Source organism: Rattus norvegicus, chromosome 3, assembly GCF_036323735.1.
Source record: "Rattus norvegicus strain BN/NHsdMcwi chromosome 3, GRCr8, whole genome shotgun sequence".
Taxonomy (NCBI): domain Eukaryota; kingdom Metazoa; phylum Chordata; class Mammalia; order Rodentia; family Muridae; genus Rattus; species Rattus norvegicus.
The window spans coordinates 56,956,391-57,017,338 of record NC_086021.1 but is presented as its reverse complement, the minus strand read 5'-3'; the positions used below and the strand labels follow the sequence as shown (position 1 = coordinate 57,017,338).

General features: G+C 38.6%; 1 protein-coding gene across 7 annotated transcripts; it reads right to left on the bottom strand.

Annotated features, from left to right (window-relative positions):
• Positions 1–232: 232 nt before the first annotated feature.
• Rif1 (replication timing regulatory factor 1) lies at positions 233–53,499 on the bottom strand. 7 transcript variants are annotated; one of them, XM_039106253.2, is made up of 36 exons: positions 53,381–53,481; positions 53,083–53,196; positions 51,979–52,057; positions 49,924–50,020; positions 49,061–49,188; positions 48,882–48,976; positions 47,842–48,031; positions 44,870–44,962; positions 43,456–43,594; positions 41,147–41,298; positions 37,862–37,976; positions 36,930–37,091; positions 36,245–36,355; positions 34,603–34,665; positions 34,272–34,372; positions 33,091–33,177; positions 31,942–32,015; positions 30,299–30,479; positions 28,279–28,386; positions 27,803–27,952; positions 27,346–27,445; positions 23,810–24,074; positions 22,948–22,990; positions 21,327–21,529; positions 20,065–20,164; positions 19,287–19,406; positions 18,501–18,652; positions 17,823–17,906; positions 17,693–17,744; positions 14,095–17,205; positions 10,760–10,906; positions 10,407–10,484; positions 10,201–10,316; positions 8,322–8,475; positions 6,247–6,355; positions 233–5,646 (listed from the first exon to the last, which is right to left on the bottom strand). In XM_039106253.2, the coding sequence occupies exons 2-36, from the start codon at positions 53,184–53,186 to the stop codon at positions 5,435–5,437; spliced, it is 7,275 nt and encodes a 2,424-aa protein (XP_038962181.1). In that variant the 5' UTR covers positions 53,187–53,196; positions 53,381–53,481; the 3' UTR covers positions 233–5,434. The 7 variants fall into 7 exon arrangements, with proteins under 7 accessions (XP_038962181.1, XP_063139317.1, XP_038962182.1 ...); XM_063283247.1 differs by having other exon boundaries at positions 33,115–33,177; XM_039106254.2 differs by having other exon boundaries at positions 33,115–33,177; positions 53,083–53,499.
• Positions 53,500–60,948: the final 7,449 nt, after the last annotated feature.

Sequence of the window (60,948 nt, the reverse complement as noted above, 5' to 3'; positions counted from 1 at the left end):
ACATATTATTTAATAACTATGAATTTAGAAACCTATGAAACAGAACAGAACAAACCAGGAACTTTACAGAGCAACCCAGGAAAATGGGAGGGTGAGGGGGTGGTTTTTTTTTGTTGCCATGCCATAATATGCTTGTAAATATTGGTACTGAATCTTGTTATTCTTACTTCCTTCAGGTCTCAATAATACAAACCAGATGTCAAAATCAAGAAACAAAAACAAGCACCAGAAATTAGTTTTATACTTTTATTTTAAATAAAAGTACATTTAAAAATAATCAGTCTCAAATGGCAAATTATTACAGCCAACTCCCAACTACTCATGAGAAATTTTACTACGAAGCAAAGATTCTCAACAATCATGAGCCTGACACACTAAGAGTGGGACTGCCTGTTCCCAAGGCTGCTAATAACACAGCCCCTTACAATGGTGCCCTTATTTCTCTGCTACTAGTGTTGTTAATAGAATTAACAGATATTTCTGTTAAATTTTAATTTAAAGTTAGAAAATATCAAATATACTTTTGAGTATAAACTTTCCCCAAGGGCAGCAAAATATTAACAAATGACTAGTCCAAATTATGTTAAGGCTATTAGTAGAACAGTGTTTAAAATGGACTGAAAGCAACTGCCTCACCAAAAGTAAGTAGTTGTTTCACACTACATGTGCATTAGAACACCAGGGAAGCACTCACAGCCAGGATGAGCTTATGAAGGCAAACTTTCAGGATAATTGAAAAGGAGCTCAGACCAGTCTGGCAGGAACTAAACTGACCACATACCAAACATGAACAAAATCATCCGGTTAACGAGGACCGACAAACTCTTATAAATTAAGAGGCAAATAAATACTTGAGGACTGTAAGCTAATTTCAGATTACTTAACTGTTATCCAAAGCAGCCAAACACAGCCTGACTGCCACACTACTACTTTTGGATACTCGAATATAGAAAGAACTATTTTCTTCATCTGCTTCAAAATACCTATAAAAAAGTCTTCCCAATTGTTTAAAAGAGAAAGTGGGGCTGGAAGGAGGACTTAGTAACTAAGAGCACTGGCTGCTCTTCTCAAGGACCCAAGTTCAATTCCTGGCACCACAACCATCTGTTCCAGATGTGCCCTCTTTTCTGACCTCTGTGGACACATCATATACATGATGCATACACATAAACACAGGCAAAGCACATACACATACACAGAAATGCAGGAGGTAAGGGTTTCTTAGAAAATTCTTATATAAAAACTAAAATACTTTAGACATTTATTAAACTATGTATAAAATAGTTTTCTCACTTTGATCTCTTGCTCCTGTCTCTACCCAAGGCTAAAATTAGACAAGCTGCTTAACACACCCCAACTATATCTTTTAAAACAGTCAATCATATTAATTGGGAAAAGGTACTGTGTTATGCATGATAGAAAAACATTCCAAACAACCACTATTTTCAAACTATAGGATTGTTTGTCCTTCCACCAAATGGCTTTATCATCAAATTTTTGGCTAAGTGAGAGTCGTGGTGGGGTAGTGCACACTTTTAATGCCTACACAGGGAAGTTGGAGGCAACCTGATCTCTCCAAAAGGCCAGCCAGCCTAATCTATAGGGGAAGCCAGGCCTACAACAAAAAACCTTGTTTCAAACTTATTTTTGGTTGAAGCTGGAGGATTGCCCTAGGTTTGATGCCAGCTGAGGCTAAAGTAAGACTGCCTCAAAACCAAATTAAGCTTTCCTGCCCCTGCCCCCTCTATCACTTCCCTGTGTACTAACGAGCATGTGTTAATGTTAAAAAGTTAGTTCTATACCCAATTACAAACCGGAAAGATAACTTTCCTTCTTCAATAACAGAAGCATAGACGTTACATGATAAAGGTTGTTCTTTTTTACATCTTAGATAATGTCATGTGTTTTAATTGAAAAACGGTTTATTCTATATAAGAAGAAATGCTGTGACAAAATTGTAACATTTACCATCTATTCTAAGAACTCAGTGAAGTCACATAGCTGGTAAGAACACTTTTAAAAGGAACTACAAAACTAAAACTTGAAGGGCATGGGACTTTCATGGATACTACCAAAGAGCAATATATAAAGCCAGGCACAACACAGACATAAGTTAACTAAGTTGTCAGACACCACAAAATTAGGATGCCTATTAAATGTTAAAGAAACATTTATTTGGGAGGCTAAAGCAAGAGGCCAGCCTGAGAGTTTTGGAAATAAGCATACGTTTCTGCCCGAGCCAATAATGCCCACAATTGTTCTACAGCTTGTGGATCTGACAAACTGCCTCTAAAATCAAATACAAATAATAAAATGAAATCTGAGCCTTAATCAGTCATGTCTGGAAGCATAGCCAGTAACAGTATTAAGTATTTCCATCAACTTCAGAACCAATACTTTATAATTTTCATATCTGTATCTTAAACCAAACAAAACTCTCCAGCTACTTTTTGCAGAACGTTAACTTAATGTATTTTTAATACTCTATTTCCCCCAAATTACTGGGTTTTTAAAGAGGTTCTTTTCTGTAGACCAAGTTGACCTCAGCACAAAGAGACCTCAGCCTCCCAAGTGTTGAAATTACAGGCGTAAGCACTGTGTTCAGCATCCAATTAAAAATTTAAATTATTGGCATTCTAATGACTCTTAAATATGTGAGTTCCTGGCTACCTTTAAGTTGTACTAAGAGTCCAAGAACGATGTCATTCAACAATGTGCTTTTAATCTTTAGACTTAAATTCTACTTAGAAACTGCATCAGCCCTATTAATTAGACTCATTACCACTACTTGAAATGCAACCTAAGACCCTTCAGTACTCAGTTGTTTAACTTGCTAAAACAGAATGGCATCTTCAGTAATGAACTCAGTTTGAATAAAAATCAACTATATTCAGAGACATGAAAAATACACTTTATACCGCCTTTAAAAAAAAAAAAAGATAAAGATGGCTCAGCAATTAACAGCACTTGCTGTTCTTTCAGAAGACCTGGTTTCATTTCCATAACCCGCAAGGTACCTCACAGTTGTCTGCAACTCTGGCTCCTAGGGATTAGGTGACTTCTGCTGACTGTCACAGGCACCAAGGCATGCACATGGTACACATCTATACAAGCAAACAAAGTACTCACGCACAGAAAACAAGTCTTTTTTAAAAATTTAAATTACATCGTATTTCCATGTGTATACATGTACACGTGTGTGCACCAAGTACATACAGAGGTCATGGGACCACTATCTTTCTACCACGTGGATCAAGAATGGAACTCAAAGCCATAATCAGGATTAGGGGAAAGCACCATTTTCACTGTGCCATCTAGTCTGCTCTAGATCTGAAGAAAGGGGTTCCATGGAACAGTAAAACAACTCTTTAGGGTCCACTCAGAAATATTAATGCTATTTTAGGAATAGGGAAAAAAAGCTAAGCCAGGAATATCAAAAATAAGGTGACTCAACCTTATATATAACAATGAAGATTCAATAAACTGACTTATTACAGTAAAATACCATATCTCACTGAACTATGCTTAACTCAGACATGTGTTTATTAAATTCAGGAATTTTATGAAAACCATTTGCCACACCTCCTGCTATACTTTGAGCCCCCTAAGAACTTAGTTGTACCTCCAAGCGAGAAACTAGAGTTAAAGAATACAGTTTGTACAATGAGCTGTTCCATACGTCCCCATATTCCTGGCTAATCATTCCTACTCACTGAGTGTTCATGCAAACCACCATTATCAAGGTTTTTAAACACCAGTCTTTTTCTCTTTCATTATTGACTCCTAAGTCCTTGTGCAACAATCCCACAATTTTTATGACCCTCTTTGTAGGTAAATATACTAAGTCCCAAAAATATCTATAATGATTTACAATTAGAAAAGTGCCACCAACGTTATTTAGGTGGGGCAGCAGGGTGGTTTCTCTGCTGGAAAAAAGGAGACCTTAAACTACAAAAGGCAATGGCTTTAAATCACAGTGTCTTTCTAAGTAGAGGTTAAGTTTGAAACTAAGATCACTCACTGATTTTACTCAGAAAACAAGCAAAGTATATCCTGGGGGAAACACAAAACACAGCTGGGCATGGTGGCAAACACAGGCAATACCAGAACAGACAGCAGAGGCAGGAGGATCATAAAAGTTCAGAGCTAGCCTGGGCTACAGAAACTGTATCTCAAAAACAACAACAAAACAAAACAAAACAAATAAATAGAACCTATGAAACAAATGTGTGAAGGCAGGCACTAAGTACTTGGTAAAATTTACAAATGGTTTAATTATATATCCTAATCTTTTTAACTTGACAAAAACATACATACAAAAATGGCAGTTTCAAATGTCTTCCAAGTTTAGTCTTCAATCTATGTGAAACACCAGGTGTCTGTACAGACGGTCTATAGTACAACCTGCAATAAAAATATCCAGGATAACTCTCCATTAAGAAGAAACATATGAGGGAGGCACATTTTCCAGTGGCTGGGATCCTTTTCCAAACCATAAGAAAAAAGGTAGTGGCATGTAACATTTTCTGGTTCTAATAATTTTAATTATTCTGGACATTTTAGAAAATAAACTCCTGTTTTAACTAAATACAAAACTATCTGTTGCTTTATTTGTAGATAAAGACACCTACGAATATCCACAGTAGGTCCAATGAAGTACTTTTACTATCCATACGGTTATTTTGATATTAAATATATACAAATGTTTCTATTACACAAAACAATAGTATTCACAAAAAGCTGCAGAAAAACTCATGCAATTCATGAAGGCTGAACTTTATAAATTAAAAAACATTGTCTTCTATACATAATGTACAAAGTCATGCATTTAAGAGTGAACACTATACTTTCTAAGAGAACATTTTCACAAAGGCTGCTGTACACGTATTTGTCAATGCCAAATGAACAGAATCTTAGTGAATTCAGCCATTATTATTTTAACGTCCAACAAGTTGAAACTTGGTGTTCCAGAGTCTCTACAGCTGTAATCTTCAGGAAATGCTCTCATTCTTCTGTATCTCAGTATAGGTGTTCCACCAGGCACAACAAATATAAATATTTTGAAAGAGTATAAACATCTCTATCAATTCAATAAAGTGTAAATAAAACTTTTCTTCTATTTTAATTAAAATCTTTTGCATGAACTATACCAAAATATGCATGAGTTGAAGCATGAAAAAAAAGTATGTATATTTCTTTTGCTTTCAAGTTTCAGTAACATTTAAATTTCTTAAAAAACTATTGTGTACTGGCCAAGAAAATACAGTAGGGAAGATCTAATTAACTTATAAAACTGACCTAGTAATTCATTGCCTTTCAGGACTTGGTTATTTTACCAACTTTACAAAGTTTCTTCTTTAAATGGTATGGATATTTCTAAAAAAACAAAAAATAAAATCTGATGGTGAAAAAACTTTACATTTCTCTTAAAATACTAAGAATTTTCATGGGCTGTCGATCTCCAACGTGACTGTAGATTTCTTATTATAGAGTTTGCCATGGTACCAAGTTTTTCATGCATTTCAAACAGCTGGCTTCCAGAGTAGCTGTAGAGGTCTTCTGAGTCCAGCTGAAGAGCAAGAGCACTAATCTGTGCCACAAGATTTTTAGACAGTGGGGTATCTAAGGTCACAGGATCAATCAAATCTAGAAGAGGAAAAAACACACACAACATGTATTAGATCCATACCAGTTTAAAAACTGACCTTGATCCCCAATCAGGCTGATTATGAGAGGAAATAAGATATGGGACACTTGCTCAAGAAAACACAATGCCAGAAAAATGTATCACAGCTTGTTACTCTGCATAAAATAACCGAACAAACTGTCAATATCCTTATCTATGCCTTGAAGGACTAGATACTGACATGATTAGAGAAAACCAGTTAGACACACTTAAAATTAAAAAGGTTTTCCCCTCATGTACTTGGCAGGTGGGAAGGGGGCAGGGATATGGTGAATTAATAGTTGTGGTCAAATTAAAACTAAAGCACTGGCCTGGAGAAATGGCTCCGTACTTAAAAGCCTGTCCTTCCAAAGGACCAGGATTCATTTCCAAGCAGTCACATGGCAAATCACAACTGTTCTAATATTAGTCCCAGGAGAACAAAAGCACACAAATACATACAAATATATACAAATATATACTAAAAATAACCTTTGTTTAAAACATGTAAAAGCATTAACAAAGTTATGTTTTCCAAGACAGTTTGTTCCATATGAAACTAACGTGCTTGGCTAGCATACCTGAGGCAAACCTTTCTTCATCCGTGGACAGGGTCTTGCTCTCTACCCCATTTACTGCCTTTTCAGAAATATCAAAAATTGGAATTTCTTCAAGTCCACGAGATTTCATCTTGATTATACATTTAAACAGTAACAGAAATAATAAAACATATTTTTAACAGGAATGACATGAAATGCCCCAAAGTCAACTCAGTTAACGCTGTTAAAAAGATTTCCTAAAACTGCACATATCTAGTGCGGCAGCAGTGTGGTGGAGAATTCTGATCCCAGCACTCTGGAAACAGTTGGATCTACCTTTCTTTTTTCTTTTTCTTTTTTTTTTTTTTTGAGTTTAAGGACAGCCCCAGTCTCTATAATGAGCTCCAGGCCACTCAGGGTTACACAGTATGACTTTGCCCAAAATGGTTCCTCAAGGAGAGATAGAAATTTATTACTTTATATAGTATAATTTCTTAGAAAACACAGTATCAATGGCTAGTAAAATTTCCCAAGTCCACAAACGTGGAAAAGATAACTCTTCAGTAGAAATCAGTGACTTTCATTATCAAAGCTATGGATACCTCACTGTTAGAGCACTGCTCACTCACTGCATAATGTCCTAAGCACAGGCCAAAAGCATAACGAAAGGGCTGGAGAGATGGCTCAGCGGTTAAGAACACTGACTACTCTTCCTGAGGTCCTGAGTTCAATTCCCAGCAACCACATGGTGGCTCACAACCATCTGTAATGGGATCCAACGCCCTCTTCTGGTGTGTCTGAAGACAGCTACAGTGTACTTATATGAATAAAATAAATCTTTAAAAAAAAAAAAAAAGCATAACGAAAGTATGAGTATCCCAGGTTTCATGGACTACTGCTCAAAGAAATAGTTCAAAGTTTTCATGACTCAACAGTCCCATACAATGGCACAAATGAAATACAAATATGGCCACATAAAAACTTAAGAGGGTTTCTTATGAAAACCAAAGGAGAAAAGCAACCCATAAGCCCATCAGTTGAGGGGTGGATAAAGAAAATGTGGTAGATCTACGGAATACTTTTCAGCTATAAAGAAAGTCAGATTAATAATAAATGTATAACCACCAACCAGACTTAGTATTAATTCCAATATTAAACAATGTCCAGAATAAGTAAGTCTATAGAAAAAATGCTAAGGGATGGGGAATGGAAATGAAGAGTAACGGATAATGAGCACAGATTTTCTTCATTTTGGAGAATTTACTTAATTCCAATATTAAATTAATCATAGGAATGATATATATTTAATATACTTAGTTATTAACAATAGACTGCATGGATCAATTTCATTTGATTCATATATAAAATTTTATATTAAATCTTATTAGAGCTTTTCAGAAATCTACATACACATAAACATGATACATTCAACATATACATTTAAACACATATAAAGCCTTCGTAGCTACTGCTAGAGCCCATTAGTAGTAAACAAAATGGGAAGCCAGCCATGGCAGCACACACTTTTATATGAACCCTAAGATGGCGAAGGCAGAAGGATCTCTGTGTTGGAGTTCATGGACTGCCAAGAATACAAGACCCTGTCTCACAAAGTAAAAACAAAAACCCGAAAACAATGGGTCTGTATAACAAACCTCCTTTGATAAAGGTATTACTGTTAGTGATAACAGCATTTTTACTGACTTAGTCACATGGGGACGAATGCGTGCCTGTGTACAGAACCTGCTTTAACATCCAGTTCCAAAGGATCTTTCACTCTGGGTTTCCAAGTCACATGGGGACGAATGCGTGCCTGTGTACAGAACCTGCTTTAACATCCAGTTCCAAAGGATCTTTCACTCTGGGTTTCCACAGGGTTCTGCATGCATGCAGTACATACAGGCAACCCAACACACAAAAAAATACTGTTAATTTCAGAAATTCTACCTGTGACATTGCACATTAGTAGTTTCTGGGTTTTGCTTGCTTTTATAATTAACCTGCCAGCAAAATGCTTTATTTTTAAGTATCAAAAATAATAAAAAATCAAGTAGTTTCGAGAACAGAGTACACACATGGTAAACAGACATACATGCAGGCAAAAGACAAGTGTTTACCTGTTGTTCATGGTATACTCTGAGGGCCTTTTTTACATTAAACACCTTTGGAGAGCGAATAGGAAGAGTTTTTATTTCAGATGCTGTAAGTGTACTCAAATCACCAATCGTTTTTATATTCTTGGCTCTGATAAGTTGTCCAAGACCTCTTGCCCTTTTGAAAAGGAAAAGCATAATTAAGCTTTTACTGATACAATATCTGTGAGCACTTCTCCACTCAAACTCAGTTTACACATACTCCACCTAACCCATACAGTGCAATAAGCAAACACCTAGTGAACTTAATTCTCCTCTAGCTTCTTTAACAGCAGCACCAATGATGTGTTCTGCGGTGTTTACAAGGTAAGCACAGTGTAACACAGGAGGAACGCAACATGCCTTCACTCCAGCTTTCTGTCTATGATCAGGTCCTTCATCAGATGTATGCAGTTTTGTTATTTTAACTTATCCTATTCTAGACCCTTTTTAATGTGACTTCCTTCTATATTCTGTATGTATGTCTCACACAGTTCTCTGGAGGAGAATATAAGGAGTTTCTTACTGAGGAATTATGTTCTGATTATCAGTCTAGTAATTAAAGAAATTATCTAAATTCCCCAAACAACACTTAACAATTTTCTTAAGATTTGATTGTCTGGAGATGGAGATAGCTCAGTGGTTAAGAGCACTTACTGCACTTCCAGGGACACATTTCAACTCCAGTTCTAAGGAATGTTGACACCTTCTTCTGGCCTCCACAGGTACCAGTCTCACATGGTGTAGGTGTGTGTCTGTGTGTGTGTGTATACATATATGCAGGCAAAACATGTATATATAAATTTAAAATATGCTAATTACATTTCTAACAAGATTGAAACAAGATTAAATGAAGCATGAAAGACCCTCAATGAGGCCTACCTATATGAAACTACCTACTTAGCTCTACAAATTTTGTGGACTAAGCTTCATAAGTATACAATGATACTTCTATTGCTAAAAGGGTCTAAAATAGGATGAAACAAGATACATATACAAAAATATGCAAACACGAAGCCTTTATTCATACCAGGATACACGTTTTACTTCTTTACATTCATACAAAAATGTGTGAGAGGAATAAATACCAATTAATACCAAACTGAAAAGTTTGACCATTAAGATATTCCTCCAGAGCCATGCCCAGCCAATTCAATCCTATAATCCTAGTTTGTATGAAGGGAGGAGAGAAAGGATCCAAAAATCAAGAACTCTTTGGGACACATGCTCTGTATGTTATATATGAACATGGGTTCATACAGGTGAACCTCAGTAAGGTCTTTTATTTTTATGTCCCTTCACATTGTAAGTCTTAGAAAAATTTTAAATGTTTTTGTACTTATTTATTTTATGTATATAAGTATACTGTAGCTGTCTTCAGACACACCAGAAGAGGGCACTAGATCTCATTACAGATGGCTGTGAGCCACCATGTGGTTGCAGTCAGTGCTCTTAATCGCTGAGCCATCTCTCCAGCCCAAGTCTTAGAAATTAAATCAACAATCCAGTGGAACAAGGGCCTTAAACTCACCATGTGTCAGAGGATGCCCTTGAGCTGGCCTCAGCACACCTGCAAAAGCACTTCTGGCTTCTGCAGTACTGAGGATTAATTTTACACACTCATCAAACAAGCAGTCTGCAACTGAGCTTCAACCCTAGTGCCAGACTACTCCACCAAACTACATCTCAGGCGTGCCATGAACTGGTAATCCTACCTCAGCTTTCTTATTAGCAGAACATACTCCCCTTCTCAAACTGGGAAATTTTAGCAAAACTATGACTCAAAATGAAGATGAAAAACAAATATAAACGTCCAAATGCCTACTCCTCAGAATATGAACCATAAGTTTAAATAACCACTTACCACATGTTTGATGTAATCTGAGGTAAAATGATGTCAACTGATGCTGCACAGTTCACCAAAGCTGGGTAAACACTTTCTGTTGGGGATAGCATGGATTCTTGGGCCATTTCTGTAATCTTAAAATAAATGTCAAAGGCCATTAAGTAGAGGTTACAGGACTGAAAGTATAAAGTATAAAATTACATAAAAACTAAAGCACTTCTTACTAAACACTTCTTTGAGCTCTTAAATTTAGAGCTCTGTGATCCTGGGGACAGAAATCCTTTGGCTGAAGTGGTATTATGCTGGATAGAAGTGGAGAAAAAAAAAAAAAAAGGCACTCAGAACCCCAGACAACTATAATGTTACAAGTTAAATTGTACAACTAAAATTACCTTTGTAAAAATTTAGGAAATAAAAATAGAATAGGATAAACTATTAATTTACCTGTGAGATATAGCTGACTGACTGGCCTCAACCTTCTCCATAAAAAGCAATCTATCCAAAGCAGACTGTTTCTTATCTTCAAATACAAGTTTATATATAAAGACATATGCATATTTTGAAGACTATAGCTTACCTTAGAGTGTGAAGTAGGTGAAGTTTTAACACTTTTTATTACAGGAGAGCTATTTGAAGAATGAGACCTAACAACAGAGCAGCGCCTATCAATGTCATCTGCCAATCCTGCTTGGTATATTGGATCTGCAAATGAGACACGTCTAACCTGAAAGTACGGGATAGTTTTCATTAAGAAGACAACACCTTGAGTTTGTGCAAAACCAAGTATTTCCAAACTTATTTTACTAGAACCCTCCTGCACACCTGTTCCATCTTTCAGATACTGCCTAATATTGCAATCCATTCAAATTACATACTACACCACTTCTATAGTCACCAGACTCTTTAAATCAACAATGTACAAATAAATATGCAGGGTGTGACTGTGCACACATTCAATCACAGTACCCAAGAGGCAAAGGCAGGTAGATGTCTATGAGTTTGAGGTCAGCCTGGTCTAAACAGTATAGATTTCCAGATCAGTCAGGGATACATAGTGAGATTCTGTCTACAAAACAAAGCACAGGAGTGGCAGTAATCCACAGTGATCCCAGCAATCAGGAGACTGAGGCAGAAGACCACACCAAGTTGAGGTCAGTCTGGAACTACATAGTGAAACCTCAGCCTCAAAGAACAAAACAAGAGCTCAAGAGACACAACTTAGGTATTAAAAGCACCAACTGCATAATCATATCAGCCAGAGTTCAAATCCTAGCACCAACATTACCAAGCCAGTTCTACAGAAGTCTGTAACTTCAGCTCCAAGGGATCTGATACACATTCTTCTGACCTCACCAGGAGCTTTTGCATACACAAACATACACACCAATAAAAACGAAATCTCTTAAAAATCCTAAATAATTTGATTTTAGTTGACCAATAAACTATATTTACAGATTAATAGATACTAGCAACTAGTTTCTGGTATATCTTCTTAATCATCGTTGTAAACTTGTGAATATATGCATGTAGAAGTCAGAGGACAACTTTGAGGTGACAGAGTGATTGCTCAGGTGTTGTACAACTTATTTTGTGTGATGATGCTTCTCACTGGCCTAGGCTTACTAAGCAGCAGACCCCAGGAATATGGTTATCTGTCTCCCCAAGACAGAGATTAGTAAGTAGCACATGCCACCCAGCCCGGGATTTTTACTTCTAGAAATTGGACCTCAAGTCCTCATGCATACCTTGCAAACACACCACACCACCCAAGCTATCTCCAGAGTCCCTGCCCTGAACTCTTTGAAGGCAAGAATAAAAATACTGTGGCTTAACCTCACTGTGGCTAATTTGGCTTCTTCTAAAGGTCTACAATATGTTCACATTGAGCTATTAGCTATAGAGATCTCATATATCTACTAGGACTGATTCTTAAGAATGGGTAACCTGTAAGTAGCTGCTTCAGAAATGTTATCCTATTTTATTTAGAATAGACATTAAATCTGCCTCCAGTAGTTTAAAAAAAACTAATTCCAGCATTAGTAAGAGGTAGAGGCAGGAGGGTCTCTGCAGGTTCCAGGATAGCCAGGACTACATAGCAAGGCCCTATCTTTTAAAAGGAGGGTGGGAACACACTAAATCTAATTTCCTACCAAACAGTAGTACAGTAGTAATAGCTAGTTAAGCTGTATAAGCCTTCTGATGAATTCAGAATTCTGTCATCTTGTAACTGCCTTACTACCCTTTGCAGTTCACAATAAACCTGCTTACTTTAAAACAAACAAAAAAAGCATATAGCTACCAAGTTGTTAACTCTAGGAGAGCCAGAGTTGCACAGTGAAGCCCTTTGTCATGAAAATAAAAGCTAACAAACAAAATCAAGAGCCGTTTATTTTCCTAAAGGATTTCATCTCTGAAGTCTCAGAATGTGAATTTCCAGATTGTAAAACTAAAAGTGGAGAGAAGAGTCCAGCAGTTAGGAGTTCACACCGCAGCTGGGCAGTTATGTGCAAGCATTTAATCCCAGCACGCCTGGAAGTGAAGGTAGGGTAGAGGCAGGCAATGAGTTGCAGGTCAGCCCCATCTACAGAACAGATCCATAGCAGCCAGGACACAAAGAAACCTTGTCTCAAAAAACCAAAAAAAAAGGAAAAGAAAAAAAAAAAGCACATACTACACTTCAAAAGTCCTAGCACCCACATTAAGCAGTTTACAACTGCCCATAACTTGATACCTGCACTCCTGTGCACATATCCTAATACACTCATGCATATACATGTAACTAAAAATAGTAAAAATAGATCTTATACTTGTTAGCCAATGGTTATGAAATAGACTATAACCCTAGCTGGGGCATAAATGACAGTTCAAGGTCAGCATGGAAAACAGAAGTTCCCACACCCAAGAAAGATTAAAAAACATACATGCTTGTTGATCACAACATACAAATATGTTCAAATATATTCTACATATATGATCTATAGTATCAGATACTAATTTCAAGATTAAGTTGAAAAGATCAATATGACATCTTTTGAGGACATGTTTTGCTAAGCTGAGGGCATGTTTTATGTCAAGCAGAGGCTACAGTCTTCTTATTCATTCAGCAACCTATGTAAGCAAAAGGCACAAAAGCTAAAGTAAATTATCTAGATGATCCATTTTTTCCTCAAACTCTTCAAATGTGTATATAGATCAGTGCTAGAGAAATAGACATTAAGACCTGGGAATCTCTCAGTGACAAAGTATGTACCATAGAGCAAACATACTCAACATTGTACACTGAATTCCCCCAACCTCAAAAAGAAACAGAAACTAGGGGTTGGGGATTTAGCTCAGTGGTAGAGCGCTTGCCTACGAAGCGCAAGGCCCTGGGTTCAGTCCCCAGCTCCGAAAAAAAGAACCAAAAAAAAAAAAGAAACAGAAACTAAATATGATAGGGGAGAAGCGATTTGGTGGCATGCACTTAAGTTAACCTATCTCAAAAAATGAAAGTCTGGGCCTCTGGATTTAATCTCCACAACAGAAAAAGGGGGATTACGATTACGAGAAAGAAAAAAATGAGGTAGTTATAAATTATTTTAATTGCCTTAGAACTTTTTTATATTACTAAGTCCAAACATGTATTAAGTGCTAACTAAGCCTTCTGACCAACAACAATCAGTGTTGCCTGCCTTCTTAAATCTGGTTCCACAAATTATAGAAAAGGAAAATCCTAAAGGAGAGCTACCCATTATGTCCCATGTGCACATTTGCATCAAGTTCTTGAGTGTGAGGTGCAAGACTACCTGAAACCCTCCGGTCCTTTCCATGGTGAGTGGCCAGGATCCTAATACCCTGTCCTTTACTATGTTTCACATAGAGACCACATGTTTCAAGCAAACATCAGATGCATTACAGTGCCATTCCTCCTACCTTGTTAATTGGTGAGATCTCATCTTCTTGGGATCTTTTTAGTGCTCTCTTTAAAATGCTTGTGGATGGAGAAGCCAAAGGCGACCAGACACAGCGTGCCTGCACACCACTAGGACTTTCACTTGCTGATCCAAAGGAAGGATCCAGCTCTAACTTGACAGGGGATACATTATTGCTTTCTGCTCCAAGTTCAGAAGTCACTTCGGGTATCAGAGGCTGTGGTAATTCCTCCACTTTCTCTGAAGTAAAGCAAACTTCCTGCAGAGTTTCATTTCCCACTGTAGTTTGATTACCACCTAATTTTATTTCATCTAATTTATTAAGTTCAATGTTTGTTTCAGTTTTGCATTTACCAGTTCCTTCTCCAGAACTCATTTCAATGTCGCTAACAAAGCCCTCAGTGTTGACATCAAGTCTCCCAATCAGTGCTTCTTCAGATTTAGAGGTGCTGGCAATCATGTCCATATCCTTTACCCTGGCATTGTCAATTTCAGTGTTCATTTGTGCTTTGTAACTTTCCATTTCTTTGTTCATTTCCTCACATGAGCCTGAATCAGATTCATTGCTACCCGCCTCTAGTTCCCCACTTGCTGGATGCTCAGCCTGAACATCCTTACTTACAGGTGTGGTAGTATCAGAAAGACCCATACTTGAATTAAAGTCCTCAGTGGCTACTCCTTCAGCATTCACTTCAGTTGTGACTGCTTCACACTCATCCTTTTTATTATCTTCCTCTGTTGCCACATCTACAGAAACATCCATTTGGGTACTCTTTTCAGAGACAGCAGCTCCAAATGTGTCCTTTCTCACACTGGATTCTATACTTTCAACTCCCTCTGGACTGGACCCATCCATTACTTTGCATGCCTTTCCTACATTGCTGATGTCCAACTCTTTTTGCAGAATAGCTTCTGGACTTTCTGCTTTGTTATCTAAAGGGTACTTCTGTGAAATGTCCTTGCAGTCACTTAAGCATGGGTCCTCAGGAGCATTGTATTCCTCACCACATGGCTCTTGGATTTCAGATACTGCTTCACTAGCATCTGTACCATAAGTTTTCTCTTTCATATTTACTGGTTCAGAAGGAGGGGAATTTTTACTATCTTCTTCCAATTTAGGTTCAGATTTAATTAGATCACCAGTAGCTGAAATCTCTTCAAGACCCAAATGAAAATTCACAACAGGCTGTTTGCCTACTGACTTTGTTTCAACATGCTCATTGGCTTCCTGAGTTTCAGGTGCAGTCTCAGGCATTTGTAGATCTGTCTTTTTTGTCTCCAAGCTCTTCATGGCAGAACTTTCTGTGTTCTTTAACCCAGTAAATGACTTTTCCTGGGACTGTGATTTTTCTCCACAGCAGTCACAACTTTTAGACCTCCTGACTCTCCTACTTCTCTTGTGCTGGCATTCAACTACTTGGGTGCATTTTTCAGGAGACATAGACATGTCTGATGCCCCCACATTACTATCAGTATCTCGTTTATATAATCTTTTACTGGCATTTCTAGTCCTGAGGTTTGATTCTGGCACAGGTAGACTTACAAGTGAACTGTCTAAACATTTGCTAGTCTTACTTTTGTCCTCGCCTGTTAGTGAAACTTGCAGTGAATCTGTAGACCCAGAAGAATCCTGAAGGATTACCCTATTATTTATATTTTTTTCACAAATCTGAGCTACTGCATTTATATCATCAGGAACTGCCTGACCATCATGTGTCTGACTTGCAGTTTTCATAACTTCATCTTCAACCATTTTTTCTTCTTGTTCTTCAATATCAACACTGTCACTACTTTTATTTTTCCATTTTCCTGATCGTTTCTTTCTAGAAACTTCTTCCTTTGCCTCAGAACTATCAGATTCTGAGTTTTCAACACCGGAAATCAAACCCTGAGAAGCTCTTCTTGTTTGATAACGTGTCCGACCTCTTAAAGGCTTCTCAGATGACTTATCTACATTGTCCAAAGTGCCACCACCTCCCTCAGAGCTAACGGTCTCAAGGTCAGGTTTTCTTCTATTTTGGTCAATTTCAGCATTAGCGCTGGGTTCCCCTAAAGTTCTCTCCTGTAAACTATTTTCTTTTTCAGTTAAATTTTCCTGTATAGGTGGCTCAGCCGTTAGTTTTTGCTTGGGCAACTTATCATCTTTGATATGACATGGACTCTTTGAAATTGTCCTTTCTTCTTCTTTTCGTCTTTCCCTTTTTTGTTGACCACTTTCCTTCTCCTGGCTGTCACCAGAAGACTCTACTGCTTCTGAACGCCGCCTTGAGGACCGTCTGAGTGCTTTTGGATTGGGAGCTGCTGCGGCAGCTTGACTCCCTTCATTTACTGTTTGTTCTGTTGCTGCTACAACTGGGGATGCACTTTCTTTAGGGTCCTTATTAATGCCTACATTTTTTCCTTCTGCTAAGTCTTCCAATGAAGCATTTTCCACTGATGCTCTAGGATCTCGATCTTCATGCTCTAGAGTAGCTTCAGAAGGATGATCATGATTTTCTGACACACATTCTGCTGAACTGAGCAAATCAGGAGGGTTGTTTTCAAATGACTGTTCTTCCTGTTCAGATGTCGGTGAAGGCTTAAACTTTTTATTAACTGACTGCTCAGCTTTACTCCACCTCCTGCTTGACTTCTTACCTCCATTCGCTAATTTTTCTGAATCAGATTTTGAGTGAGTCACTTCTCTTTTCCTTGCTTTTTGTGGCATATCAGTTTTAGTTGTGTTATCTTGGTTGTTTCTCACTGTAACAGTGGAAGACAAGTTACTCAAGGGGGATGGACTGAAAGGTCTAGTTTCTGAACCATCAAATTTCTCCAAAGTAATAAAGGTTTGTCTCCGACTTGTAGGCTGTGGAGTTCCAGAAAAAGTGGCATTAGAAACTGAACTACTGCTAACCACTGTAGTTTCTGAACTAGATGAACATTCAGCTGACATCTTTGATGAAATTAACATTTCTTTTCTAGCATCAAAACCAGTGCTCAGAGTTTCTGGATTGGTTTCAGCAACAGAGCCACCGTAATTTGGTAAAGAAGCTTTCTCAGGATGTTGATCTATTGTACAGTTTTCTGGGGCATCTTGAGGAATGAAAATGGCACTCTCCATTTGCTCTTCCTATATAAAAGCACATAGAAAAAAAACCCACTTACTTAGGAAAATTAAATATAATACTGTGGTAATTAAAACTTTCTTAGGAAACTTAAGAATAAACTCTGGTAAAGTTACAAAAAAGTACCAATAAAGAAATATTAACATACTTTAAACTGATGTCCAGTTAAAGCCTCACTGAGGCCTAGACCAATGGAAAAGGCAGGAGATCAGGTAACTGAGAGGAACTATGGTTCCATACCAGTTCAAAGACATCCTGGGCTACCTGAGACACTACCTTAATGCTTCCAATTACAAAGTTACTTACAATGTATTTAAAATGCATACATATGTACAATTCTGCAAGTGTATGGTTCAGAGTTAGGAGACTGGTATACATTTTAACAATTAATGAAATAAAGATCTGCATTTATAATTTACAACCTTATAATTAACAAGATCTCATAACTGAAGAATGATTACAGAAACCCTGAAGTTCAAACACCGCTCATACCTTAATTATCTTGGCATCTTCTTTCGGTTTTTCAGTTAAAGTGAGGCTTTCCCTAAGATAAATAATTAGACAAATTAGATTATTTTTAATTATATAACTAAAAAATTATTCATAAAAGTTTTATACTTACATTGATTCTTCTTGACTAAACTGAGCAGAAAATAAAGTGTCTTGTGACGCATCCAGATTATTATACAAAGCAGGAATATCACACCTAGGAAAAAACATAATTTATAAAAATGCAAAAAAATCTGGTATATTCTCACCATCATAAGCTGTAATTATTCTATCAAAGTATATTTAATGAATCATATAAAAGCTAACAGATTTTCCTAAGACTACTTTCCCTTCCAATATTCATATACCTCACTAAAGGCAGTTTAGAAATGACCTCAGTGGGAAAGGATGTGCCTCATCCTGCAGACTTGTTCCATCAGGGTGGGGGTATGCTTCAGGGGTTGGGGGTGGACTGCCCTCTCAGAGGTGAGGAGGTGGGAGAATGGGGAAGAACTGTGCAAGACAGGAGGGGGCAGCATTTTGGATATAAATAAATATACTATCTGAAAGATAGTAACACTATTAGGAACACTGGGCATATTACTAAATAGAGTAAAATACTATGAAATCCCATCATGTATAGTCCATCATCTTCCATTAAAATTTAGTATACTCAGGCTAGGTGTAGCAGCTCAGTAGAACAGCATTTGCCTAGCATAGCCAATGTCCTTCACCAGGCAACAAAAACTAAAATGCATGCACATTTGATACAGAACATTATCTACAAAGAGATGATAAAAAGCTCACAAACCGTTTTGTTTTGAGTACTTCTTTCTGGTGCTCAGTTAGAATCCTTGCCTTTGTCTCTTTTCCTTCTGGAGGTATGAAGACAAAGTCTGTAGACTTTTCCTCTTCCAAAAGCTTACCATTCTTTAATTTTGGAGATGAAGAGTCTAGTTTCAGCTGTGGATTGTTAAAAAATAAATGTATGAGTTGGCAAATTATTTTCTCATTCTTCTATGTTTACTAATACTCTGGATTATTTCATGAAATCAATACCTTTCTGATTTGAAGACAAGATCTCTTTATGCAGTGCAGGTTGGATTAAACTTGAGATTCTCCTGTCTCACCCTACCAACTCTGTTCGAAAGCATGTAAATAAAACTAATACAATATTCACAATAAAAAGTTAAACGTCCTTTGCTTTCTCCTATCTCCAATACTGAGAGGATAAGCAGTAAGCAAAGACTATGGAGTTAGAGATGCTTGTTTGAGCAGCACAGCACTCCAAATTACTAAGCTCTGTAATAAAGACCTAACCAAAGCATCTACATTATTGTCATGCACCATACTGTGTTCCTCAGAAATCCTTTCATCTCCTCAGGAAGAATGACCACCAGGCTGCCATTATTCACAAGAAATCACTCTGGGCTTCTAGATCTACAAGCTATCAGAGCCAACTTTTCTTTAACTATTATTCCACCATGATACCAACACTTATTTTGACTTTCATAGCTCTTTATTCCAACTAAGAATTATGGACTGTTAGGATAGCTAATATTTAAAATTCTAGGAAAATATAATTCTGAAAACATACTTTGGCTGATAATCTCACATTTTCTTTTTTCTCCTTTGTATGTGCCAAAATGGAATCTCTCTTTCCACTTGATTTTCTTTCCATGCCACTTATCTTGACATTTAATTGTGAATTCTCTGTCTTTTGAGATAAAAATGAACACATTAAATACATGCCAACTATTCTGCTTCTGGTCCTGCTATCAAAATCAGTCAAATGACAACACAATTCAAATGATGTAAACTGTGTGACTATTCAAGTCTACTGAAAACAAAGGAAAGACTCAGCTGATACTTATCTACTTATGTAGTCAGTTTTATAGCTTTTACTTTTGTGAACTGAAAACAAAACTTAAACTGTATCAAATTAGTAGACTCAAATACTCAACATAGACTTGAAATTTAAGAAAAAAATTGAAGCTTTCAACATTCCAGAATAAAGGTTAATAAACCAGAGGTAGGACAGAGAACACAAATGTATCTAGCACATTTTTCTCTTATACCAGAGTATACAATTATGGAACACTAAATTATGCTAAACACACTAACAAGCTGAACTGTTTTTTCTGCTGAGAATTCCTTTGGACATGACAAGAATCCTCACAGTAAGCCACTGTATTTTTTCTTCTGAATAGAAATACAAGCATACACCTTTTTCTGAGTGGAAAGCTTGTTCCCGAAAAGACCTCATTTTCATGTGGAATAAGGAAACGATGGTTGAATTCTTTCCTGCTCAAGTTCTGATTATTGCTGCTCACTTATATCAATCAAATCAAATTTAAGCTTAAAAAAAAACTTACTGCATCTGAATATGGTCCACTGGACTCATCCATCATCTCAACATTTTCCAAACCAGGCAAAAGAAGCAAGATTTTTTGTTTGGCTTGTCTTAATATTGGTCTTTAAAAAAAGTACAAAATAGATAGTTCTTAAGTCAAGTGCACTAGTAATGTTACAATGTTACATTAATTATGAAAGAAGTTCTCATGAATCTCAAGCTGGCCTCAAACTTGTGATTTACCTCTATGACTTTGAACTTTACTAGTACACATACAACACTAGACAATATTTGGATTTTTCTCTATACTTTTTACAGCATTCCCAAACTTCTCTAACTTTCAAAGCAAGACACTTCCAGCAATTTGGAAGGTGAGAGAGATCACCATCTGTTCAAGGCTGAGCTATTATAGGTATGAAACTTTGTCTTAAAATAAATGACAAACTCAAAACCTATTTAAAAAGAAAATTCATGAGGGGACAGTGTTAGCTTAGTGGTTAGAAGCACTTGTTGCTCCTCCAAAGAAGTCAAGTTCACTACCCAAGACCAACATGCATGGCTAACAACCATGCATAAATCCAGTACAGAGGATCCAATGCCCCCACTGCCCTCCACAAGCAACAGGCAAGAACAGGGTATAAAAATATACATGTAGGTAAAACACTCCTGTATATAATTAGATTTAAAAAAAAAAAAAACTACACACACGAACACTCAAATATTAGAAATTAATAAGGTGGCTTAGCACTTAAGAGCACTGGCCACTCTTCCGAAAGAAATGGCAACCCAGAGTTCAGGAGAGATCTAGTGCCTTCTCTCGCCTCCACAAGGACAAGACATGCAGGTGGTGCACAGACCCACATAAAGACCCATTCATTTATGCAAAATAATCTTTTTCTTAATTTGTTTTGAAGTAAACTATGCTGGACATTGTGGCACATGCCATTAATCCCAGCTCTCAGGAGGCAGAGACAAGTGCATCTCTGAGTTTGGACAGCTGGTGTTATGTAGAGACCTTGTCTCAAAAAAAAGTTAAATATTACTACCCATGTATGGCTTTATTAATAACCTTCAATTCTCTGACCTTATTTATTTTCAAGGATTTTCTATGGCATGTCCTGTTTCCTAAAATCGGTAAGTATAATAAAAATCAACCCAAGCTTAATGGCTCCCACATACTCTGATGACACAATTAAAAACTTCTCTGTGCAGTTTTTGTCCAAATTCAGATTTACATGACCACAATAGAACAAGCAGTTGTTGGAAATTTTGATGCTAACATACTTTAATTCCTCAGGATAGATCAGAGCTGTTGCTTTAGCAAATGTAGCATTCCACAACACAGCACTCTGTTTCCGAATCTGTTTATTCTTGTGAAGAAAAATTATGCACAGGAGTGGAGAAAGTTGTCCAAGAAGTTCACTGTCATAGGCTCCAAGATAGTTGAACTGTAGACAAGCAACAATTTCTCCTAATAACTTTTCTAACTAGGAAAAAGAGTGGGGGAAACAAAAGGTATTGTAAATACAAATTTGTGGAATATGTTACTATTTCCATTAAAATCCGGAACATCTTTAAGCAACACCATGGTCATCATAAATATGTCATCCTTTTTACATATGAACAAGCTATCAGGTAAATTTACTTAGTATTAGTGCTGTAACTTGATTCACAGCTCTTTCTTGTGAACAGAAAAAGGTTTCTTATTAATTGCAACAGTGATTAATAATCATCTGTACAATTAATATATTACCGCCCACAATCTCATATAAAAAGAGATGAGACCTGAGAAATTACATGAATTTAAAGTAAACCCAGCTACTTAAGAATGCATCTAAACCCCATTATTTTATGTCCCCTAAAAATGAAGCAATGGGGCTGGGAGGATTCAGTGGATAGCCAACACTTGCAACTTGCTTCCAGAAGACAGTTCAGTTCTCAGTCCCTGACCTGCCTATGACTATAGCTCCACTGGACCTTCTTCTGACCTCCATGGTGAATATATTTATGGACAATTATACACACATGCATACATTTTTTTTAAAGAAAAAAGAATTTTTTAAAATGAAGTAAGATGGCAAAGTGTTGTAGTTTGCCCTGAAGTTATTTTATTTTGATGCTAATTCCACTGCCCCAAGGACAATTGCCTAGTCAGGTACTCAGAACTCAGGTAACTTCACCAGAACCACCTCCCCATTGAATTTGTAAAGTACAGGTGAAGGGCAGGTACAGGATAGAAGGAGGACTGTCATTGGAGAAGGAAGGATGGGCAAGAGAGAAGTTTGAAGGAAGAGGAGACTAGAGGAGAAAGGAGACAGGACAGAGGAGAGGGTGAGAAGCCATGGCAGGTGATGTTAAGATTCTGCTCTGTGTATTTACAATTGTTATTATATGTTCCTAAGGGAGGGATAGTACCAGGCTTTGTATGTTTAAGTGGGCAATTATATCTTACCATTTGGGTCAAAGGTTATTGTGTTGTGTGTTCTTTTATGTGACGGTTTGAGTGTAGGAAAGGGTGTGGTGGCAAGAGACACTGGGCCGCCACAGAGTTGGGATGTGTTTCTGCCAAAATATCTAGCAGATATCTTGGGGCACCTCGGTGCCGGACCTAGCGGGGAAAAAGACAACTATACCTTTTATATTTTTTATATTTTTACATCAACATTTTTTATTTTTTATATTTTTACATCAACAGCAAGGAGAGAAGGTATTTCAGTCCCTGGGACCTACGTGGTAAGAGAGAACCAATCCTGCACAAGTGCTCTGATGTCTGACACTATATGTATATGCACACACAGCAAATATAAGTGTAAAGCAACAATAATATAATGTATACAAAGATTACTGCCTAAACCATACCCTGTCCTCATTGATAAGGTCTACTTTATAGACACTGTCCACTTACCTTGTTGTTCAAACTAGTATACACTTTAGGAACCTCATCAAGCCTGGGAATAAAGATGTAAGATAGTTACTATTTTTAAATGTTATCACTACACTACTTATCAAACTAAGTCTCAAAGTGAAACAATACAGTCACAAAACTAAGGTGAAACAGTCACATACTAGTATAAAATGTCAAGAGTAAGATGCCAAATATTAATAAGCATGAAGTAAATGTATGTAATAAACGTTTAAAAAATAAAATTTTAAAAATGCCCAGAACAGATAAATAGCGTTCATGGAAATTACTTGCCTATCTCCTATCTTTTCTTTATGTAAGGTTTGGAGTGGATTTGAGGGTCTGGTGATTTATTATTTTGCCATTCCTCCCTATAATTTTTTGATTTTTAAGTGTTCCAGACAACAAAGTATTTAGAAAAGCGAAGTTATTATGTTTAACATACACATCAGGGCCCAGCAGAGATGCTCAGTTAATTGCTGGGTAGTAAAAACATGAGAACATGAGTTTGAATCCCCAGCATCCACTTCTGAGAGTTTGGAACTAGAATTGGTGAGCTCCAAGTTCGTGGAGAAATCCTATCTCAAAAGGCAAAGTAGAGCCAGTTGGTGGTGGCAGCCATCTTTAATCTAGGCACTTAGGAGGCAGAGGCAGAGGTCACCCTGGTCCACAGATCAAGTTCCAGGACAGCTAGGGCTACAGAGAAAAACCCTGTTTAGAAAAATCAAGAAAGGTATAAAGTAATAAAAGATAGCAATCTGTTACACCTACATGGATGTGCATACATTTATGGACATATAACATATGAAATACATTAAAAAAATCAATGTAGTTAATTCAACATGAATATGCTGAAAATACTTACTTTGAATTTTCATAGAGTAAAGCCAGGGGTCTTGTAAAAGTTGTAAATATTTCTCGGATCATAGACGACAAAGAAATATGTCCAAATATATTGGAAAGCATGCTAATGATAGAGTTACCAATAGCAAGCAGTGTATCAGAGTATGTTTCCTTGAGGCTTAGAGTGTGGAAAGAATCGATGATTCTCACGATTAGCTTAAATAAAGAAGCCAATTTCCCTAGGGGCTCCTTCTTCTTCCTGGACCAATCTGAAGATCTCTGTGGTGCTAAGACATAATTGGCTTGATTAAAAACTTAAGTACTTTGATATGTCACTATCACTTTTATACTTTGCAATTAAATGTTAAATACATCAAATATACATGTTCTTGCTGTTAACTGAAACTTCAAATAAACCTTCAAATGATATAGCATTAGTATAAATAAAATCCAAATTCAGTGGAAAAGAGCTGGCAGATCTCAAGAAATCAAAGTAAGAATTTCTAAGGAATTATAGATATAGAGTACATCTCAATTTCTTCTATACCTCAGAATTTCAACAAATCATTTACAATTACCAAAATACATGACCAAAGTAACAAAGCTAAACTATGGGTTTTCAATAATAAATGTTTTTATTAGAAACTAATATTCCTAGCTCACACACAGTTCATTACTCCCTGCAAAATAATGAGAAAGAATTCAGAGAAATTCTTTCCAGTACCTATTTTCTAGACTGGAACATTTATCTTAAAAGTACACATTTTTCCTTATCATCCCCTCTTAGTCTCCAGATTCTATGTACAAAACAAAACCCACATTTCTCTTGCCCTGAAAGTCATTCTTATTTCAAAATTACCCGTTTCTGTAACACAATCAAGCTTTGGGAGAGCTCAGGTTTAAGGGAAAGGAAGTCTAACTCATACCTTACTAGCCTCATGATGAACTGAAATCAAGGCTGCCACTAAAAAAACGTCAATCATCTCATCTAGAAGCAGTTTCTTCAACATATACATTAAAATAAAAGAATTTCTGCTACTCAGAAACTCTTCTCAATTTTGACACTAAGATACCAGGATATGGCTAAGGTAACAAGGGATGTAAGGAAAAAGTGGTCTGACCAATTTGATCAATAGGTGGGTAGGTGGGTAGGTGGGTAGGTGGGTAGGTGGGTAGGTGGGTAGGTAGGTAGGTAGGTAGAGTAAGAGCAATAAAGGTCTCTAAATTGCTTAAGTACAATTGTAAGAATCTGACTGTGCGCAGAAACTTATCCACAAAAACAGCTAACAGAGAAAACATCCTCATCTATGTCCTCAGGAAATGAATCCAGAAACAATGTAACTTAGCAGCAATGCACTGCTCTGGGTTTTTACATCCTAGTATCAGACAAAAAAGAACTATGTTTCTTTCTAGGGAGAATAATACCAGTCTGTCAGAAAAGTACAAGGCTGAACATTCTGCAGAACTTATAAATAGTAATATGTCAAAATATTGTAAGAGATATCATTCTATACTAAGGTGGAGCTTTCTTAACAAGTAAGTAAAGGCACTGAGTTGTATGCCCCAGTACAAAGGAAAGAATTCAGAACTGACTAATGTCTCAATGTTTACTATATGATCATGAAGACATAAGTCTGTATCCTCAGCATCTACAAAAGAGGCAAAAACAAACAAGCGGAAGAGGTTGAACATCATGTTATATAATCCCAATGTTAGGAAAAGGAACAAGACTATGAGGGTGGGGGGTTTTGGTGCCCAGACTAGCCAATAAAGTCAACTCAAGGGTTACTGAAATCCTGTCTCAAAAAAACTAGGCAGTAAGAAATAGAGCCATGGCTCTCAACCTTTCTAATGTCCTGACCCTTTCATACAGTTCATGTTGTGGTGACCCCCAACCATAAAATCATTTTTAATTGTTACTTCAGTATAGCTGTAATTTTGCTGTTGTGGAAAGTAGTGTTAAGTATTTTTGGAGAAATAGGTTTGCCAATGGCATCATAACCCAGAGGTTGAAAACCACTGTTAATAGAGGAAAACACCAGACATAGACTTTCTTTGAAACCCATATGCAAACACTACACATAACACACAAACACACAAAAAAGAGTAAAGATATAAAAATAAACAAAAGCAATTATAAGGGAACTTATTTTCTATACTTCCAGTAGAAAAAAATGTAATTCTATTCAATAACTATGAGGTAAGTATTGTGAGAATGACAACTTAAAACAGGGATTTTACGATGTAACTGATAAGAAATCAACTGATTTCTGACACAAACTAATTTAATGTAATCAAGTGAAAACAGTGTGATCACTTAAAATATCAGAGTGCGGGGGGTGGGGGGGGATGGTGGCTTTAATCTCAGAAGGATCACCCAACAAATTTTAGAATTTCACAAGTTCTAAAGTTCCAAGCTATGCCTAGCCTACCAAGTGAGATCCTGTCCACCAAAAGAGTTTTAAATAAACAAAATATCATAGTGATTTAGGAAGCTGCATTAACAAGTGATGTGACAAAGTCATGAGTCAGGCTTCCTAAGAACAAGGTATTTGGAGTTAGGGATATGCAGCTCAGCTGGTCCACTGCTTGACCATCAGGCACAAACCTGTGGGCTGCAACCCTAGTAACACAAACAAAACCACCATGCCGATAATCCCAGCAATCAACAGGTAGGGACAGAAAAATCGGAAATAAAGGACATGCCGTAGACAATCTACAGTAGACTGTCTCACATAAAAGACAAAAATAAATGAATTCCTCCTCGTGGCAAGTTATAGGCCAGCCTGGGCTATTTGCCTCTGCTAACAATAAAAAACAAAAACAAAGGGGTGGGGTGGGGGAGATATTCACAGTTTTTTACAGTAGCCACAATACAGCTAAATTAATGGAAACTTTGACACCAATCAACAGTATATATTAACATCAGAAATGAATGAGGTGTGAATTAAAAGCACCACTACATTAGTTTTGTGGTATTTCTATTACAGAAAAAAAAAATTAAAAATGTGTCCAGCCTTGAGTAATATGGCAAGTTCAAATGAAAGACCAAACAAAAAAATGCTGGCCAAGTGCCTCATCTGTAAAAAACATAACACTGAAGAAATACTCCAAGCTGTTTACACTGATCTTCACTTTTCTCTATCATGCTTTCAAACAAAAGTAACACAATTTAAAAAAAGGGGGGTGGGGGGGGTGGGGATAGTTCTACCTTGGGAAAAAATACTAAAATCAACTTGTTCCTTTGAGACTGAGTCATGTTATGTAGCTGAGGTTGACCTGGTACTCATTCACTATGTTGCCCACTATGTTGTGAATCTCCAAGTCAACTGCCAGAATTTAGGAGTGCACCCAGCCATGACTACCATTGGAAAATCTAGCCAAAAGATGCATAGACAATTCTAAGAATGTTTCTCTACTTTGAAAATTTGCTTAATTGGTATTAGCAAAATACTCTGGTAAATTTGTAAAGTAAACTAAGAAAGGCTGGCTGTAAGAATTTCCCCTGAAATTTCAGCTATGAAATACTATATAAACAAAAGTAAAGACAATACTTACATTTGATTTTCGGCTGGTATTTAATATTATATGGTGAAAAGTCAATACAATCAACCATTACTACAACAACATGAGAAATCCTGTCCAAGAACAGCAAGTCCTAAGAAGAAATTTAAGTGTGATAATCAGAAAATTTTACTACAGCCACAGTACAACAGTCAAGACTCAAAACACACACAAAAAGAATGTTTACTGTTCATGCTACAAATACATGGTCATAAGTACTTCCCAGTTAGGCACTCAACAATGTGCTTCTCAACAATGGGCAGCTAACCTGCACGGAAGGTGAGCTATAGCCCAAAGAAGTACTGTTAAGAAAAGCTTAGACTAGGGTTAATATTAAGAGAAAAGAGGCACTCTAAAGTAATAAACACTCGTGCTTATCTTCTATTATACAGAAGTTTCAATAAACTGTTAAGTTTTTTAATGTTATCTTCAAAAAGAAAAATGTACTCACTGAAAGGGCTTCATCTTCCAAACTGCACATTATTTTAGAAGAAAGTTCTTCACAGCACAAATTCTCTTCTGCTGTTGCCACCACAGCAGCGCAGCGAGCAAAAGCTCTATACAATTCTGACCAAGTTTTAAGTAAAGTTTTCATGGTACCCTAATAACAAAAAAGAAATTTGACAAATTGACACCATCATACCAAATACATAGCAGGATGAATACATCTCTTATGTCTGTTAAGAATGACACACTTCATTTGTCAGAGGAACCGTTACACCTCTCTACTACAATCTACATGAAGAGCACTATTACCAAAGGTCAAAAGTCAAAGGCCAAAACCCAAATCCTTATTCCAGTTTTCCCTTCTCTCCCTCCACCCCACAAACATAAATTCAAGAAAAATCAGGGTTGGTGCTAACCATTTATAACAACAGTATTTCCAGAAAGGCACAAAATCCTTACACAATCATTACATGTTCTTACCGTGGGAAATGTTGGAGTTGAAAAAATATGGTTTATTGGCAAAGTCAATGCACCATAGATGGCACTAAAATTATGTTCTAAGGCATCACCTTGATTCACTTCATTGGTCTGAAACAAAAAATATGAATTTAGACAAATTACTAATTCTAATCCTATATTATTATTATTATTAACAATAATATATAACTCATATATATCAGAGTGGTGTTTTAACTAGAATATATTCTAGAGATGTGGCACTTCTAGCCCTAGATACCAGATACAAAAATAAACACCAGTGCAGAATCAAGATGTCATACTCAAGTGTGGTGATCTCAAACCCAACATTTGGCATTCTGACTATGGGAAGACAGCTGGAAATGATGTGGATACAATTCAAGGTCATGGATTGCTGGCTACCACTGTTACTTGAGAGGAAGGCTCCAAAACAGAAAAGACTTCTAGTCTTTAGAATTCTGACAACAGAGACTTCTATTTATTATCAGAACTAGAAGTACAGCCCAGCATTGCCTGAAGATATACTTTATTATGCTAAGTGCTTCATTCTAGCACTTAACATAAAACAATTTAAAAGAAAAAACATAATTCTCATTGGGTGCTGGTGGCACAGGCCTTTAAATCCCAGCACCCAGGAAGAGAGACAAGCAGATCACCAAATTCTAGGCCAATTTGGCCTACTGTTTGGGTTCCAGTACAACCAGGACTACAGAGAAACTCTGTCTCAAAATACAACAAAAACTTGAAATTAATTCTCGTTTTCGCCACCTGGATCTTGTAAATTTTGTTGTTCTCAGAAGCCTTAGGGAATAAACTGAGAAAGAGATAAGTTCCCAAGCTAGAAGTTACGTACACCAGCAATGATAGCATTTTGCTATGAATCAAAGACCAGCCTGGACTATAATAGTTCCAGGGAACACAGCTATAAAGGCAGACATCTCAAAACACACAGAACCTCAAATAATTCCTAAAACATTAGTCAGAGCAGTAGATTCATAAAAGGCTTCTACCACCATTCAAGGTGAGGATTCTTTTTTTTTTTTTTTTTTTTGAGACACGTTTCTTCTGTGTAGCCCTGGTTGCTCTATAGACCTGCCTGCCTCTGCCTCCCAAGTGCTGGGATTAAAGGTGTGCACCACCACATAGCTAAGGTGAGGGTTCTAGGAAAGTGCTAGCTAGCTTAAGAAGCTGACTTTCATAAAACTCATCTGTGGAGTTTTTCAACCCATGAATTACTCGTCATCAGCCTAAATACCAAAGAAAATTGAACTATGTCCCAAAAGCAAACAGAATATACCAAAACGAAGCCATGAAAGTTAATTTGTGTTCCATATCTTAATACTCAAAACCTATGAACACTTAAATGTAAGAAACTCTCACTCCTAAGGATAAATGAGGCACCATGGCTTGAGCCTGCACATAAGCCATTTAAAATAATAACTTCGCATGTGGGAGGCACATGACCTGAAAACCAACTCTGGGAAGCGAGGACATGAAGACGGCTTGGCTACAGAGTAAGACTTTGTTTCAAGGGGAAAACAAAAGCAAAGACCATGTTATATTGAACTGTACCAGATAGGGATCAACAAAAATATTCAAATGATACAATACTGGAAGGATGGGCCAGAAAAATCCCAGTAAATGGGAGGCCAGTATCGGCCTCACAGTAAGATACTGACAGATCACTATCACACAAAGGCAGCAGGTATTATTGTCACTATTAAAAGTAAGAAACTGTTTGGTCTACACTAGTACCTATCGCTATGGAAAGTAGAAGCAATCAATCACTACATAACAAAAAACAGTATTTATACTTTTATTTAAACCCATACTTCTGCTCTTTCCAAAATAGGGGGGAATGGAGACTGGACTGGCATGAAAGCACAAGCCTATAACATCCTGGCACTAAGTGGGCAGAGGCGGGACTATGGCGAGCAGAAGACCAGCCTAAACTACAGTGCATCCTTTATAAATAATTACTAGTCTAGACTCCAGTGAGGGAGTCATGGCAGATGTGCCCTACCTGATGAATCACATCCGTCAGTGGACTGACTATCATACTCCACATTCTCCAGAGATGCTCCTTGTTTGCCAACTGCTTTGCATTCTGATTAATCACAGTTAATACAGAATCACTGAAAGCCAGTGGTGATGTCGGACCAGAAAGCACACAGCCTACAAGTGTTTCTAGATTGAGAAAAAACCTAAAAAATATGAACAATGTGTATCAGAATGGCCAGTTCATCCTGATATATATTAACAAAATTAACAGGTAAACACAAGAAACAATGAAGTTTTAAGTTGGTTTTATTATTTATTCCCCCCAGCTTCTACCACATGACCTACTTTAAAATTTTTATATTATGACACAAGCAAGAGCTGGAATTATAACTCAAGGGTTAAGAGTACTTGTTCTTCCTTCCACAGGATCTGGGTTCAGTTCCTAGAACCTACATTGTCACCAACCATGACTCATAGAGCCAAAGGATTTGATACCCTCTTGTGTCCTCCAAGGATACCCATGGTGCAGACATACAGGCTGGCAAAACACTCACACACATAACATCTTTTTAAAAAACATTGTGGGGCTGGAGAGATGGCTCAGAGGTTAAGAGCACTGGCTGCTCTTCCAGAGGTCCTGAGTTCAAGTCCCAGCAACCACATGGTGGCTCACAACCATCTATAGAGTGAACTGATGCCCTCTTCTGGTGTGTCTGAAGACAGCTACAGTGTAGTCAGCTACAGTGTAGTCACATACATAAAATAAATAAAATCTAAAAAAAAAAAAAAAAACAAAAAAGAAAAAAAAACATTGTGTGGCACAAGACCTGGTGGCAAGCATCTAGAAATCCAGTACTTGGGACTCTAGCATAAATAGTGTGACTAGCCTGCAATACAAAGCCACATCACAAAACACAATGTCCCATTGACCATTTCATCTGTAATCCAGCACTGTGAAGGTAGAGATAGACCTGCCACAAGTTTAAGGCCAGCCTGGATTACATATAGTGAAAACATCTCTAAACAGGAAAAAAATGTATTAATTTTAAAATCAAACTTATGAACTACAACAAAGAGACTCGCATTTATTTACCAGGCAGTGGGGGCACATGCCTCTAATCCCAGCACTCACTAGGCAGAGACAGCAAGTCAATCTCTGAGTTAGAGGCCAGCCTGGTCTAAAGTGAGTTCCAGGACAGCCAGAGCCACAGAGAAAACCTGTCTTCGGGGGGAAAAGGAAAAAGACAAAGAATCTCCTCCATATATAATCATCGTTCATGAAAAAGTAAAACACACACACACACACACACACACACACACACACACACACACACACACATTTGCGCGCGCAAATCAGGAATGGGACTGGGACTAGTGACACAAGCTTTAATCCCAGGAGAGGTAGGCAGATCTCTTTGTTCAGGGATAGGCATGGCTGTACATCAGGCTGGTCTATACAACCAGGCTAGACAGGGATACAGATATGGTCCAAATAAAAACACCCAAAGACAAAGAGCATAGTGATACACATCTGTTATGCTAGAAGTTAGGAAGTAGAGAAAGAATAAATTCTTCTTATAAGTTTCTTTACATAGCAATCCAAGGCCAACCTGAGATTTAGAGACCATGACTGAATTTAAAATAAAAATGAAGTTACAGACTTACTTTTCATCTTCTACACCACATTCTAAAAGATTGTTGTTTAAAATTAACTGGATTAAGAACAATGCTGGAGTTCCCTGCAAAGGGAAGGAAACAGAGTTACAAATCCAGCTAAAAAGAACTGTTTGTTTTCTACAGTCACTCAACATGACTTATTTTAGCATGAATAATTTATCTTTTTTAGAATTATCGAAGGTATGATCACAACAGTTATGATGACAGCAGTTTTATTTCTAAAAACCACACACAATGTCAGGCATAGTGGCACACACTTGCAGTTAAAACACCCAGTAGGTTGAGGTAGCAAGAGTGTTGAGTCCAAGGCCAGTGTGGAACAGTGAGATCCTGTCATTAGAACACACAAACAAGCCAGCTACGACAGCACATAGGCAGCAGAGGCAGGGATATGTGAGTTTGAGATTTTAGAAGGAAGTCTGACCTACAGCAGTCTTATGCAAACTACACAGACCTTCTTCAATTTTTCTTTTAAAAAAAGGAAACTAAAAAGATGGTCCAGTGGCTAAAAGAGTGTTCTATTCTTACAAAGGCCCACACTTCAGTTCTCATACCCAAATCAGATGGCTGAAAGCTCCTTAACTCTAGCTCCAGGAGATTATGACACCTTCTCCTGGTCTCTTGTATTGCACACACACACACACACACACACACACACACACACACACACACACACACACACACACACACGAAGAGTAAAATGAACAGTAAATACAAATATTTTAAATAAATAAATAAATATCAAATACATCTCTATACTCTGGATCTCAGGCCTTCTTGAAGAAATCAGATAGTGAGGCTTCAGCTATTACTAACAAAACATAACTAACACACTCACCTAGAATTTCTCACAGTATCAAGCTGATATTAAGCTTTCAAATATTTTAGCAGTAGCCACTAATATTATTCCACACAAACAAACAGAAAACTTTCCTTCTGGAATGAATCCACTACTCAACCCAGGGCAGTATGTTCATCTACTTACTGGCACAGAGCCATCTTTAATTTTTCACAGCAATCTATTATTTTGCATACAAGTTTTTTAACAAATACAGTTAAGTATTTTTTTAAGAAATCTAACAAGTTTTTGTTTTGCCAATCTTTATCACATCACTACACTACATTTAAGATACTTGCATTAAGAATATCCATATTAGCAACCTGATATGCTGGTGAACCTAATACTTTCTGAGGAAGTCCTTTAACTGTAATTTCCATGAGAACCTAAGGAAGAAAGATTTTACAGTAGTTAGTCATAAGAACCTGAAAACGTGTTACATAGCAAAAATCTTACAGTGTCATCTATATTTGACAATTTATTATTAGTGACCATCACAAAAAAAAGAAGTGACCATCACTCATGATTCACTACATTTATTGATTATGTATATATTCACATTATTCTAAAAGTTCAAAAATAAAGAAAATAACTTCCTCCTTATTACCAGTTTTTGTATTGAGTAAAAAAATGAACCTTCACACTTTTTTTGCATTGTTATGAGAAATTCTGCAATTAATATTTACTGTAATAGGCCTAGAAGCAAACATTTCAATAGCTTGTTAACTACAAGTTGACTCTGATTACAATCCAGAGATGCTTGAGCCTCCTGAACTGTTCACCAAAGTCTTCCTGTGTTTGTAGTAGGTCAACAAGTAGTTGTAGTAATCCTAGCAATTCTTAGTAAAAGCAAATCAGTTGTTTTGGAAACAAACTGAAACTGACAGCATTAATGTGAACCCTGTCCAGAGCGCTCTGCAAGCATAAACTACTCACTTAGTATAAACCAACTGCACTGTCTTTACAAACCCAAGTTCAGAACTGATGAACCAAGGAATCAATTAATCGCCCAAATTCTCTTTGTTGATTCAACCTAATCTCCTCCTCAGACCCTGATACCATCTACTATACTACTCTGCAGTGTTAATTAAATGTCATAGTCCGAAACGGCAAGACTCAGAATTTAAAAGTGTTATTTGTTCAATATATTATGAAAATTACATTTTTCCATACCTACTACTTAAATTTAAAGCACATTTAATAGGAAGTCAACGACAATGTTACCTTGCACTCCAGACATTAGAGTATGCTCAACTCAAGCTGCACGTCTTTCATTCCACTATTGGGGAAAGGCTGAGCCCTTTAACCTCACTGCAGTGCCGACTGCTGCTCAGCTGCTTACTATATAGGTTTCAAATGATATTTGAATGGCACAATAAACTGTTAAGTCAAAAGGTCTGTGCCAAATCTCATCTGAACAAGTATCAATATAAACTAAACTTCAATCTTAGACATTGAGGGAATCTACAAACATATTTACCAGTGTTTTTGATACAGGAAATACTTCTGACTTCACTATGTTTTCCAAAGATTTTAGTAGGAGGGTCAAAACTTCAGAACCTGATCTTTCTTTTCTGTTTCCTATCAAAGAATAAAAGAAGAATATAATTCTAAACATGTTTTTTTTAAGTATTATCTACTAGAGTTATAACAATTGTTTTACAAAGTAACAATCCCTGTTAAGTAAACTGTTTAAGAAAGTATAATTCTGGATACCAACTGGGATTACAACAAAACAAGGACAGCACTGGCTAGGGAAGCACTGCACCTGGGCTTCTGTGGAGGCCGGGGAGCACTGCAATAGGGCTTACCTGACTCAGTAACTGACTTCACCAAACTAATTAGCTCCTTCCAGATAGCACTGACTACTGCATCTGTCAAGGAAATAGATGGGGTTCAGTTCCTAGCATAAGATCTGTAACTCCACTCCTAAGGAATATGATGTCCTCTTATAACTTCCTTAAGCACTAGGCATACTCAGTACACATACATACATGCAGACAAAAATCGTATACATAAAATAACTCAAAATTTTCTCCAGTTCCTCAAACTAAAGAAACAGCAAACTCAAAACTAATTTGAATATTATTTCCTTATACTACCTATAAAACCCCCATTTCAATGTTTCTTTAATTAAACATCTTAAGAAATTAAACTTAAGAAGGACTACAACATGCTAACAATGGGCCAATCATATAACAAAAAATAAATGTTTCTACTTTTCCTACTCTTCTTTTTCCTTCTGTAGGATTTTTTTTTTTTTAGCCTTTTAATGTTGTATACTCACCACTCTTGCAGAAAGGAAAACAATCATTTAGAAAGACACCGTCACCATGCCCGGTGACACTTATAATCCCTGCACTTAAGAGGCAAGGACAAGACTACAAGGTCAGCAGAGCTACACAGACCAAGATGCTTTCTCCAAAGGATGCCAAGTCTCCCCAGTCTAGATTCTATGGCCCTCAACCCACACCCACACCCACACCTACCCTTTTATTTATTACAAAACAAAAAAAAAGGACCAATGAAATGGTGTTCAGGCACTTACTGCCAGGTCTGCTAAGCAGAGTTCAATCCTGAGACCCCCACATAGTGGAGAGAACCAACTTCTAAAAGTTGTCCTCTGTCCTCAACATGTGGCAATGCATGAATACACACATGCATGTATGATGGAACAAAATGTTTCATTTTCCAAGCAGTTACTTATTTTCATGACAGGCTCTAGGTCTGGAAATCAGGTCAGCCTCAAATCAATGACCCCATGCCTCAGCTTCTGCAGTGCCGGGATGGTTTGCTACCACACTCACTCATGTCTAGTTTGAAAACAAGGTCTCATTCTGCTGTCCAGGGTGACCTCAATCCTACCTTACAAAGGTAAGTCACCACCCAAGGCTTTACATTTCTTTTGTTGGGTCCTGAACACAAAGTTAAATGCAAAGACTGAAGATGCAGAGTCTAGGCTTGAACCAGACCTTATTTATCTCTTTTTACAACTGACTTCTTCTCCTAAGTTGTTCTGACATGCCTGGCATGTGCTACATAGACAACCCAGGCATAGATTATCATAGATGGCCTGCCCCTGCCTCTACCATGCTGTCAGCCATTCCAATCTCCTCATTTCTAATGGTTTAATACAAGTTACATCAAAGAAAAAAAATATTTTTTGTGTACAATCTGGCCAATGAGATAACACCACACAAATATTTGCTATTTTATCTTCCATTAAAGTGGTGGCTGATAAGATGGTTCGGTGGGTAAAAGGTACCTGCTTCCAACCCTGATAGTCTAAATTCAATCCCCAAGGCGCACATGGTAGCGAACTTGAGTCCCAAAAAGTTGTCCTCTGACAGCCACATGTGCTGTGGCAAATGTATGACCACACCAATGCACAAGCACACAAGCTAAAGCCTTAAGAAATGAACATTTCTGAATTTTAAAACTTCCCTAATTTACCTGAAGCATCCTTTCCAACTGCGACAAAGCTGTCATGAACAGCAGTGATGAGCGTATGTGCATACTTGGAGAAGAAAGAAGGGCTGCTGATGAGTGGATGCTCCAGGGGCTCTAAACACGAAAAGCAAATACAGTTAGGCTAAAAGATTCATGAAGCAGGGGCTGGAGAGATGGCTCAGCGGTTAAGAGCACTGACTGCTCTTCCAGAGGTCCTGAGTTCAATTCCCAGCAACCACATGGTGGCTCACAACCATCTGTAATGGCGATCTGATGCCCTCTTCTGGTGTGTCTGAAGACAGCTACATATACTCATAAAATGAATAAAGCTTTAAAAAAAAAAAAAGATTCATGAAGCAAATTTCTCACCCCTCCCCCCGAAATAGTCTTAAAGGTCTTAAAAATAGTTCCCCTTAAAAGATTTAAATTCAGCCAGTCATAATGGGTCACGCCTTTAATCCCAGCACTTGGGAAGCAGAGGCAGATGGAGCTCTTGTTTCACGCTAGCAAGGGCTGTTACATACACACAGAAACCCTGTGTCCAAAAAAAAAAAAAAAAGCAGAAAGGAAAATAAATTATGCTCATCATCATTATTAGTAGGCTGTTATGAAACTGAGGCCTCTCTTCCACCCAACAGTTATGTTTTGGAATATTTCAAATGCATGAAATTATTTCAAAATTAAATACCTAAACTCAATACAATCTTGTGCTGCTTGGCAAAACTCAAGACTTCTGGACCCAACAAAAAATGAAGCATCATTTCCAGTCCCAAAAGCTGAATAGAAGGGATTGTAGCCATTCCACCTATATTTGAACCCAGGTTCACACGAGGCGTTCCGTAAGAAGCACCTTTAAGAGAGAAAGACCAAATTACTCAAGTTATATGTCCTATCAAGATACTATATACCTTTGAAAATATGATGTAAATTTCTCAAACATTAATACAAACCTTGAAATTAATACCAAGCTTCTCTGTACTTGAACAGAAACTGTAAGCTGAAAATGACTAAAATAACGTACCTCATTGCTTCCCAATGCTGCTAAGCTGCATTTTGTTCCAGTGTAAAACACCTTTTAAGACCTGTTTTTTTGTTTTTTTTTTTTTTCATACAAGCACAGTAGCATGAAAAGAGCCAGGCTTGGTTATACCCATTTGCAATCCCAGCATTTGGAGGCAGGATTCATGTCAGTTCATGGTCAGCATAGTGGGTTCCAGCCTAACCAAAACTATATAGTGAGACCATGTCTCAAAAACAAAGAGTTCAAATTCAAGTCAGTCTAGGCTACACAGTGAAGCACTGCCTCACACAGGAAAAAATTAAAACCTAGCTGGACTACATACATAGTGAGACCTAATGACAAAGCAAGGTAAAAAGCAAAACAAGAAAAATTGTTTTCCAACCACTCACAATAATCTAGATAAAACTGAGATAATATAAGTTAAGATTATTAGAGGCGTGGCCTCTAATCCCAACACTCGAGAGGCAGGGGGTTACCACATGCAGATTAACCTCCACAAGTCCTGTCTCAAATTCATTAAAAAAAAAAAAAAAAAAGAACTTTTTAATCCCATTTCCAAAGGAGACTTTTTCAAAGAGAAAGAAAAAAAAATCAGTCACCTTTATTTCCAGGAGTCAGTGGACTCAAGCCAGGAGTAGATCCTCGAGATGAACTGCCTTGAGGTGAAGCACTACTATCAACGCTTATTGTACTCTGAATCAGTGGCACACAAACCTAACAGATAAGAAGGCAAAATAGTAACCATGTCATTGTCAAGTTTATGATAAAGCTTTACAAGCTATGTATTCTTATTCAGAAGCAACTTCTCCAGACACTGAGCAAGCCAACTTAAAAACTTAAGACCTGATTAAGTTTTCTTTTAAATAACATTTTTATTTTATGTGTATTAATATGAGAATGTTCCCTAGAACTAGAGTTATAGTTATTAGCTGCCACGGGTGCTGGATTAAATCCTGGTTCTCTGGAAGAGCAGTCTGTGTTTTTAGCCACTGAGCATCTCTCCACCCCTAAGATCTGCTTATAAATTTTTTTTTAATCCTAAACATGACCAATCTCATGGAAGAGATAGCAAAATAAAATTACCTTGTATAATTCTGTATATAACATAAATTTTATGGTTAAACCTTAGTTCTATCCCTTATATCCAAATATCCCAAGATCTTGAGGTAGAAAGATCTCAGAAGTTAGGAACATTTGTTATTCTTGCAGATGTGGGTTCAGTTTCCCGAATTTACATAATAGCTCACAACCATCTAGTTCCAGAAGACTCAATCCCCTCTTTCTGACCTCCATGAGCACCAGGTAAGTGCATAGAGGCATATATGCAGGTAAAACACTTATACTCTTAAAATAATTAAATCTAAAAAAATTCTTTCGACGATTCCTAAGATCTAGAAAAATATGAAACATTTATAGTCATAAATATTTTATCAACAACAAATATTGAACCTGTACTAAATTTTATTGGTTATCCCATGAATTAAAAATGAAAATGCAAGTCTAGTAAGGGTGGGCATATGCCTTGAATCCTAGCAAATTCAGGAGGCAGAAGTAGGCGGATCTCAAGTTCCTAGCCAGCCAAGACCACACAGCAAAACAAAACAAAAACAAAAGCAAACAAAAAAACAAAAGCAAGCAAACTGAAATGCAAGACAAGTTTTCTACACTTATATTTGTCTGAGTTACTATCTCTGTTTTGGTTAGTTCTAAATCTCAAAGCACATACATTAATAGCTTTGACAAATAAATTGAGTCAGTTAGTTACACATGCTACTCCTGTATTTACATTTTTCCCCCAATATGGTTTTCTGCAACCCAGACTGTCCTTGAACTCAACAAATAGCCAAGATGACTAAACATAGTAACTCTTTTTCCTCTACTTCTCCAGTTCTAGAGTTTCACTCCAGTACATTCCCATTTTCCTGGTTCATTAGTTTGACTATAGGGTACCAGGCATGCTAAGCAAGCATCCAAGTCAACTTAGCTGAAATCCCCAACCCTTGTTTTGTTTTGGGGAGGGGGCAGGGTTTCTCTGTGTAGTCCTGACTCACAGGATTAAAAGTGTGCATCACCATGCCTGGCTGACTTAAGTTTTTTAATTCTTCTTTGGTGTTCCAGATTAAACCCATGGTGAAGAAGCAATGGCAGAGGCAGGCCAATCTCTGAGTTCAGGGTCAGCCAGGCTATCTGCCTTGAAAACACAAATTAAACATATACAACCCACAGCCACCCCAAAAAATAAACTCACGGTGGGGCACTGGTTGAGCATACTCACTACCAGTAAGCAACAGATAGCTTTTGTGAAGTCACGTTAGAAATATCAAGATAGTTTAAAGCTTACTTCTAAAATCGTCCACTACCAGTCTCATCTATATTTACTATGCTCTTCCATTAAAATGGATAACCAGATTAGACTCTTAGGACCTTATTATGGCATATTTGGAGGATATCATTATGATTTACTTAATGTCAACTTTCAATTATGTTATATCAAATTTGGAAGGCTTCTATCTAAAACTCAGGAACTAAAGCCAGTGATAAAGCTCATTGGTAGCTCCCCTAGTATACAGAGGGTCCCCCAAGATTTCCAAACAAGAATAGTATGGCTGAGGATGTAGTTCAATTGGCATGTGTGAAGTCCTAGTACTCTAAAGGTATAAATACCTATAATCCCAGCATTTGGAAGATGAAGGCAGGAGGACCAGAAGGCTATTCTTGGCTACAAAGCAAGTCCTACCTCAAAAAAAAAAAAAAAAAAAACCCCAAAAACCCAAAATCTAAACAATATGGTTCATGGCTTACTCATATGCCAGTAACTCAAGAGAACAAAGAGAAAAACAGCCCCAAGTTCAAGAACAACCTGTTTTAAACTATAGGAACGTGCCTTAATGAAAGGGCACCAACAGGGGACAAAGGTTCTAGTACAAATGCACCTTCCAAAAAAGCAATTCACTACAGATATACAAGTCTTTTTTAATGTTTTCTTAATTAGAAACCATCAAAGAAATTGCCAAACAAGATAGGCTTGAATCGGATTAAATTAGTGACAGTAGATATTTTAAACGACTGCTTTAACTATGTCCTCTAGAAATTAGGGGAGGGGGGAAGCATTTTATTTGTATAACCTTATGTATAGCACATTAATGTTAACTAACTGCTAAACATTAAAGTTCATTTTATAAAGAGTGTCTGGAGAGAGAGCTCAGTACTCAACACTGGCTACTCCTTCAAAGGGCCAGGTTTGATTCCAAATGCCCACAGAGGACCTCACAACCATAAGTCCAGTCCCAGGAATCCACGTTTCTCGCCAGCACTGGCAGGCACAGAAGCAGTGCAGAAATACATGTAGGTAAAACACCCAAAAACATAGAAAAATGAGTAATTTTTTAAATAAAAAAACCAAATGCTCTAAACTAATAGGTATGTTGGCATTTGATAATTAGGTTTATAAATGAATCCCCATTTTAGGCCACTGGAGAATACTCTGAATTACATTCGAGGTTTTTTTTGGTTCTTTTTTTTCGGAGCTGGGGACCGAACCCAGGGCCTTGCGCTTCCTAGGTAAGCGCTCTACCACTGAGCTAAATCCCCAGCCCCTACATTCGAGTTTTTAAAAGCATATAAGACCTTCAAAATACTGATATGTAATGACCAAACAACAAGAAAAAACCTCTGCAATTAGACTGGTAAGAATTAGGAACATATGCCAGGCTTGGTGGTGAATACCCATAATTGCAGCATGCAGGAAGCAGAGACAGATATATGAGTTTGAGGCCAGGGGAATAGACAGAGGGAGTTCCAGCCCAGACAGGGCTGCATAGTAAGACCCTATGCAAAAACAAGCAACATAAAATGTTTAAGTTAACAGTTAATAATTATATTACCTGTTCAAAATTGGCAGGGAGCTGAGGCCCAAGTCTCATCAGTAAATACCACCAGACTTCTAGTTTTGTTAGTGCTAAAGTTTCTGTTCTCACATGGATGGAACTCAAAGGCTGCATTAACAACTTCAGTCTTTTTGCACTACAAAGTATATCTTAAAAGAAAATATGAACACAAGTTAATTACTGTAGCAAAAAAGGTCGGAATAAACTTTTCACTTTGACAAACTCCAGTACAACTAGGCCAAAATCAGAATAGAACCTGTAAGATTAGATACAGTGTAACATAACAGGGTTACTATTCCCACCAAGAATGTGGACATGTGGCAATATCTACAGTATATTTCAGGTTGTTATAACTGAATGGATGCTACTCCATTTAGTGGATTCAAGTCAAGGATGCTCCGATTTCCTAAAAGAAATAGAGGCAAAGAACCATAGTGGCTCATGCCCTGCAGGACACAGGGAGGGACAAGAGGATCAGGAGGTATAAGCCAACAACATGATCAACGTAAGATTTTACCTCAAAATAACAAAAGAAATGGAGGCATGTTTTTACATCGTAACAACAAAGTTTAAAAAAAAAAAAAAAATCAACTAATGGCCAGGCAGTGGGGAACACACACCAGGTATCTCTGAGTTCGAGACCGGCTTGGTCTACAGAGTTACAGGACAGTCAGGGATACACAAAGAAACCCTCCCTGTCCCCAAAAAACAAATATACCTATCTACCTACCTACCTACATAGAGCAAGCACCATTACCACTAATGCCATCTAATTTTTAGAAAGTTACATATTTAGTCAGCCTGCGCCCTAGTTTATTTTTAGACTTCAACACAAAAATGAAACACAATGTTGTTTGTCTTATTTGCTAATTCTTGAGATTTGCTTTCATTTTTATGTGTACGTTGTGTATATCTGGGGGAGTATATATCATGTGTGTGCAGATGCCCTTGGAACCCAGAAGAGGGTATCAGACCCTCTGGAGCTGGGACTACCCAAGCAGCTCTAAGCCTTCCAATATGGGCTTGTCTTCTGGAAGAGCAGCAAGCACTCTCAACCACTAACACATCTCTCTCCAGACCCTCAAAAAGCCAATTCTTTAAAAAATATTTTTACTAGATGTGTTCTTGACTTGAGTACAGAAAACTAAGATACAATCTTTGCTCACACATCATTACCACAAGACTTCAGAAGGACTGAGACATCAAAGATAGTGTTTAATGGTGTATCCGTCCTCAGTATTTAACTACTTTATCAATTTGATTATCACTTCTATAAGAAGTCTAGATGTTAAGCCACAAAGATGCAAACATATACTACCTAGGATTAAACTATCTAAACAATCTCCTAGCTTGGTTTTTTGTTTTTTGTGAGTATATCCTGGAGCTCACTATGTAGATCAAGCTGGCCTCAAACTTACAGAGATCCATCTGAGTCAACCTCTGGAGAACTGAGATTAGAGCAGTGTACCACCTCTAATCTATAATATTCAACCTATAAAACTTAACTTAGTCTATTAAATATATATATTGATGTTTTTGGCTATTTTCATATATACAGTGTTAAATACTCCACCTGAGCATTATGATAAGGTGAAGACAAGTCTAAAGGAATCCAGTTTGGAACACATTTCTAGAGCTATGAGGAGAAAACTAAGTCATTAAAATCTTCATTCCATGGCTATCACTTTCTTGTCAACTATTGTTTCTATTATTCCTGGTAAGTTGGTTTTTTTCTAAAGTAGTCATAAAATCAAACCTACTGCAGTGACTTTAAAGAGACACATATGACATTTAACTCAGAGTACAAAGTCATAAATAGGTTTTCATTTTGATCAACTTCTGAAATAACAGGTAGGTCATATATTAGCAATTTTCAATGTCTTACACTTATTTACATATTTGTCCCTATTCCCTTAAGGTAAAGTTAATAAGAACTACATTTCAATATAAAGCCCCCCCCCCAAAATCTGAACAGTAAATGATACCATGCTAAATTAAAAATTTGCTTAATTTGGGCTACTTAGTTTGGGCTAACTATCTAGTTTAGTTCAACACCAGCCTCAGCGACATTCTTAGAACCTGCCTCAAAATAGCAAAACATGAACAGCAAGATGTACAAGTCTGATGATGTTAAGTGATTTCCAGAACCCACGGAGTAACAGCAAAAGAAACAGACTCCACAAGTGTCCAATATCCTTCTTACCACCGCCCATAGGCCCTTTCCTTCATCACACACCACACCCAGCACACAGACACAACTAAATTTACAAAATAAATGCTGAAAGAACTTAAGACTATTTACATACCTGGGTTTAAAGCAAAATTGTCTATTAAGCTTTTCCAAGCAATGAAAGCTATTTTTTTAATCATGGGTGTCCCACTACGGAAGCCTAGTTCTTCCAGCTGTAACAAAGAATTGATGAAACTCCCACTTCGGTGCAATGTCTAAGAAAGAAGAAAAGGCATCAGAAAGTTACTTATTCACTTACTCTATGTTCTTGGAAATTCAAAATCTAACCAGTAAACAAAAGCTGTATCACTTACAAAAACCTATAGCATGAGTAATAAAGAGATAGTAAGCAAGTTAAACAATTACTATTCTAGCATAGCCAGGATTACTTAATAAGGCTATGTCTCAAAACAAACTAGGCAAAAGGGCCAGTGATATGGCTCAGCAGTACAAAAGCTTTTGCTTAACCACACAGAAGGCCTAAACATGGTTGAACGGTTACTGTGTACCCCTTTAATCCCAGAACTCAAGAGGCAGAGGCAAAGACAGGTAGATCTTTATGAGTTCAAAGCCAGCCTGGTCTACAGAGGGACTTCCTGGACATCCAGGGCTGTTACTAAGAAACTCTGTATAGAAAAAGACAAAAACAAAAAAGCCTGAAAACCTGAGTTTGCCCATCAGTGGTAACTGAAAAAACTCCACAAAGTTGACTTGACCTCTGTGCACACATCTACATATCTACATGCAAGTGCATAAACAAGATAATACATTTTGCCAGTTGTGGTGGTGCACTCCAGTAGATCTATTGAAGGAGGCAAGGCAGGAGGATAATGAGTTCAAAGCCAGCCTGAGCTACACATTAAAAACAGAAAATAAAAAAGAGATAATAAATTTCTTAAAATAAACACACCCATCTATTTTTCAGGGTGGAAATGGAGGCAAACTGCTACCTCCTCAGTGAATGCACAGGAGTGTGAGAACGCTGCCTCAAAGAAGGTAGAAGCTGGGCAGACAGTGGCAGAGAGATGCCTTTAATCCCAGCACAGAGGCAGGTAGATCTGGCAACCTGGGTTGGCAAGCTGGGAACCTCACAGTGGAGGAGGAAATAACCCCACCCCCACACCAAGCAGTCCTGATGGGCATTGTATCTCAGTCATACAAATAAATGTAATAAAGAAATAGAAGAACAGGTAGATGGCAACTCATGAGCAACGCCTGAGGGTTGACCTCTGGCCTCCACATGCATGTACAAGCATGCAGACACATAAACTGGGCACATTGGTTCAATCTACAATCCCAGCATTTGGTAGGCTGATACAGGAGGATTGATGCAAATTGCAGGGCTGTGTTTGAGCTTTGTACTGAGTTCCACAGAAGCTTGTGTGAGACACAATAAAAGTAAAAATGCTGTCATGTTCAAATTATGAAAATACTAACTAAATCACTATTCTTTCCAAGATAATCCAAGAATTCCAAGATATTTCACTTACCTTTCCAAGAAGTTTGACAAACAAAGGCCATAATTTTAACACATAAGTCTCATTTTTACTCATAAATAGCTTTTGGAGTTCTGAGATTAATTTCTGTAAACAAAAGTAAAACATTTATCAAATACTCTAAAAGGAAAACATCCATTATCCAAATCTAAGGACTTTTTTTTTTTTGCTTCCCCCTTTGCCCCTCCCCTTCCTAATAACTTTGTACATTAATTTTTTTGAACCAAATAACCTATTCCACAATATACATCCTCTGAAGAAAGCAAAAACTCCAGTACATAGCAATCTGAAGAAGTTTAAAGACAAAGGAAAGCACCTAATTCCAGTAAGTTTAATGCTCAACTGACCATCCAGATGTCCACCAATTCAGGTCACATTTTTCTTACCAGCATTACCTCTTCCTAAAAACTTCAAGCACATCATTAACTAGAATTCAAGTGATACTGTAATAATCTTCTCATACTAATAACTTAAAACCAAGAGCCTTTGAGATGGCTGAGAGGGTGAAAACCCTTGCTCCTCAGGCCTAACAAAAGACTCTACATTAACTAACTCCTAATTTACCCTCTTACTGGGCATGGTGATGCATGCCTTGAATCCCATCACTCAGGAGGCAAAGGCAGGCTGAAATGACTTAAGTCAGGTCTACACAGTGAGTTTCTTATTAAGACTATCTCCAAAAATACAAGTTGTCCTCTGAGCCAAACCATGTACATACATCCTGGCATTCATCATATAATAAATTTTAAAAGCAAATTTAAAAGACATGTTAGGTAATGTATACATTGGCCTATGAGAAGAAAACTATTAGTATAAAAACTGACAATCTGAGACAGTAGTGGGGAGTCTCTGAAGGGCCTATCTTGCTCTAGCTAATCCTTTGCCTCCAATAAACTATGATTTTTAGTCTCTGAATATTTTTTAAGAGGAGGTCAGCTATGAATGACCTGTTACATATTATGAAAGACAAGCTGGCCTTCAACTCAGAGATGATTCACATATCTATGCTTCCAAGTTCTGGGATTACATGTGTGTGCTGTCCTCTGTAAGATGATGAGATGAAACACACACTACCACAGACTCCTATCACGACACTGGTCAGGACATAAAATGCATAGGTCCAAAGTGACCAAACCTAAACCTAAGTAGTCATGTTTGTTAACTGCTGTTTGTGAGTCTATATTTATTCTCTGAAGGACATCATAGCAACAAGAAACTAACATGTCTTACTGTATATATCACATTACCAATAAAAACTTCATGGCCAATAAAAGTGCTACGAAAGTATGAGAACTTAGAATGATTCCCAAACCCATTTGAAAAAAAAAAAAAGAAAGAAAGAAACAAAACAAAAGCGAACAAACATGGTCGACACAGTTGTGCATATCTGAAATCCCAAAGCTGGAAGGGTGGAGAAAAAAGGAACCTTAGAGTGGGGATCTGTGAGTTCAATCTAGACCACCCTGGTCTATGGAGTTTCAGGACAGTCAGTGACACAGAAAAACCCTGGGTCTCACTAGCCATTAAGTTCCAGGCCAATAAAGGTATCCTTTTTTTCTTTTTCTTTAAAGGTAGTGCCTGAGGAGTACAACCGTCCTTTGGAACACATTACATTAAACCAGGCTTCGGGGCATGCGCCTTTAATCCCAGACTCAGGAAGCAGAAAAGTCTGAGTTCAAGGCCAACCTAGTCTATGCAATGAAGTCTCGGGCCATGGAAGAGTGCACAGTGAGATCTTACTCAAAACAACAATCTTACTATAGTCCCCAAGTCCTAGTCCTACGTAATAACGCGCTTTCTCACTCCCTTCTACAAATGAAAAGCTGCCCACAACACCCCCTGAAAACTAGCTGAGTACACAAACCTTGGGGGCCCTTTGCAATCATGACTTTCTCACCTAAAATGAGTTGGTATTATTATTTTTATTATTATTATTATTATTATTATTATTAATTATAATACACACAGCCAGTTCTTAACACTGCTAAAAGGACCTAATTGTGACATTTTCTTCATACTATATATATGCCTTATATAAACCTTACAAGTTTACACAGTAACCAACAAGGCTCTTAGAACAATTCACGTGAAAAAAAAAAAACAATAACAAAAACCAAAACCGATGTTCAATAAATATTGCCAAGAATACAAGTTGGTAAACTTAAGACCTGAAACAGTAGCTGGAAAACCGTATCACATGAGTTTATAAGCCTTAAGTGTGCATCTGAGAAAAATGAATCCAACATAATTCTTCCTTTCGCAGAATATAATCCCTCTTCTATCACTCATTAGAAGGGATAAAAAATATCTAAACTTTAGCAAAAATGCTTGGATTGACTTATTATATGAGTAATTTGATTAAACTAACAATTCTTTTCTGCATTTGATTCTTTTGTTTTGTGATGTCTAAGATTGTACCCAAGGTTTTTGTGCATGCAAAACTAACATTCTACCTACCACTGGGCTATACAGCCAGTCCAAATCTGTTTTGATTCAAAACAAAACTCCTCAGAGATAGTATAACTAAACCAATGAATTTAGGCTAAATTTTAAGTTCAAGGTAGAAATTCCTAAACTCAGAATTCAGCAAACTCTTATCGTTGGCTTAGAGGGGATTCCACTAGGCTCCTCAAACGGTCCTAGTAACCTGCTGCCACCTTCAAGTGTGGCAGCACATAAAAAAAAGAACTGCTAGTGCTCACTCCCTAGCTCCCTTGCTCCCCCACCCCGACCTCCATTCCTAGATGGTCCTTCTCTCCCTATTTCTGCCCTCCTAGCTCTGCTCCTATCTGCCTCTACCTCTTCTCCAGGTCCTCCCTCCCCTCCCTTCCCCAAACAACCTCCCTTGTACCAGGTCTACCTCGGTGTGACTTCTCAGTAGGACACCTTAACCTGGCCAATCAGGAACTCCCCACCAGCTGCCACATTATATTTCATACCACATACAAAAGAAAGGAAATACTCACCGTAGTCATAAGGTGCTCTGTAATCAAGGCTATTTCTTGTTGTTTCTGAAGCAGCAGTGGCATCCCCATTTCTAGCGCAGTGGCTCCCCGCAAGTGTACTTTTTGTGCTGAGTGAACAACCAATGGTATGACCAATTTGGCCCATCTCACAGACTCTTCTCCCATTTGAACTGGTGCTTGTTCAATTAGCCTACAACGGAGAAACCAATGACACACAAACTTAAAAGAGGAGGTCAAGCTAAATTATCAAGAAGCAAGGGCAGATGAGACATGTCCATAAATCCAACTGTTCAAGAGGCTAAAAAGATCACAAGGTTCAAGGCCTACTTCACTTACATGGTAAGCCAAGTTCAGCCTTAGGCAATTTGATGAGATTCAGTCTCCCATTTTTTTAAAAAAGAAAAAAAAAAAAAAAAGGCATGGTTTGGGGCACAGCTTAGTGGAAGAGAATTTATTGCCTGCTATGCTCAAATCTCACACTACGAAAGAAATTACCAGGAAAATGAGCATCAAATAGGTATAACACAACCCAATTATTTGAAAATGTATACATGCATATGTTCGGAAACAAGTCAGTCGACATCAGAACACAGTTAAAGCAAACAGCTGGAATAATTGCAAGAAACCTTTGAAAGTTGAAAATAAGCAAAACTGCACTGTCAGCATGTCTGAGTGAGGGACAAAGATGCTCCTGCCGAGGCTCACTTAGAGGACATTTTATTTTGAAAGTCTTACCTCAAAACTTTTAGAACCAACTTACAGATAGTTTTCCATCTTATTACCTTGGTCTAAAGGATAATCACTTCTGGGTTTTGAAACACGTTTTAGACTTTTATGTGTGTGCATGTATGTATACCAGTGTGGCTGTCTACATATTCATGGTGTTTAGCTCAGAGAACTTGCACGAATGGGGTCTCTCACACAGATTTTAGAAGTGAGGTTGTCAGCCCTGCTGCTTAATATCTATCTCATCATCAAATTTACAATCTCAAAGTTCTAAAGCTTGTTTACTCTAATTTATACAAGAATCAACTCCATACCTTATAATAACATTTAATGCTTCAAAATCAACAACAGCAGAATGTATCTCTCCTTTACTTAGTATCACTTCCAACGAATCAATAATACTGGATACCTAAATGACAAAAGCAAACACAAATCAGACGAGCCACAACTGTCTTTTGGACATATAATTCAGACGTCCCAAAACTAGACTCACCATTTTGCTAACAAGTTCAGTAGGAAATGTCTGTTTGGATATTACCCACAGTGCCCTGGTACACACATTTTTGTCTGAACTCTTAATGATACCATTCAAGGTTAATAGCAGTTCTTGAATATTTGTCTCTGAAAAACAAGCATTTTAATTTCATTTACATAGTATAGTTCAATTAAATCTTTAAATTCTCAACTAGAAACATAAAAGTAACAAAGCAGATGGAGATAATGATCACAGACCCTAGAGATGCTAACCAGTATCACTTCTTGACAAAATAAAAATCCTGACCAAAGGAGAAACACACAGTAGCAGACTGAAAACTTTTTTTATCTTATACAACTCAATTAACTAGTCATCTGAGGATGCTAAGGAGTCTTACTTTATGCTATCTTTATTACCTACCCCTCAGTCCCTCTAACAGTGATCTTGTAGGTGTCTTTTACAGTTGCAAACTACCAACTACAGAACAATAGTACTACTTAGCACTTGGAGAGCATCAGGTTCTATACCGAATTACCACTTCCAAACTAACACTTACTAGTGTTATATAAGAACTCTTCATCTCAACAGTTCCTTAGGGGTATGACTACCACATCAATCATAAATCAGATAGATAAATATTAACTTCCAACTTACTATGTTCTACTAAAAAGACTGAGCCAGTAAAGGCCCTTGCCATCAAGCCTAGTTAACTTCAATCCCCAGAACCCACATGGTAGGTATGACTCCTGCACTTAGTATAGGTGCACACGCTCCAAATTAACGTCTTAAGGAGGGCTACAGTTTATCCACAGACAACAGTACTTTAACTATATTCAACTATAAAGTCAACAAATATGACTAGCATTAGTCCATGTACCTACCTGATAATCCTGAGGTAATTCTGGGATTATATAAACAAAATCCCAAGGCTTGTAGAGCAGCACTACTCAGTTCTGAGCTCTGACTGCAAATGTGAGCCTACAAAACAAAATCACATGGACAGCAAAGAAACAGAGTTTCTAGAGTTAAAACCAGCTGCAACCCAAATTCATTGCATTTTAATCCAATCAATCAACCAACCTTTTGGGAGTGGTGAAAAAAAGATAGGGAAGCCTGGCAAAGGAGGAGAACTAGAAAAAGAACGAACTAAAGGGACTGGAGAGAGCAGAACATCTACATTTGGTTCCCAGTGCGCACACACACGGTGGCTCACAACACAACTCCAATCTCTACCATCTGACACCCTCTTCTGTTCTGTGGTCACTGCACACGTGGTACACATACATACATACATACATGCTGGTTAATACCCACACACATAAAAAATAAACAAAACAAAAAAAAAAATCAACTCGAAGAACATTTTTAAGAAAAGACAAAATAACATCTCCCATATCCATGCAAAAACAAAGAAAAGGCCAACAGATGAAAAATGCTAAAATTATTAGACAGAAAACAGGCAACATGGCTCTTCCACAAGGAATAAGTGAAGTCTCAAAAGCAAAACTGACGCTAGCTTTAGAAGGGAGTGCTGCCTTCTTCCTCTAAGACTAGGAAAGGGAAGCAGCCGCTGCAATGCAGCAATTCTCAAGGGTACTATGTATTAGGCACTTTTTCTCTGTCTTAAAAAATGCTTAAGAAATTTGGGACTGGGGATGTACTTTGGTGGGTACAGTGCTTGCCTAGCATGCATGAAGCCCTGGGTTCAATCTCCAGCACTGCATAAATGCAAAGTGGTGGCACATGCCTGTGATCCCAGCACTTGGGAGGCAGGAGGATCAGAAGTTCAAGGTCATCCTCAGCTATCTAGGAAGTCCAAGGCAAGCCTGGACTAGAGACCCTGTCAAAAAAGATAGTAAGAATTTCAATAAGGTCGGGATATTCAGTTCAATCTTTTCATTCTAAAAACAAGATTAAAAAGTGTTGATGGCAGATTATGATCTCACTAAGTGGTCAGATGAGGTTAAGAATACACTCAGTCTGATATTAACTATTTATTATCATTAAACAAGGAAAACAAGTTAACTATAATTTTCTAAAGTGTTAACAATTTCCAAACAAGCAAAATTAGCAAAAAATTAATGTAAATAGAAATAAATAACATGTATTGTGGGGTATGCCAGTGCCAGCCTATAATCCCAATACTTGGAAAGCAGACGCAGGATTGTCACCTAGCTAAGCTACTTGGTTCCCAGGGAACCAAGGGAAAAATCACCCCCCTCCCCCCAAAAAAAGGATGTGTATGAATACTGTCTATATAAAGAGCAGATCAAAGACAGTTGCCATTTTAGGACAACTTACCCAGAACTATACTTTCAAAATAAACAGATTTGGGGGCTGGAGAGATGGCTCAGTGGTTAAGAGCACCGACTGCTCTTCCCAAGGTCCTGAGTTCAAATCCCAGCAACCACATGGTGGCTCACAACCATCTGTAATGAGATCTGATGCCCTCTTCTGGTGTCTGAAGACAGCTACAGTGTACATATATAAATAAAATAAATACTCAGCTCCAAAATAAACAGATTTTATATTCCAGACAACTGTTTTTATATAAAAGACAAGCTTTGAACTGACAACCCTGGACACTTCAGGCAAATTAACCAATTTCCTAACCTGCAAAGTGGAGCTTTAAAGAGCAGACTGTAGATGTAGCTTAGTGGTTCAGACATGAACTGAAGTGAGAGACACATATAAGGTAACTAATCATCTGAAGAACCATATGTAATCAGAAATGAGGTAATAGTTCCATCAATATAACTGATGCTATTTTGTCTTCAGGGCATTAATAATGCACTGCGTAATGCTATATCCACAGCGAAAAACCATTTTATTAGAAAGCTCATTAGAGTTGCCCCTGGAAGCCCAGATTTGGAAAACTAAGGAAAAGATTTCAAAGGGCTCAGACTGAGGCAGTATGGTGTCATTAAGAAACTGACCTTTAAAACCGTGTACAACCGAGGAAGGTTTTTCTCGATTTCTGCAATAACTTCTTTTCCTTCTTCTCCTGTCATACGACTTTAAAGGAAATAGAGAATGTAAGCTTAGTTGAAAGCATAAACAAAAACAAAAAACTGTCATTTTTAAGGATTATTTTCAGGGTTGGAGAGAAAATACTGTGGTGAGAACACAGAGGCTCTGGCAGAAGACTGGTGTTCAATTCCCAGCACCCCTCTCAAGTGGCTCACAACCACCTGTAGCTCCAGTTCCAGGGCCATCCAACACTTCAGGCTTCTGCAGGCACAGGTACCCATACTGGTAACTGGTTTTTGTTTGCTGGTTTGTTTGTTTGTTTTTTAAGTTTTTAAAGATCACTTTCAAGCCCTTGAAAATTAACCTCTTCCTTTAAAATGGTTCAAGGGTACATAGGAAAAAAATTGTAAATTACACCAGATATAAGTGGCAACTTGCTAAAAGCCTCTAAGCTTTTTAGCCACAACTTTTTAAATCTTTAACAATTTTTTTTATCTTTAGAAAACGGGAACACAACTTTTTAAATCTTTAACAATTTTTTTTTATCTTTAGAAAACGGGAACCCTTTTCCCCAGTCATATTTTCTAATATTACTGTCACCTGACAAAATTTAGAAATTTTCTAAAGTCTTTCAAATAAAGTAAAAACGGGGTTCCTGGCCCTACTTTTTAAAAAGCCAATTCTGGGGCCGGTTTGCTGGCTTGCGCACCTGTAATCTTAATCACTACAAGGCTTAGGCGGAACCACAAGTTCGAGGCCACCGGGGAGCACTGGAGTGAGCCTGACTCAAAGACCCTAACTAACTAAACCCAGAAATTCAGGGCCACCAACTTTCCCACGGCACCCAAGGTTTGCAGCGCGGAGCTCTGCTCTTCAAACTACTTTCAGCTCAAACTTTTCTTTAAGGGCTCCCGTTTGCCGGCTCCTCCCCGAAGAAGCCCTCGGACGCCGCCGCTGCGCCCCGCAACGTCACTCCGTAGGCATGGCCCGGTGCGCCCCAAGCTGCCCACGTCCGCCGGGTCCCCACAGCTAGCCCGTCTCCCGCCCCGTTCCTTTCCCGCCCGCCTCACCTGGTCAGAGTTAGGTAGGCGTCCGTCTGCTCTCCGGGAGACACCGAGGGGTCCTCCCATGTCTCCAGAAGCGGCTCCAGGGGGCTACGACCTGGGGCCGTCATGTCGGCCACCCTGAAGTGAGGCCGGAAGACACCAGTGACCGGTGGCACAGCCCGCGCGGCGCCCTCACCTGCACGCCGGGCCGCGCGCCCGCTCGCAGGCCGACCTCCCGCCCGCCGGGCTCCGGCCGCCGCTTCCCAGGCAGCACGGCCGCGAGGGGGCAGAGGCGGAGCCGGCCGAGACTCCCGCTCCTCACCCCACGCGGGAAGTCCGCTCCGCCGCTCTCTGCCCCGGGACGCCGTTCGCTCCCGGCTCGCGCTTATTTACTCACGCGTGCAGCCCGCTCCTCCACGACCAAGATGGCGGCGGGGGCGGGCCCAGCGGCGCGCGGGAGCCGGGCAGGCCTGGCGGGAGAGGCTCGAGCCAATCCAACGGGCGGTGGCGCGCCGGGCTGCTCGATGGCCTGCTGCCCGCCCCCGCCCCCGGATCACCTCGGGGGGCGTGTATCGCCTCCTGCAAGGGGTACAAATTGGTGATGTAGATTAGTGCCCAGCTCCACCTGACTCAGTCTACTCATCAGACCAAGTTTGCAAACTCCCAAATGCAGTGCTCTCAAAATGAGCAAACAAAACCATTTGATTGAGAGTGAATGGCAGGCTGTTGGGCTTGTTTTGTGGTTGTTATTGGGTTTTTGTTTTCTAGAGGTCCGCTTGCTCAGCCAAGCTTTCGGCCTCTAAGCCCTAGCCCAATGGGTAAGTCAGAGACGCATCTCAAGCAACGCGTTCAAGCGTTGGTCTGTGACCTTAGCAAATTTACCTCATCTCAGTTTGGACTGAGATGCAGCACATTTCTGTGCAGAAAGGGTGGAGTTAAAAGAGGCCAATGGCCTGCATAACAAAAGCCTGGAAATGGGCGGCATTGATGTGCAGACTTCAAATTTCCGCCCTCCAGCCTTGGGATTCCTCAGATTGAGGCACCAGCCTTGAATCTCCTGGCTTCCTTTGGACCCCAGGTGTTTAGCGTGAGTGTGGCCCTGTGATACGCAGGTGCCGGGAAACTGAAGCCCTAAGAAGGTGGTTCTCATTAAAATCATTTCTTGGGCCTCTCAGCATGCTCCACAGCCTGCAAAATTGTTTCAACTTTAAGCACCGAAGGTCAAGGAAGCAGGACCTAGTGGCCCACGCCTTTACTCTGAAAATTTCAGTTGGCAAAGGCAGACAGATAAAAGAGTTAGAGGACAACCAGAGCAACATAATGACACCCTGTCTTTAAAAAAAAAAAAAAAAAACTGTTAAAATAACAACAAAGAATAATAGAACGACCCAGAGCCACGCTCTGTTATGAGTTTGCCCTGACACATTGATGCCCTAGGTTCGAACCTCGGGTTCAGAACCGCTTGTTCTGAACAACCCTCTTAACTTTTCCCTGTGAAAATCCCTTATTTTTAAATCCCCTCTTTCAAGAACTATGGGTCAGTTAAGCACGGTGGTACACACCTGTTTCACAGCACTCAGAAGTTTTGCATAAGAGGGATCCCAGGTTCCAATTCAAACTGGCTTACTTTGCAGGACCCTGTCACAAAAGTAAAAACAAATATTGACAAGCCTTCAGCTTCATTTAGTGGAATTCGAAATCCACCATTCAGGTGAAATCTTTCCCTACCACTACCCACATTCCATCCATTGAGATTTAAATTCTCCCACCCCCCTCACCCTACCCACCCCCACCCCTGAGGGCTCAAACTCAAGGAGATCCACCAGCCTCTGCCTCCCCAGAGTGGGGATTAAAGGCATGCACCACCACGCCCAGCTCTTGATCTCCTAAAATGACTTAATTTTCTATTTGGTCCTAGGCACTTGCAGCAGAAGTGTTACATTTATGAAAATAGTTAGATCCACAGGCAATCACGTTAGGTCAGTCAGTTCTCTGACTTTAGTGTTTTCTATCTCATATAAAAAAGTCAAAGATTAGAGTCAAAACAAAGCCCCTTTCCCACACAGACTACCACCAAAATTTCTAGAAAATTTTATCAACACAAATCTGTAGTCCCATCACTTACAAGGCTGAGGCAGTAGGATTGCTGTGAGTTCCAGGTCAACCTGGGCTACATAATGAGTACCGGCCAGTCAGGGCTACTTAGCCAGACCTTTTTTTTTTTGCCTCTGCAAAACAAGTAAGGTGTGGTGGTACTTGCCTTTAATCCCAGCACTTAGAAGGCAGAAGCAGGAGGATCTCTAACTCCAAGTTTAAGGCCAGCCTGATCTACATACGAAGTTTCGAAATACCCAGAGCTACATAGAAAGATTCTGTTTAAAAAAGAAAATAAGGGGAATAATAATCGAAATGTAAATAAATACTCAAGTTAATAAAGATAAAAAATAAATAAATAAACAGGTTTGGTGGTGCACATCTTTAGTCCCAGCACTCTGGAGGCACAAACAGGCAAATCTACATGAGTTCAAAGTCAGCATAATCTACTGAGAGCCAGGACTATACAAAGAAATCCTGTCTTGAAAAACCAATAAAAAATTTTAAATTATATATACACATAAAATTAATATACATATATAAATATATATACATAAATACACACATGCGTGTGTTACATAACATGTATCAGGAAGAATCAGAGTCAAGCATAGTGGAGCTCCATGCATAGAATCTCAGCACTTGGGAGGTAGAGGCAGAAGGATCAAGAATTCATACTCGGCTACACAGTCAGCTTGAGGCCAACCTGGTCTATGGGAAACCCCACGTCCTCTCCCCCGTCCCCCAGTCTTCACCCTTCCATGTTCGCATCGTACACATTCTACCTCCCACACACACCCCAAGCCTATTTTACCCCTTCTTGTTTCTTAGCCTCTGTACACATTCATCCACACACAAATCCACAGGCACATTAAAAGCTAGCAGGCATGAAGGTATACGCCTTTAATCTCAGTACTCAGAAAGCTGAGGCAGATAGGTTGATAGAACTTTGAAGCCAGCCTGGTCTCCATAGTGAATTTCAGACCAGCTGGAACTACCTAATGAGATCCTGTGTCAAGGAGAGGGGACAAAAAAAAGACTACTAAAAACACAAGTTATTGTTTCTTTAGGCTTCACCCAAAAACACCAGAAACAAAAGCAAAATTAGACAAGGGGAAAGTGTTAAATTTCAAACCTGGGACAAGTGGCTGAGGTGCCTACTTAACATATCAAGTAGAACTTGACCTCCATGTTCTCCCAGCATCCCTGAGTCTCTACCTATTCCAGAGTATGGCTGGCATATAACACTCTCTACCCTGAACTTTCCATCCCAGGGGTCAAACTGCCGTTCCCTATGTAATCCAGATGTTTTGGCTACCTATCCCCTCTTTGTCCTCCTGCTGCTATATTTAGTCCCCCTCTCTCCCCAACCCTCTCCTCTCCTCACATGGTTCAGAATCATGACCACTCTGGACTCTCTCTGATGTGTCTGCCTCTGGCTATGCTTCCCTTATATCTATAATGAATTTTCTCCTCCACTGTACCTAAAAGCAGTCCTTTCCTTTTCTTTTTATTCTTTTTTTATTATTAGTATTCAGAAAGCTCACCAAAACAAAAGGTTGCCAGCTGGGCAATATGGGGCAAACCTGCCATCCCAGCATGTGGGGCAGGGGGTACTCAGCGTGTTTGGAGAGAGGAACTCCAAGCCAGCCAGGGCTTTACACAAAGACCCCGTGTCAAACAGTCAAAGGAGAAGGAAAAGGCTTCTGCACAGCAAAGGATACAAAAGAGTAAAGTGACAACCTCCAGAGTAGGAGAAAATGTTTGAAACTGTACAGTTGATACAGGACCAACAGCCAAAACACATAAGGAACTCCTAACACTTGGCAGTCCCAAGCACAATAGCTAGAAGAAAAATCCCTTTCTCCAAAGAAGATAAGCAAATAATGGGCACCCACCTTTAATCCCAATAGTTGGGAGGCAGAGACGGTGGAACTGCTTTAAGTTCAAGGCCAGCTTGGTCTACATACTGAGTTCCAGGACAGCTTAGGATTACATAGTGAGATTATCTTTAAAAAAAAAAACAATAAAACAATAAATAGGGCTAGAGAGATGGTTTAGTGGTTTAGAGCACTGACTGCTTTCCCAGAGGTCCTGCGTTCAAATCCCAGCAACCACATGGTGGCTCACAACCATCTGTAATGAGATCTAATGCCCTCTTCTGGTGTGTCCGAAGACAGCTACAGTGTGCTTATACATAATAAATGAATACATCTTTAAAAAAAAATGAATAATGTTCAAAACCATTCATCACACTCATATCCCAATGCCCTCTGAACTTATTTCCTCTTTCCAGGTGTTCAAAATGTCAAAGCAGGGACTTGGTAGGTCCTCTGGAGAGAAATTCTGCCTTTCCCTGTATCTTAGTTCCTCATAACAACTTATAGAAGAAAGCATGTAACTGGAGGTTTCCTTACAGTTTCAGAGGGTTAGTCATGACCATCAAATCACTGTTGGGAACATGGTGGGGGAGGGGGAGGTGGCAGGCAGGCATGGCACTGGAGCAATAGCTAAGAGCATACAATACATTTGATCAGCAAGTTGCAGGCAGAGAAGCAGGACTGGGTCTGATGCGGTATCAAAGTCTACCTCCAATTAGATAACTCCTCCAACAAGGTCACACCTCCTAACTGATCCCAGACAATTCACTAACTAGGGAGCAAGAAGCCAAACATATGAGCCTATAGGGGCCATTTGCATCAAACCACCAGACCTGTCTAGTAGGAACTGGGATCAAATGTACTAACAACACAGAGGCAAAGTTTTGTAAATCATGTCTGTGAAGGCATCCAATGTAGGCAGCATTGCATGACTCTCTTGTGTATATGTTAAATATAATTTAAAAATCTTTTCCAATAGCCAGGCCTGGTGGCACACACCTTTAAATCCCAGCTCTTGAGAGACAGAGGCCGGCAGATCTCAGTGAGTTTGAGACCAACCTACAGATCGAGTTCCAGGACAGCCAGGAAAATTACACAGAGAAACTCTGTCTCAAAAAACCCAATCAAGGGGCTGGAGAGATGGCTCAGCGGTTAAGAGCACCCGACTGCTCTTCCAGAGGTCATGAGTTCAATTCCCAGCAACCACATGGTGGCTCACAACCATCTGTAAAGAGATCTGATGCCCTCTTCTGGTGTATCTGAAGACAGCTACAGTGTACTTATATATAATAAATAAATCTTTAAAAAAAAAAAAAACCAATCAAACAGTCAAAATATGTGCCAAAAAAAAAAAAAAAAGCACTTCTCTCTAGGAAAAAATGAAGATTAAACCACACCATATACACTTGTCAGAATGGCTGTGTTAGAAAAGATAAAGAAGGTTGGGAGGGATGCTCACCAGCTAAGAGTGTTTACTGCTCATCTAGAGCCCTCTTGCCTATAACTGCAGCTCTAGGCAGGGATCCTAAACCCTCTTCGGTCCTCTGTAGGCATCTAAACATGGGTATGCAAAGACATGCATACACATAAATAAAAGTAAACCTTTAAAGGGGGGATATCAATAGCTACAATGATTGTGGAGAATAACGTAGGAATTCCTGAAAATGTTTAAATGGAACTGCATGTGACCCAGCAATCCCAACCCTGGGTCTATGCCCAGAGCAAGGGAAATCAGTATTGAGAGGAGAGATCTGCACCCCCCTCTTCATTGCAGCACTATTTACGACAGCCGAGCAATGGAAACAGCCCAAGGATCAGTCAACTGGTGAAGGAATAGAGAAAAAGTGGCTGTCCATTCTCTCGTAGAGAACGCCACACCCATACACAAGGATATCTTGCTGAGTTTCTTGATTTTCATCTTAAATCTCATACTAAGACTATATTAGAATATTTCAAAGGGTTTGGGGATTTTATTTTTTAATGTACATCTGTGTGTATGTATACAGAGGCAGTTGTGAGCCACCATGTGGGTGCTGAAAATCAGACCTAGTCACCTAGAAAAGAAACTAGTACTCTTAGCCAATGAGCACTCCTGAGGGAAACTTTCCTTTCTCTTTTTTGTGTCTGAATAATTTTTTCTGTGCTTCTATCCTGCCGCTCTGAATCCATATATTTTAAAGTACTAAAGAAGGAGGATAGGCATGGTGATGCAAGCCTGAGAAAGACTTCCTCCCATCTTAGGGACAGCCACAGGGCTCCCTGGACTCTAGGAACCTCTAACTAGCTGCCAGACCTCTTTGACAACTGGGACAAGAGCTAGTCATCTGTCTGTCTCACTTAAAATATACTTAATAAAACCTTATCTAGGCCTCGTTAAAATAAAAGACAATGTGGTACACATACACAATTGGATAGTAACCAGCCATAAAAATGAAGACGCTTTATTTTTGGCAGCTGCATTGATGGCCCCAGAGATCATCCATAGGACGTAAATTAAACAGAGCTCAGAAAAACAAGTAGCTCATTCATACTCATATATCAAATCTAAATGGAACCCAGAAGAAAAGAGAGAAAGGTGGTTATTAGAGACCGAGAGGTAGTGTGAATGTTGATCCAAGCCCTAATTATGGTCTCATGAATGAGGAGCAGGGGGTTTTGCTGTTCTTTGCTTTGCTTTGCTCTTTACTTTTGAGCTGTGTTATACATTAGAAAATGAGAGGGTAGCGATCTAGACGTTACTCTATGGTAGCATACTTTCTTACCATTCTCCATTCACTAGATAAAAGGCTTTAGGGGAACAATGATGTGGAAAGAAGCTTATCAAATATTTCAAATACGCTCGGAATGCATAATTTCACTTTCTCTCTTTTTGAGATAGGGTCTTAATATCTAGTCCAAGCTTGCCTCCAACTCTAAAATCCTCTTTCCTCAGCTTCTTGGGTGCTTGAATTACAGCATGAAGTATGAGCTCATGCACTAATCCTAGGAAGACATGATATTGTGTGTCAGAACTTTTTCTGAAGAGATGCAATACACACAACTACGCATCCCAGATAAGAAACCTATAACAAACCAAAGTATAGATACCACCGAAGTCCCACTTGGTAAACCAGTCCTTTTTTTTTTTTTTTTTAAACTTCGATTAGTTACAGGAATATGTATAGATAAGATGGCCAAGCTCACTTCCGGATTTTGAAAACCTGTCAGTCCTTAAGTTCAAAACCACACCAATTCCTGAGCTTGCCCCAAGATCAGCCCACAAAATTCCACTAATCCAAGGCCAGCCTGGAAAACTCTATCCCCACAATAACCCCTATGTAAAACCTGCCTCCTGGTAGTTTATTGCTGCTACTCGCTGAAGCAGAGGCAGGCACCTTTTGTGTCCTTCCCAATCCATCTCTTGTGAGGTTTGCAGTGCAGTGTGACTTTGTGGTAATCCTTGGCTCCTGACTGCCAGGAAACTTTCCTCTTCAGAGCTGCATCACTTGTATTAGGGACATCTTTTTCCCTCAAAGCTGTAGCACTGGGCTGGAGAGATGGCTCTGTGGTTAAGAGTACTGACTGCCCTTCCAGAGGTCCTGAGTTCAATTCCCAGCAACCACATGGTGACTCACAAGCATCTGTAATGAGATCCGATGCCCTCTTCTGGTTTATCTAAAGACAGCCACAGGTATATTCATATACATGAAATAAATAATTCTAAAAAAAAAAAAAAAAGCTGTAGCACTTATACTATGGATGAGGGGTTTCACAAGAATAGACATGAGTCAAAGACAGCACTAAAGCCCACCCCAGTGTGGGTGACAGCTCACAAAAGCTGGGAACTTGGAGCACACTGCCCAACCTGCAGGTTGCCCAACAGATTGGAGAGTGTCTCTTCCAGGTAACTCAGTCAGTCCGAGCAATTCTAGGTAGT

Bases quoted from the DNA above. Each gene is read 5' to 3' on its own strand.
- Rif1 (NM_001427744.1), bottom strand. From the start codon at position 53,186: ATGACGGCCCCAGGTCGTAGCCCCCTGGAGCCGCTTCTGGAGACATGG. The intron at 52,058-53,082 runs GTGAGGCGGGCG...TTTCCTTTAAAG, and splicing joins GCCTACCTAACTCTGACCAG to TCGTATGACAGGAGAAGAAG. The intron at 37,092-37,861 runs GTGACTGATTTT...TCTCTCTTAAAG, and splicing joins ACTGACTCCTGGAAATAAAG to GTGCTTCTTACGGAACGCCT.